Here is a 63925-nt window from a genome sequence, read left to right on the forward strand (position 1 = left end):
CTCTTGTTCATTCGTTTATTTCACTTGGAAGTTCTATGTATTCTCTTTTCTTTTTTTTTCTTTTTTTTTAGAACGTGATGATTTTCTTGAGAAGCCGTAGCCGATTGGTGGACTACGGTGCTTGTCGTTTTGGGGCGATTATTTTAAGGAACTGTTGCTCTTAAGGTGTACAGTTATTGCAATAGTCGGGCGAGTCTATATGGCCCGAGGAACATACCTTGAGGTGTAAGACTTTGATCGCTCTTATATTTTTTGAACGTGTTCGTGAATGATGATATGTATGTGCGAACGAGCGTTCATAGAATGGCTGTTGTGTGCGGTCCATTAATCAGTTTGCTTGAATCATTTTTTTTTTGAGCAATGACTGATTTTGAATAGTTTGCTTAGAAGTTTGATAGGGGTCAGGTCCATTCATGAAGTGGGCTCAAACATCGTGCCCTTTCGATTGTTCAAACATTTTCTTCGAGATTTTTTATTTTGTTATGGTTGTTTCGTAGCTTGGAGCCCCCAAGTATGCATGTTGGGATGCTTCCTTTTGGCGTACGATTTTGTAGGTTTTTTCGAGAAAGATGCCTTGGGGTTTCGCTCGTGTAGGTGCGAGCTATCCCTTCCGTGGTAGGTAATGTTTTGCTACCTTTAATCCTTAATGTAGAAGTCGTGTGGCTTGCATTTGGGTGATAAGTAGTCTTTGCCTCTTACTCTTGGTCGTGCTTGCATTAGTGCAATGTGCCTTACCCTTTTTTTAGACTTGTACTGTGGGATTATGGTGCAATGCAGGCTTGTGTGGCCTAACGGCGTGTCTTAGAACATTCCTCCAAGTGTTGGGATTGTTAGGTTATGATACATATGACAATTCATAAATCATGCGGAAAAACCATTAAGCCAGGAATACATATTATTTACACATAATCATTTAGCATAGTTTAGATGCATACTCTTTGTTGCGTGCCTTCCCTAGCTGCGCCCGAACAAGAACAAGTCTTTAGGACTCCAAGTGTCGTCCCTCCGTAGATAGTCCACAGCACGTCCGGATCCGCCTTAAGATTGACCAACTAGAATCGCCCTTAAGGTACTATTATTTTCGGCACTTTATAGGCAATTGTGTAATTGAATTTTGCTCTCAAAACTCACTTTGAATACTTGAATGCTCGATGTAAATATGTGACCCTAGGCACTTATTTATAGAGTTTATGGAAAGGAATTATAATCCTATTAGAATATAAATCTATTTAATTATAATCCTACTAGGACTCTAATTAAACAAACTTTATCTATTAGGATTAGATTTAATCATATTACGAATCCCGGTAGCCTTAGGATTCGAGTAGCACACGAGTGGCACACAAGCACCGCACACCCGCACGCAGGCCTTGCGGCCCACGCCGAGCGCACAGCGCAATGCCCACTGTCGCAGCCTTGTCCGCGCGCACGCCCAAGCTTCGGCTGGGCCTGGCTTTTGCGCTGGGCCTGGTCGTATGCTTTGGCGTGTGGTTGTTGCGCTTGGCTTGCTGGGCGATGGCCCGGCTTCGTGCTGGGCCTTCGTCTGGCAGGCCTCGTCCGATGCTAATTCGTACGATACGCTTGCGATTAAATTCTCGATTCCGGAATTCATTTCCGATACGAACAATATTTAATATTTCTGATTCCGGATTTAATTTTCGTTTCGAACAAATATTTAATATTTCCGTTTGCGGAATTATTTTCCGATTTCGATAATATTTCCGATTCTGACAATATTTCCGTTTCCGGCAATATTTCCGATTCCGGCAATATTTCCATTTCCAATAATATTTTCCGATACGTACCATGTTTCCGTTTCCGGCAACATCTACGACTTGGATAATATTTATATTTCCGATACGATCCATATTTCCGTTTCCGACAATATCATCGTTTCCGGAGTATTCATTTCTTGCCTGTGACGATCTCAGCTCCCACTGAAACCAAGATCCGTCCATTCCGAATATCCATAGATGGAGTATTTAATGCCATTAAATACTTGATCCGTTTACGTACTATTTGTGTGACCCTACGGGTTCAGTCAAGAGTAAGTTGTGGATTTAATATCATTAATTCCACTTGAACTGAAGCGGCCTCTAGCTAGGCATTCAGCTCACTTGATCTCACTGAATTATTAACTTGTTAATTAATACTGAACCGCATTTATTAGACTTAACATTGAATGCATACTTGGACCAAGGGCATTATTTCCTTCAGTCTCCCACTTGTCCTTAGGGACAAGTGTGCATTTCCTAATTCCTTTGTCGCTCGATGCTTGCTCTTGAACATAAGGTAAGAGTTTTCATCCTTATTATGTCCAGAGGTGTTCCTCGGTTTCAGAGTTCAACTGATCAAATAAACAGATAATCATAGCCTATGATTCATCCGAGCACGGCCATGCATTTCACAGTTTCTAGCTCTCCGAGTGGCCTTGTACAACTTTTAAGCATCTCATCCCGATTTATGGGAGGACAATCCCAATCTTGCGATCTTGAGATTAGACTTCGTTTGATAGGTGATTACCTGAGCGTTGCCTTTATAGCCTCCTATGCAAATGTTGGTCAACGTCAAAGCAACCAGTTCTCAAACAAGTAATCTCAAATCACTCAGGTATTGAGGATTTAGTGTCTAATAATTTTAATGAAATTTACTTATGACAGATTTTCATCTCTTACAGTAAAGTTTCATAGGTCTTGTCCGATACTAGTCTTCCCAAAGTAAGTATCTATGCAAATGATTATGACATTGCCATGTCCACATAGTTCAAGAAACAGAACTACTAGTCATCTTGCATTCTAGTCGTCTAACGTTTTCTATGCGTCCAATTTTATAGAAAACTCCAACTAGGGACCATTTTCAACCTTTGACATTCAAGTTCACTTGATAGACATTTCTTAGTCACAGGACTGGTCCTGATAGTCTATCTTGAATATATCGTCAAATTGAAGGGACTCATCATTTAATAAACCACAAATTAAATGGAAAAATGAATTCTTTTCATTTATTGTGAATGATTAACCTATAATGTTTTACAAAGATTTAAACTCTAAAACTTTAAAACATTAAACAGGGTCATCAAAGCTATTCTCCAATATGCTTGATTCCCATAGCTGCAGTGTGCGAGTTGTGCTTCGCCTGCGGCAGAGGTTTAGTCAATGGATCTGATATGTTGTCATCAGTTCCAATTTTGCTTATCTCGACTTCTTTTCTTTCAACGAACTCTCGTAGAAGGTGAAATCTACGAAGTACATGCTTGACTCTCTGGTGGTGTCTAGGCTCCTTTGCCTGTGCAATAGCTCCGTTATTATCACAATACAGGGCTATTGGTCCTTTAATGGAGGGGACTACACCAAGTTCACCTATGAACTTCCTTAGCCATATAGCTTCCTTTGCTGCTTCATGTGCAGCAATGTACTCCGCTTCAGTTGTAGAATCCGCAATGGTGCTTTGCTTAGCATTTTTCCAGCTTACTGCACCTCCGTTGAGGCAGAAGACAAACCCAGACTGTGATCTGAAATCATCTTTGTCGGTTTGGAAACTTGCGTCCGTATAGCCTTTAACAATTAATTCATCATCTTCACCATAGACCAGGAAGTCATCTTTGTGCCTTTTCAGGTACTTCAGAATATTCTTGGCAGCAGTCCAATGCGCCTCTCCTGGGTCTGACTGGTATCTGCTCGTAGCACTGAGTGCGTACGCAACATCCGGGCGTGTACATATCATAGCATACATTATTGAACCAATCAATGATGCATATGGAATCCCATTCATTCGTCTACGCTCATCAAGTGTTTTTGGGCACTGATTCTTGCTTAGAGTCATTCCATGAGACATGGGTAGGTAGCCTCGCTTGGAGTCCGCCATCTTGAACCTATCAAGCACCTTATTGATATAAGTGCTTTGACTAAGTCCAATCATCCTTTTAGATCTATCTCTGTAAATCTTGATGCCCAATATGTATTGTGCTTCTCCTAGATCTTTCATCGAAAAACATTTCCCAAGCCAAATCTTGACAGAGTTCAACATAGGAATGTCATTTCCGATAAGTAATATGTCGTCGACATATAATGCTAGGAAAGCAATTTTGCTCCCACTGACCTTCTTGTATACACAAGATTCTTCTGCGTTCTTGATGAAACCAAAGTCACTGACTGCTTCATCAAAACGTATATTCCAGCTCCTGGATGCCTGCTTCAATCCGTAGATTGACTTCTTTAGCTTGCATACCTTTTTAGCATTCTTTGGATCCTCAAAACCTTCAGGCTGTGTCATAAACACAGTTTCTGTTAAAACGCCGTTTAAGAAAGCAGTTTTGACATCCATCTGCCATATTTCGTAATCGTAATATGCAGCGATTGCTAACATTATCCGAATAGACTTTAGCATTGCAACTGGTGAAAAGGTTTCATCGTAATCCACACCGTGGACTTTCCTGTAACCTTTTGCAACCAATCTAGCTTTGAAAACTTCAAGTTTCCTATCCTTGTCCTTTTTCAGTTTGAAAACCCATTTGCTTCCAATGGCTTGGTAGCCATCTGGCAAATCGACCAAATCCCATACTTGGTTTTCAGACATGGAGTCTAATTCAGATTGCATGGCTTCTTGCCATTTCTTGGAGCTAGGGCTCGTCATTGCTTGTTTGTAAGTCGCAGGTTCATCACTTTCAAGTAATAGAACGTCATAGCTCTCGTTCGTCAAAATACCTAGGTACCTTTCCGGTTGAGATCTATATCTTTGCGATCTACGCGGGGTAACATTTCTAGTTTGACCATGATTCTCACCAGATTCTTCTAAAGATCTCTGAGTTTCATCCTGAATGTCATCTTGAGCATTCTCTAGAGTTTGTTGTTCGACTCGAATTTCTTCGAGGTCTACTTTTCTCCCACTTGTCATTTTGGAAATGTGATCTTTCTCCAAAAAGACACCATCTCGAGAAACAAATACCTTGTTCTCAGATGTATTGTAGAAGTAATACCCCTTTGTTTCCTTTGGATAGCCCACAAGGATACATTTGTCAGATTTTGGATGAAGTTTGTCTGAAATTAATCGTTTGACGTATACTTCACATCCCCTAATCTTAAGAAAAGACACATTTGGAGGCTTTCCAAACCATAATTCGTATGGAGTCTTTTCGACAGCTTTAGACGGAGCTCTATTTATAGTGAGTGCAGCTGTATTTAGTGCATGTCCCCAAAATTCTAATGGAAGTTTGGCCTGACCCATCATTGACCTGACCATGTCTACCAAGGTTCTGTTCCTCCGTTCCGACACACCGTTCCATTGTGGTGTTCCAGGAGGAGTCAATTCTGATAGAATTCCACATTCTTTCAGATGGTCATCAAATTCATAGCTCAGATATTCACCGCCTCTATCAGACCGCAGTGCCTTAATCTTCTTGCCTAATTGATTCTCTACTTCACACTGAAATTCCTTGAATTTGTCAAAGGATTCAGACTTATGCTTCATTAGGTAAACATAACCATATCTACTGAAGTCATCAGTGAAAGTGATAAAGTAGCTGAAACTACCTCTAGCATTTGTACTCATTGGTCCACATACATCTGTATGGATTAAACCCAATAGTTCATTTGCTCTTTCTCCAACTTTAGAGAAAGGTTGCTTTGTCATTTTGCCAAGTAAACATGATTCGCATTTACCATAATCCTCTAAGTCAAATGGTTCTAGAATTCCTTCCTTTTGAAGTCTTTCTAAGCGTTTCAAGTTTATATGGTCTAATCGACAATGCCACAGATAGGTGAGATCTGAATCATCCTTTTTGGCCTTTTTGGTATTTATGTTATATACTTGTTTGTCGTGATCTAATAAAGTCCATTGACTAATCTAGCAGATCCATAAAACATCTCTTTAAAATAAAACGAACAACTATTGTCTTTTATTAAAAAGGAAAATCCCTTAGCATCTAAGCAAGAAACTGAAATGATGTTTTTGGTAAGACTTGGAACATGGAAACACTCTTCCAGTTCCAAAACTAGCCCGGAGGGCAACGACAAATAGTAAGTTCCTACAGCTAATGCAGCAATCCGTGCTCCATTTCCCACTCGTAGGTCGACTTCACCCTTGCTTAACTTTCTACTTCTTCTTAGTCCCTGTGGATTGGAACATAAGTGTGAGCCGCAACCTGTATCTAATACCCAAGAAGTTGAATTAGCAAGTATACAGTCTATAACGAAAATACCTGAAGATGGAACGACTGTTCCGTTCTTCTGATCTTCCTTTAGCTTCAAGCAATCTCTCTTCCAATGCCCCTTCTTCTTGCAGTAGAAGCATTCGGATTCAGAAGTGGGTTGACTGACCTTCCTCTTTACAGATTTGGCGCCAGTTTGCTTAGTTGGGCTGGCCTTGTTGCCACCTTTCTTAGCATTCCTCTTCTTTCCAGATTTCTTGAACTTGCCCCCACGCACCATAAGCACATCCTGCTTATCACTTTTGAGCGTCTTTTCAGCGGTCTTCAGCATACCGTGAAGCTCAGTGAGTGTTTTGTCCAGACTATTCATACTGTAGTTCAGTTTGAACTGATCATACCCGCTATGAAGAGAATGGAGGATGGTGTCTATAGCCATTTCCTGAGAAAATTGCTGATCCAGCCGACTCATATTCTCAATGAGTCCAATCATTTTGAGAACATGTGGACTTACGGGCTCGCCTTTCTTAAGCTTGGTCTCAAGAATTTGCCTATGAGTCTCGAATCTTTCGACTCGAGCCAGATCTTGGAACATGTTCTTCAACTCACTGATGATTGTGAAAGCATCTGAGTTGATGAACGTTTTCTGTAGATCCGCACTCATGGTGGCGAGCATTAGACATTTCACATCCTTGTTGGCATCAATCCAACGATTGAGGGCTGCCTGAGTGACCCCGTCGCCTGCGGCTTCGGGCATCGCCTCTTCTAGGACATACTCCTTTTCTTCCTGCATAAGAACTATTTGTAAGTTCCTTTGCCAGTCAAGGAAGTTCTTCCCGTTCAACTTCTCCTTTTCGAGAATTGATCGAATGTTGAATGAATTGTTGTTTGCCATACTTAAAACTACAATTGAAAAGAATAAACAAATAAATAACCATTCACAGTTTCTCTTAATAAACTTAAATTCTAGCATACATGCATAATTCAATGTTTATTAAGCATTTTATTCAAGTTATGTGTTCCGGCAGGTGTGAATAAAATGATTCCAAGATCCTAAAATCATTGAAGAACTAAGCACAGTTTGTCGACTTAATTCTAAAACATCTTAGGTAAGCAAAAGCCTTTTGCTAATAGTCTAGAAACTATTCTTGGTTGATAGGTACGTCTAAGAACTTATTAGGTAAACCTATCGATTTTGCCACGACATAAAAGGACTCCTTACTTATATCTTTGAGTTTCACCAAAACTAACATGTACTCACAATTATTTGTGTACCTTGCCCCTTTAGGACCAATAAGTAACACCTCGCTGAGCGAAAACTATTACTAGATTGATGTAAAGGATATCCAAGCAAGTGTATATTTTGGCATGGCACCTTTTAACTCAATTTTTAAGTTTAGAACTTAAGGCTCTTACTATGTTGGTTAGATTTTAAGTGAACTAAAATCCTTAATCATGCAACATAATCAAGCTTTTGATCTCATGCATTTTAAGACATATTTAAAACCAATAAATAACTTAAAACATGCATAAGATAAATGTAATCTAGTATGGCCCGACTTCATCTTGAAGTTTTAACTTCAAAGTCCGTCTTGAAAATCTCCGTGGGAGGCACCATTTTCTTCAAATAGGATAAGCTATAATTAAAACTAATTACAACTATTTGATGGTACGCAGACCATATTTGAATTGAAAAACAACTTTGGTACTTTAGACCAATTACATTCAAATTAATGGCACGCAGACCATATTTTCTATCATATTTGGGCCATACTAGTCACTTCATAACCTGCAAAACAGTACATATACAATATATACCATTCACCCATTCATTATCATGAATGGCCCACATAGCTGGTTAGTAAAACACATTATGCATCACGTAAACATTTGCAGCAATTAATCAAGGGCACCAATAATCTACCAATTATTCAGTCCTTATTAATTCTAATCAAGTTGTTTTAACCTTAAGGATTTGTAGACCTAATCAAGAGTTTATGACTAAAAGGGCTCCCACTTAAACCAATAAATTCATATGCTTTACTAATTTTAAACATAAAAATGTATTTCTAGTCTAACCGGAAACATACAAATTTAATTAAAATTTAAAGCTCATATAAATTTATAATTGAATCCAAAAAGTTTAATTTAATTTCAGTCGTATTTAAATTAATTCATGATTTTAATTTTAGTAAAATAATTAGAATAAATAAAATTTATTATAATTACAATATTCAAAATTAAAATCCAAGAAAATAATTTAAATTATTAATTTTAAAATTAATTAAAATTACGTAAACTGAAAATTTCAAATTAAAATTTCAAAACGATCTAATCGCAACGCAACAACCCCACGCAACGTACGCCCATGGGCCACACGCACACAGCCATCGCTGGCCATGTGCGCGCAGCCCATGCGCTGCGTCGCATTGCTGCTGCTGCTCTCCTTCGCAAGACATCACGCGAGCTGGTGCTCGCTGCGCGCGCGCCAGCGCTCGATGCACGCGAGCCATCGCTCGCCGCTGCGCGCGCTCGCCAGCGCTCGATCCTGCGAGCCATCGCTCGCTGCGAGAGGCATCGACGCTGGGCGTAGCACTCGTGGTACGCGAGCTTGCGCTCGCTGCGCGCGAGGCTTCGCACACTGCCCACACGCGACTGCTATGCCTTGCTTTCGCCCTCGCCCATTCGTCCATTGCTCACAGCCTACGACACAAGGCAGGGCTGCTGCCTTGTGCTCGTGCACCATGGCCTTGCTCATTGCATTCGTGCCGCATGGGCGACGAGCTCCCTTGCTCGTCGTCACATGCCCGCACTATACAACACCCCTTAAGGGTAACACGTAGCGTCCATTTCTTTGTGCGTGCAAGTTATATGAGCGAATCGCATAAAATTTTAAAAAATTATATTTAAAATTAATGACAAATTAAATAATATTAATTTCATAATTTTAGGGCGAAAAATCGAAAATTTATTATTCAATTGATTTCCGATTAACATGGATTCAAGTCTAGGTCATAAAAATTTAAAATTTAACATAAATTTACAATTTTTATGGTGGTTTTTAATCATAGGTATCTAATTAAATTATAATTAATTATGAAAATCAAATTAATTCTAAATTATTCTAATTTTCAACAAATTAATCATAATTACAAATTAGATTGCATAATTAACAAGGCTAGGCATTCAAACTTGTTAAACATATACAGTAGGTCAATCAAAAATTCAAGATTTATCAACAAGAATCGCAAATATTTAATTTAACATCTTAAATTTACGAAATTTTGCATTCGAAAAACTAAAACCTCCGAAAAGTCATAGTTAGGCTTCGAATTTGAGAATTCTGGGTTCGGCAGAAAAATACTAATTTTGTCAAAATTTTAGAATGCCTTTTACATGCGGAATCGACACAAAAATCACTCGATTTGGATGAGTAACGAAGAAACTGCCGAAAAACTGCGTACGTATAATTAAATAAACGCAATTTGCAATTAATTAACAATTGCGAAAATTAATCACCCCTTTTAATTCTTGCAAATTTGTAATATTTAACCATGTTCAAGCAATTTAGATTATGAAAATAATAAGAGGCTCGTGATACCACTGTTAGGTTATGATACATATGACAATTCATAAATCATGCGGGAAAACCATTAAGCCAGGAATACATATTATTTACACATAATCATTTAGCATAGTTTAGATGCATACTCTTTGTTGCGTGCCTTCCCTAGCTGCGCCCGAACCGAACAAGAACAAGTCTTTAGGACTCCAAGTGTCGTCCCTCCGTAGATAGTCCACAGCACGTCCGGATCCGCCTTAAGATTGACCAACTAGAATCGCCCTTAAGGTACTATTATTTTCGGCACTTTATAGGCAATTGTGTAATTGAATTTTGCTCTCAAAACTCACTTTGAATACTTGAATGCTCGATGTAAATATGTGACCCTAGGCACTTATTTATAGAGTTTATGGAAAGGAATTATAATCCTATTAGAATACAAATCTATTTAATTATAATCCTACTAGGACTCTAATTAAACAAACTTTATCTATTAGTATTAGATTTAATCATATTACGAATCCCGGTAGCCTTAGGATTCGAGTAGCACACGAGTGGCGCACAAGCACCGCACACCCGCACGCAGGCCTTGCGGCCCATGCCGAGCGCACAGCGCAATGCCCACTGTCGCAGCCTTGTCCGCGCGCGCGCCTTAGCTTCTGCTGGGCCTGGCTTTTGCCCTGGGCCTGGTCGTATGCTTTGGCGTGTGGTTGTTGCGCTTGGCTTGCTGGGCGATGGCCCGGCTTCGTGCTGGGCCTTCGTCTGGCAGGCCTCGTCCGATGCTAATTCGTACGATACGCTTCCGATTAAATTCTCGATTCCGAAATTCATTTCCGATACGAACAATATTTAATATTTCTGATTCCGGATTTAATTTTCTTTTCGAAAAAATATTTAATATTTCCGTTTGCGGAATTATTTTCCGATTTCGATAATATTTCCGATTCTGACAATATTTCCGTTTCCAACAATATTTCCGATTCCGGCAATATTTCCATTTCCAATAATATTTTCCGATACGTACCATGTTTCCGTTTCCGGCAACATCTACGACTTGGATAATATTTATATTTCCGATACGATCCATATTTCCATTTCCGGCAATATCATCGTTTCCGGAGTATTCATTTCTTGCCTGTGACGATCTCAGCTCCCACTGAAACCAAGATCCGTCGATTCCGAATACCCATAGATGGAGTATTTAATGCCATTAAATACTTGATCCGTTTACGTACTATTTGTGTGACCCTACGGGTTCAGTCAAGAGTAAGTTGTGGATTTAATATCATTAATTCCACTTGAACTGAAGCGGCCTCTAGCTAGGCATTCAGCTCACTTGATCTCACTGAATTATTAACTTGTTAATTAATACTGAACCGCATTTATTAGACTTAACATTGAATGCATACTTGGATCAAGGGCATTATTTCCTTCAGGGATATCATTATTTGGAGTACTTCATCGTGCTGAATCGTTCAGGTGCTCGAACAAGTGTAGCACCTTCGGCGTGGGTTTGCACGGCTTATTACTTCGTTCGATGCGATGGTTCATAGGTGTTTCTTTCTTATTTTTGTATCTGGGCAAAACATGGCTAGTAGAAAGATTCAGCGCCCAGGCTGGGGCGTTAAAGATATCGGAGCCCAGCTCTGGGCGTTGAAAATGATTTCTGGGCAGAACTTTGACAGTATTTTTTTCTTTCGCTTTTTTTTGGAACGATGTAGACTGTGTAACGGGCGCTTTATAGGGCGAGCGTTATGTGCAGTGGTTTGATCGGAGTTTTGGTGACTCGCGATTTTCAGTTACCCTTGTTAGTGGGGTGACTTTATATATTCTAAGTAGTGCTTAGAATTTGTGAGGGGTTGTAGCCATTCTAAGGTTTGTTTTTCATAATTTAAAGCTTAGGATTGTGCCCCTATGATGTATGTATAGCATTAGCGTCGAGAATTTGCGATAAAATCGTCCTTTCGAGCATTTTTAGAGTGTTTTTCTCAAGCCCCCAATTGTAGCTACGGGATTGGCGTGGTGCTATAATGCTTTGCATACGTCTTTATGCATTCATGGTGACAGGGATCATGAATAGTTTGAACCAGACTCGTTTAGTGCGAGGTACATTCGAGTAGTGACCTGCTACTTCTCTTGTAAATGTCGTATTATGCGACATCGCCATGGTCAAGGTAGTAACATGTGGAAATGTGCCTTGACCAAAAGTTAGGTGCCTTTCTTTACCCATAATCATATTTGGAAATCTTTTGACTCGCTTGCAAAATTGAGATAAACGCATACTTAGCTTAAACCAACGACACTTTATTATGTTCGAAAAAGTCTTTGAAAATTATTTAAAATCCGAGTCCTATTGTGTACAATCCGAGGTGTCCTAAGTAGGTTGACTTATAGAAGGGTTCGTACAGGATTACACGAGTGAATCAGAATACTGTTACGATTTTTGGAATGATGTCTAAGGATTTGCTGGAAGCCAGGGTGCAGGCGTCAAGATATACTTGTGCCCGTTTGGCATATGCTTTAGGCTTTTAAGGCCATCTTTTCCAGAATTGCGAGAATATAAACCGTTTTCAAATTGACTTAGATTTACTTGGTGTATGTCTGCACAAAAGGTCAAGGTATACTTAGTTCTTTCCCTAGCTCTTTCATTTCAATTTTTTTTAGCCCCCAGTTGCTATTATGTCTTCCCTTTAATGATACTTTTAGATTTCGATTTTAGATGCCCGTGTCATAAGTCTGAGTAGGGTGAGCCTTGGTTAAGTGCCAAGTCCTATTCACAATGTCTGATTTTTTTCAAAGGAGATTAGCAAGCATTCGAATTACCATGAACGGGTGCCCTGAGTTCGAAGGAAAGATGGGGCGATGCCGTAGAACCATTCTCTTTATTGCAAGCTTATTGCCTTTACTACTTGTTGGCGATCATGACTGTGTCTAGTGGTGAAAGAAGGTCTTTTAAGCGAACGACTATGTCTAGTGGTTAAAGAAAGTCTTTAAGTGAGTTAGTTTGCTTTTAGGGAGGGTCAAGTCGAGTACTTTAGAGGTCATGGACGCTTGCGCTAGCCCCCCATTCAATTGAGGCAAAGCGATCTTTTGAGTCTTGGCTAAGTGCCTAGGAGTGTGAGAGCTCCTTCTGGCAAGGGTACGTGCCCTTATTTTTTTTCGATGTGTGCTCATTAATTTTGGCATCTTGATGACTTGGATTCTTCCTTTGACCTAAATTTTTCTTTCGACTTGGATTGCAAGTAATTAAATTTCAATAAGGGACTTCTATTTTTTATTCTTGTTTTTCTATAGGCTTTAATATTTTTGCAAATTGGTTGGACCGAATCATGGATTGCCTACGTATCCGCCTTAAATAGATTTAATTTGGAATCAGGTCTTGCGTAGTCCTTAGCCTAGAAAATGGTTTCTTAGAATGCCGAATTTAAATAGTATGTTCTGAGGTGGAAACATATTATTTGAAACGGTAGAATAAGTGAAGTTTATTATTATTTTAATCTACTGCTTTGCCGTAAGCCAAAAATTTGTTTTATATATTTTTTGAGTACATGTATTTTTTGGTGGTACGTATATCTGAATACGTGTTGTACCCCTCCAAGTGTTCGTTATTTTTCCGTGCATGTGCGGATAAAATGACGAGCACTTCTGGACAAAATTTGGCGAGCAGAGAGATTCAGCGCCTAGGCTGGGGCGCTAAAGATTTCGGCGCCCAGCTGTGGGCGCTGAAAATTATTTTTGGGCGGATCTTTTTTGTGCGCTAGATGCTTCTTTTCCTTTTTAGACTAACTTTAGAGGCGCTTTGCAAAGTTTGCTTTTGTATTATTTACATTTTTTGTACTTTTCATTTGTCTTTTTTTTTTTTTTATATTCGTGACTCAAGACGGTTTGAAAGGCGGGTTGAATGAGATAGGATAATTTGTATAGGTATTGGTCAAGCATGAGGATTATATTAGCTAGGGCTCACAATTTGCAGCCTCGAACTAGTGTCGTGAGTTGAAATTAACCAAGGTCAATGAGTAGTATGGGGACGGCTTAAGGGTATATCAACAGTATGTATCCACACAAGTTATATGGTCATTATGCTAATGGTGGTGTAAGAACAGGTTTTGGGCTTTGGAAATAATGGGTATGACGCACGTGTCAATGGCCGTGCGTGGTTTGCGGTTGACAACAAGTTCAAGAACAAGAGTCGAGGTAATGGTTTCTTGGGTTATGGAAATGAGAACATGGATGGGTTAGATGAGCTGAACAGGGACCCCAGAGCGAATGCGTCTAAGAACATAAGGATTGGAAAGGGTAGACATCGTAGAATTTTATGATTTGGATTGGTTGACTCAATTCTCTTCCTTCGTTTACTTGGGTAAATTTCGTACTTTGGGAGGTACGGGCTAAGTATTTTATGGCTCGCTCTTTTCGCTCTCCCTTTTCTCTTTCTATTTTTTCTTTTTGCTTGGGATTTCTCCCCAACATAAATCCTTCAATCAATTTGGGCTAAAGGGTAGATGGTTGTGGTCTTTGAGTCACGAGGCGAGACTGAGTGAGCCTCGTTTGGTGGGCCTATAGTGGACCTTTTAATTTTCGTAGGCCTAGGGTTGACCTTTTAAATTGTCTTACTTTGCAAGCGTATTTAGTCGTTTCTTAAAATGTGCAAATAGCGTAGATTCAAAATGTTGCTTTTACCTTATTGAAATTTAACGAAAGAATTACATCGAAAATAATTTTTTGTTTCTTTTCAGATTCCGGTTTTACGGGATTTAATTGGAAGTTGTGATTTAGACTCAAACTTTCATTAATCTTTCTGATTATAACCCGTGTATGAATACAAGGAGGTGGCCTAGACTCAAAATAATGACATGGCGTAAGCCTATAATACTTGACCAAGCGACTCTCAGACTTAGGCTAATTGGACCATAACTTTCGTTGGTTGACACTTTAGATTTTAACCCTTGGGTGTTCACTTGTCATGCGCCATTTTGCTTAATGTTGGCAAGGTAGTTAGTTGGGGAGATCGAATTTTTATTTTTGCAAGACTAGAATCATTAGTGCGGCTTCTCTCTTAGCGTGTATTGCTTTACCCCAATGGTAGCCTTACGGCATGCCGATTTGGGTATTTTCATGGTTTGTCATGTTGTATTTATGGAAAATCTTTTAGTCCGTACTTAGGGGTATTTCAAGGAGCGAGTGGCTCAAGAGGACTATGATAGTCGTGACCCAATGTGATCATAAGCCTTGAGGCCATTAATTTTGTGCTAATGGTATTGACACCTTAGGTTCACTTTGGGGGTTGTGCGACTATGGGGAAATGATTTTCAGAATGTGACTGTTTCCATTTTGCAAATACTATAATATATTCTTTTTATTGGTGAGAGAGAGTATTAAGGCCGTTGATTCTTAGCAAAGGATGACAATATGGGTGCTTATTGATTTAAATGTTAGGAGAGGAGACTCAATATGGTTTAACCTTTTAACTTGCAGAACGACACCAAGCATTAGGACCGATTCTATGGATAAGACAACTAAGACTTAGGATTTAGATTGTACTTTGGCATAGCCTAGTCTAGACTCGGATTTATTTTTTTATTCGAACATTATTTTTCTTTTAAAACTTCATTTGAACATTATTTTTTGAATACTTTGCCCATGTGACATTCAAGATTTAATTAGCATGCTCGGTTTTGATGTCGAGCATTGTCGTCGTAGGAGGCCTAACAACGACACAAAGAGTTATTTATTTTTATTTTTTGTCGCTTTTAGAATCGAGTGCCTTTTCATACGCCCTTGCAGCAATTTTCACGAAAAGTTTTTTTTTTTTTGCTACGTGTTTTTTTTTGCGCGGGCACCGAGGCTGCTGTGCCTGACCAAAAGGCCAGGCAGCAACTTCAGCGCCCAGCAGTGGGCGTGAGAAATTTCGGCGCCCAGCCAGGGGCGTTGAAAATGCGTCCCTGGCTGGTTCTCGTTTTCTGTTTTCGTATACTTTTGTTTTTGCGACTTTAATTTTGCGTGCTTGCCTTATAACGTCCTTTACGCGTTGTGCAGCGTTTGTGGGATTCGTTACAGGCCATCGCGAGCGTCGCTTATTTTTGTGGCGATCGTTCGGGTTTGTGGAACACGTATTTTGGTATAACTCTTTGGCCAATTGGTTTATGAATGTTTGGGTAATTATTTTTTAGGTCGTTGGTTTTCTAACATTGTTTGTCTAGCATTATTCGTACGCACAATCACAACATAGTCACATAGTTCGCTACACATAACTACATTACAAACATGGATATGAAAATTAAATATGTCACGTAGTTTATGATAGGCTTCTATGGGTAGTATTTGCGCCTGGCTTGGTACCGCTTCTATCGTAGATCCAACACATGCCCCGGTCGAGGTAGTGTCTTCAACGGACGAATTTCGCTCAAGAGGCCAACCCGCAAGTGCAAGCCAAGGGGGCATGCAGGTGAGAGGGACCTAATGGGCGAGCGATTGGGTTCGGGATAGGTGTACCACCTGCACAAGTACCGAGTGGGAAACATGCGCGGCGTATGCACCCCCCTATTGGCGAAAAAAGGTATCCTTAGTCCCAACTCCCGAGGGAGCCGAGATTCGTTATGATGTTCTGCCCGTTCACATTAATATGCTGATTTTCAGGTCGTCCCAACTTGATGGGGAAATAAACGCGGGGTAGGATCGTTTCACCCTTCTGCTATTTTGATTACCTACAAGCACGAGTATTTCCTTCACTATCCCCAGCGGAGTCGCCACTGTGAGGGGGTCGAAAAAGCGCGAGGCTAATGCGTGACCTTGTCCCTCGTGGGTGTGACGATTCTTTTCATTCAATCAAGTGTAATTGGATTTCCTGTGAGTATACACCCAATTGACTAGTAATATAGGAGTCGCCATTCAGTTTTTAACGACAATGAGAAAAACTGACAAAACCCGGTTATCGTGACATAAAGGGAGTGCAATTATGTTTGACCACGACGGTCGTAGGTTCCCTTATGATCCCTGGTGTGGGGATCTCTCATTATACACCCGCAAGGTAAAGATTGAGGGTTCGGGGGACTGTAACTACCGAGAGGAGTAATTCGCTCGTCGATAACTCCAGAGGCAGGATATCCTTACTAGCTCAGCATAAATAATTGAAGGGACATGCGTTAACTATTAAACTAATCTGAATTGATTTTAGCAATATGCAACATATAATACTAATTCGATCGTGATTATCTGATTTAAATAGCATTAAGGGACGTAGCATGATAATCCGATTTCCCAAAAATATTATATTTGTTAGGCGTGATAGAACAATCAGATTAGGTTAGTTTAACAGTTCATAAAAAGGGCGAGGAAAGCAGTTAAATCATCGAAAAGGGACACATTACGACGCACCCTTGAGAGGTGCGTCACGGTTCTCAGAAAACTAACCACTTTGACTTTGCTATTTCTCCTTTTTATTTAACGAATCTCAATTATGGGACAGGATACGTTCTGTTCGATTTATGGATCGATTGCGACAGAACGCGTGAACAGTTTCGCAGCGAGAGGCTTAGGCTAAGGGGTTTAGAGTCAATACTCAGAATTTATTATGTGTTGTTGTGTGTTCTTTCACGTCGAAACTAGGGGCCTATTTATAGGGAAGAGTTCGTGGAAAGATAGAATTGCAGAGTTCTAATCCACAAAGAATTAGGAAAAGAGACGTACCCAGGTATTTTCAGCGCCCAGGCATGGGCGCCGAAGATTTCGGCGCCCAGAGCCAGGCGTTGAAAATAGGGTCTGGGCAGTTTTGTTTAGTCAGATTCGGATTCCTAAAATCCGTAGAGTTTGAGATTAATTCGAGTCTTTTAGCGCGTATCAATTTTGTGACGGAATGCGTCTGGGCCCGTTACGAACTCTAGGCTCGTTAGGATTTTAATTAATACGTAACTCTTATTTCCGAATCCTATTAGGAATAGGATTCTCGCATTTTTCTATCTCATTTAGGATTTATGTTGGAATGCAACACCTAATTCTGACAGGTTTCTATCTTTTATGATTTGCCACTTTTAGAAGCTACCTTTTACGGCAGTTACTATTTTTAGCAGATTTCCATAAATAGCAGGTTTCGGGTGAAATGAAATGGGGAATCGAGATTCGTTTATTTTATAGGAGATGCGTTGTCAAGTGGAGTTTTTATGCTTTCATCATCGAACCTTTCCCTTGCGGGAACAGGGACAAAAGTAGGTGTCTACACACGCATGTTCAGAAAAACGAAGTGAAAGGAAACAGTGTTCTTTTATTCGAAAATGATTGTATACATTACATATTACAAGTCTTACAAAATACAAAACACAATTTAGGCCATTACAAAAACGCCTGGTACACTACAATGTACATTACATACATAATGGAATACAGATCTACATTTTCTACAGCATACATTTCTTGCAGGTTCCCCTTTGACAGGCTGGAAGAGTCACCAAAGTCGAACTCGAGATATGTGCCCAACCTGCAAAACAAAACACCAAACCAAACACATTTTTCCAAAAACAAAGCAAGCAACACAGAATTCGCAAACCACAAATATTTACATGACTTGCCCCCTTGGACAAGCCCAAAAACATTCAAAAGACTGCCGCCTCCAAGGCAAAACACAGCCACAAATATCTTTTCGACCTTCCCAAAGGCCGAACACACAAAATATTGTTTAAAAAAGCTATTGTTTAACAAACACAACATTCAAATTTAAAATTTTTTAAGGAGGGGGGACAGAACTACTCCTGATGGTCTGCTGGGCCTGCATTCTCCCCTGTTCGCCATCGCCTGGTGCAGCCATCATCTCGACATCGGGGCTGGTTGCAGTTGCACCCTCCTCGACGTCTTCTTCATCGCTGACGGCGCCAGGGGGGATATAGTCCTAGGGGAATGCAGTGTTGAACTGAGCAATGTCTTCGTTAGGAGTCCAGTTCACATGTTTGCCCACCTTGAACTCCTCCATCATCTCGGCCTTCATTTTCCAAGTGTAGTAACCAGCACACTCGTAAATCCTCGCCTTGACTTTGGAGAGAGACGTCCTCAGCTCGTCGACCTCAACAACCAGCGTCTACTTCTCAGCGTTCAACTGTGCGACCTCAGCAGCCCCTTTCTCTTGGCTCACCTGCAACGCCTCAGCTCTTGTCGTCGCCTCCTTGGCCACACCGCCAAGACGACCAGCTTCCTGCTTTGCCTTCTTCATGTCATTTTTCAGTTTTACTATTTGATCTTCTAACATGATGACATGATGACGTGTGGCTAGAGCAGATTGCAGGGCCTATGTGAAAGCAAATTATTTAAAAATAACGAGATGAGGATGGAGGAGGCGAAGGAAATAAAAAGAAAGAGAAAACACATACCCTCCATGCATCCGAGACGCTCTCGACAGTTGCAGCTACTGGGGACAAAGATTCCTGGCGCTCCCGGCTTGACGGCATCCAGAGGCGGTCGACTTCAGGCCAAAGCTGAACCCGTGGCGCATCTGCCGACCCGTAGTCGTCAGGGAACTCCACTGCAAGCTTCCTCTTCCGAGATGGAGGCGGCAGCTTTTTCTCAGCAGGCAGAAGCGAGCTGGTCTCCCCCGTCACCGTGGCGTCAGTTGAAGCCTTTGGCGGCCTCGGTGGTGACAACACAGTGATGGGTTTGGCTCGAGACACACTTCCCAGTGACTCCAGCCTCTTCCTCAGCAATGCATCCGCAGATGGGGCCTTGCCAGAACGTGTCGATGGGCCAGTACCTGTTGAAAGCATTTATTTGACGACTCAGTCTCGTCACAGCAGTTGTAAATTGTATTTCATATTGAAAAGGGCGATGAACCCAAAAAATGTAAACTAACCCTAATCCATGTTTACCTGTTGATGTCGACATATTCGCAGGTTCAGAAACTTCTTCTTCTTGAGAAGGCTCTTCGCGTTCGAACTTGAGGCCAATGAAAGCTCTGTGCTTTAGAGGGACCCCCAACAGTACAGCAGTCTTTTCTATGGCTTCGGCACCGACACCAACTGTGTCGAAAGATGCACCTGCAAAAACACAGAAGTGAGACAAAGTCAAATCAACAAGCCCAAAAAACACCGAAAAACAAACAAAATACCTCTAGCCATCCACTCCCCCGTCAAGAAGTCGGAGTCGGGCCCTAAACTAGCCAACTCCACAAAAAAGAACCAACCCGTCCACCCGCGGTCGTTCGACTTGTCTGCGCCAAGAAGAGCCTCCATGTCGTCCTTGACGTGCAGCAAGTACCTACCAGCCCCATAATTTTGGACCTTGTAGGTGTACACAAGGTCCTCAACCCGGAACTCCATATCCAGTTTGCCGGCCAGATGGTCGACCAAGTGCATCACCCTCCAGACCTGCGGCATCAGTTGCGCCGGCGGCACCGCCAGTGCCCGTAGAACTCCTCGCACCAGTGGCGAGAAGGGATAAGTATACCCAATTCTGAAGGGATACTCGTAGAAGCACACCCAACCGTTCGATACCCAATCGGCCCGTTCGTCGGGCTGCGGCAAACGAATTACCGCCGACGGAGGGAAACCACACTCCTCCCTGAGCGCCTCCACATCCTGCTTCCCCCAAGTGGCCGGCCGAGCATTCTTTCTGTCCAGAATGTGGGTGGGGCTGAAAATTGGCCCCTCAACCAGATCGCACTCCACCACCACTCTCTTGTTCTTCGCGCGGGTGGATTTTGTCCCCATTCGTTGCGACATAGAGGAAATCAAAGAAAGAAAGAAAGAAAGAAGGAAAGAAGAAGATGGAAGCGGAGCAGTTACCTGAAAGAAGGAGAGAGAAAGAGCGCCGATCGTTTTTTTTGGGAAAGAGAAGAGAGAGATTGCAGAAGTGATTGCGGATGGTTGGAAGCGCAATCCTATTTATTGGCGCAGATGGACGGTTGGCTTCTCCAAGGCAAAAGTCATCATGATTCTAACGCCGTCAGTGTTGGGGAGGTTAAGAGGCGGTTTCCATTTTCCTTCCGTGAAACCCATTTTTCCTTTTTGAACTTCCCGGAATAAATTCAAAATGGGTTTGGGGACAATTGTTAGGGGGGAAAATACCCTCTTGGTGACGTGGGCATACGTGGCAAGCATTGCATACGTGGCTGCCAACAAGGCGCAAGGTGGCATTATTCGAACGGTATTCCCAACTGCTGGGCTCAAAACGAACGTTACAAACCCTTGATGAAGCCGGCCTTCATTATGAATTTACTATCTAATTATGAGCAATTAAGAATAAACGTTACATTCTTTTTGTAAATGCCTATAAAATGGCTTAGTCTTGTCTATTTTACACACATGATTTCCAAGCAATAAACCTACGATTATCTTATGCTATTACAACTTGCTCTCACCATTCTCAATTATCTAGCTCGGTCGATTGTTAGCACCTTCATCAAGGCAAGTTCGCCTCTAAGCCGAATTTGCCCAAAACAGCCACCAACACCACCTCTGCCATAATCAACTCTTCTCATACCCCCACCAGCAACAACACCACCACGAGGACCGACCCAACCACTACCACTACCACTACCACCCCAACCACTACCATCACCACCAGTCCACCACCACCCCTACCACTACCACTGGCAACCCATTCCCTCTCGGACACGGCAGAAACAATCAAACGCTCCAACTCAGGTTTGAACAATTCAAGTACCTGCACAAACAATGACTCTTAAACCCTATAATATCTAACACTAACTAACCAACACAACCAAACAACAAAGATAAAAATACGCTAAAGTAACCAACAATAACACACAAATGCAATAACGCAACCTAAGTACAATTAACAAATACTACAACAAGTACGCAAAGAGTGACTACCATACCTGATGCACCAGATCTTGTACAAGGAAACTATCTCTATTCAAATTTAGATTGAGGGGACCCCCTGTGTTCCCCGTGTGTTTACATCCCTCATATCAACATCTGTCCCTCTTGGAATGAGGTTAAGATCAGTTTCTGTCCCTGTGCCATTGCAGGTCATCGGCTCATCTCCTACATCAATCCTCCGATCAGCTTCCTTATTTGTCAACCCACTAACACTATTTCTAACTTCACCATCAGGACCCCTACCATACACCACCTTCTTTGACTGCAAAGACATAAATAACTCATTAATAACACAACATAAATAACAAAATATCAATCAACCATCAATTTGCTATTACCTTGGATCTTCCATAGTCATATCCACTTCTCTTGTCTCCCTTGATTTCTGGTTTCACTTCCAGGTTCCCCCAAACCTTCACTCTAGGCAAAGGTTCCACATCAACGGGGGTCCCCGCCACGCGATCAAGGTAAAAAATTTGCATATTTAGTGAAACAAGTATTAGAACTAGAATTGCAATTATATAAAACCACATAAGACAAGAAAATAACACAACTACTCTTACCATTTAGGCCACAACACAACCTCCACATCTACCGGCATAACCAAGATCGTAAAAACTCTTCAAAAATACCTCCACACACTCCATGAGCATGTTATATGTCCACGTGCACCAGTCATACTCTTCTGCCACCCCACCCAAATACACAGCACACATTACTTTATGTGACATGTTAGTGCACATGGAAGTAGGGCAAAGTAAGTGGCCCACTACTATAGCCAAGAACGCATTCCTAAATTCGAGCTTCTCACTAGGGGTAGTTAGAGGTGTAACCTCCCCCGTTGAATCTTTCTTCCCCACCACAACTTTTTTTACCTTCGCCAACAACACCATATCCTTTGACGGATGATCAGCTACAATTCCATACAACTTAAACAAATCAATGGCAGGACCTGCCATTTCTTCATCCTTCCAATCCATTGCCACAGGAACAGGAACATCCTTGGTTCCCATTGGCAGCCCAAAACTATTTTGTACATGTTGCGGGGTAAATCGGAACACATTCCCATCCCCAAACTCAACATACCCGTCAGCAGCTACCCTACTCATCAACCAATAACAAAATCTCCGGTCTAACTTCGCCATCTTCATTTCCAACAAGCCACCAAAACCATTTTCACTACTTCTTCCCGTCTTGAAACACCTAGTTTTTTTATTAACTTCACAAACGACTCCACACGGCAAATAATTTTAGGGGGCTGCATAACATTATTTATAAATAAAACATTAATCAGATTATCCATTTGGCTGATTTATTATAATACTCTAAAGTTAAAAGTACATAATTATACATTTTACCTTGGCACAACTTTGTAAATGCATCAAGACAACACGGTTACGTGCCTTGACAACCCTATCCTGCACTCTTGCCCTTACTCTTTTTCTTCAAAACCTGATTATCAAATTAAAATTAAAACTTAATTAATTTATTGTTGTTAACAATAAATTCATTATAATTACATCAACAAAATTTCCCTTCTTCTTGCCCTTCTTCGATGCCTTCTTCGATGCCTTCTTCCTCTTTCTCCTTCTTCGTTCTTCCTCCTCTGAAGAAGAAGACGAGGAATCAGCTTCCTCAGACCCTTCTGTGGAAGAGACAAAAGATGATGCAGAGCACTCCTCAGAGGAGGACTCCTCTTCACTATTTTCCCCACAATCCTCCTCACTGCAATATACGACATCTAAATCTTCAGATGCCTCGTACACCTTCTGCCTCTTCAAACCCTTCTTCTTTCTACTTACACTGGGTTTCACACCCTGCAATTGATTGGGGGCACACAAGCACACACATATGTTAACACACAAACCAATAATAATATAAACAAGAGGAAACTTATGTTTAGAATGCTTATGTTATGAATGCTTACCCCCGACTTCTTCGGCGGGTTCTCCCACCTTTCTTTGAACCACCAGCACCACCTTTCTTCGTCGAACCAATCTTTAAATTCCCCATTCCAGATAAATTCAGGAAGATCTACATTCATATTACAAAGTCAAATTTCAATCACTTATATAATGTAAATCTTAGACTAACTTTGCTTATGTTTCATCTGCTGGTATGTAATTACTTTATTTCAAATCATCATATTGAAGCCACTCAATTATAAGCCACTCTATACCTATTTCAAATTCATATTTTCTAAAAAGCTAAAAACCCTTGTGGAAGATCTAAGCTATCAAAATGAAAGCGGATTTTAACATGTTGGTGGTTTATTGTAGAGGAACTACATATGGAGTTCTTGTTCATGTTCGTGGGGTAAGTGGGAGTACACACATCAAATGTATGTATTCGTTTAATCTATACTTTTACACGGATCCTGGTTTCGGAATTGTTTCCGGTTTGTTAATTTGATTAAGTATAAATCCCAACAGTAGGTTCAAATTCCCTCCCAATTGTTGTTGTGGGGGATCGAACACACGGTCCTCCCTACCAAGTTCAGCCATAATCACCACTTAACCAACAGACAATTGGTAGGAAATTTATTTTATTATAGGAGCATGTTTCTAACTAATTGATACTGAGTCACAAAGTGGCCCCACTACTTAGGTACACAAGGTACGTACAAGTATAAGCTAGGCAAAAAAAAATATTCATGTGAATACATGTTATGTTTATGATGTTGTGATTCATGGTTACTTGGATTGTGGATTTATGTTTGATTATGTAAGCAAGCATGTTAGTATGAATTGTGTTTGTTGAATTTAAATAGCAGGCATGTTTTCCAAGTATGTTTTATGCATGTATGGTTTATGCACATGCAAGGATATTTACTTATGTTTTGTACATGAGGTCAAACATGTTGATAAGTTATTTATGCTTTGTACGTAAGGTACAGGAAAAGAAGAAATAATGCTGCAGAATTTTAAAACGGCCATAAATCCTAATATATAACTCAAAGTCAAACGATTCTTGAGGAAAATTTCAATAATTGTTTGATATCTACAACTTTGCAGAAGGAACGTTTGTCTGAAAAATAACACGTGTATGAGGAATAAGTCCAAACAGAAGTTCGATGGAAAAAGAGAGAATTAGGGTTAGGGTTTTGCTTTTGTGTTTAATGAATATTAGTAAGAAACTTTGAGGGCGATCACCTATATTTTTAGGCTTAGAAAATTTCCAAGATGGACTAGATTTTGAAATCCCTTTCGGGCTTTATTAAATACGAACTGAACTTGCATTAAAACCTTTGGACTTTCATTTAAAATTGAACTGGGCTCGGCTTGTTTAAATTCGTTTTCTTTTCTAAAAACCCAATTAAAATTCTCCAACTTAAAATAAAAATCGTTTTCTCTCCAATAAAAAATCATTAGTACTCTTAGTTAATAAATACTGATGTGGCCTAAAATGAACGCCATCTGGCTGTACCATGAAAGCCCAGAAAGAAGAACCAAAGGCCCATCAACAGGCAAATCTGAGATTGTCTCATAAACCCGCATGCACACACAGGGTCAAGACCCATCAATGGGTCATGAGACCCACTTGCTCAGAAGGAGCCCATTCCGCTATTTCCCAAAAAGAAAGGCCCAAAAGCTTAAGAGGCCCACCAGGTCTATCATCAGGCCCCCAAAACTTAGCAGGACACGTGTCTTGCTCTTGCAGAGCATCCAATCATGCAGGACCAGTTCCCAAGAAACCCTAGCACTATAAACAGTGCAGATCCCTAGGTAAAAGGGGGCATTCATTTCATTCCCACCAACCTAAAACTATCTTTGCTCTGCCTTCTTTCTACAAATTACTTCTCTCTCTAGCTTATACTTACTTAAGCATCGGAGGGAATATTCCTACGGGAATATTCTTGTTTTGCAGGTTGCCAGAGGTTCGTGCCAGCTCATACTTGATACCTCCGAGGAACGCGTGACACGTCATCACCGTAAAAGATCCCACAACATTTGGCACAGTCTGTGGGGAGGTATAGTATCATGGCCGAACCGCACTCTGACAGAGAGTATACTGGTGAGGAAGAAGAGAGACGGCCTCTCGAGAGGAGTCAACGTCATACAGAAGAAGCCAATCGAATCGCAAATGCATGAAGCACACCACGTCGGGTGCAGGAAGCTGAGGTGGTCGTAGAGGAAGAACCAATTGTGGAAGCGTCTCCGCCGGGTGGCCACCTAAGCCCCAGCGTCCGAGACGCCGTACTGGATGAGAATTTGGACTTGCCAGTCTCGGTGGGTTCGCTGCGCGAGATCTTAGCAGGATTCCAACAGCAAATGAATCAAACCTTTCGACAGCAGATGAGCACCACGTTGCAAGACGAAATTCGGAAAAATATGCTAATCTACAGCACTGAGAGGACGGCTCCACAGAGACCCCTCAGCTTAGGCGTCAATCGGATAAACAGAATGCCACTCAGATCCAATGTATGGAGAGCTGGAGAGAGCTCCCGTCCGCAGGCTAGCCGTGGAATCAGCCCGGTGCCTGAGCGCTCGGGGATCGATCGCGGCCTCCCGACTTCCCTACCTCGAAGGGACCAAGTCACACGACCACCGTCCAGGGGAAACCCACCAACCGTCTTACGGCCCGCCTCGAGGCGTCAAGAATATTATGAAGCTGAGTCTGAACTATCAGACACTGGGTCCACCCCTGTAATGGAAGATCCACCGTTTTACCCCTCTACTCGAGGACAGACCCAGATGACGCCCAACAGGGTAAGCCTGCGTCCCCGCCTGCTCTCCAGCCGCCGTGAACCAACTTACCACATTCAGCAAGGGTTTAATAATATGACTCTAAGTCACATGAGTACTCCCTTCTCTGAGGATATCATGAATGCCTCGAAAGAGCCCAAGGTAAAAACACCTACCATTGAAGCCTATGACGGTACCACAGATCCCGATATGCACTTAGTTGCATACCGTCATCATATGTATGTTCAAGGAACCAATGAAGCCACTTGGTGCAAATATTTCCCGGCCACTCTCAAAGGAGTAGCGTCTAAATGGTTTGAGCGATTGCCCCCAGGGTCAATTGCCTCTTTCAACGAACTGCAGACTCTGTTCTCCACTAGGTTCATAGCACACAAGGAAGAAAGGAAAACAAGTATGCACTTGGGACGAATTCAACAGGGGAAGGATGAGTCACTAAGAAGCTATGTGAAACGTTTCAACCTAGAGGCCGGACAAATCCCAGATTTGCCAGACGACGTCTCCTTCGATAATTTTATCAGGGGACTGAAGAAGGGATCCTTTAAGTTTGACCTAGTCAAGAAAAGTGTGCGGACTATGGCCGAAGTTTTGGACGAGGGCGAAGCATTTATCCATGCAACAAAAATATGCAGCGCGTCAAAAGATGGAAGGATTGGAGAAGCAATAGATTCCTCAGGGAAGAAAGACAAGATAGACAGAAAAGCCCCACGAGTAAATGGTACTTGGGCACTCTCAAAAGAGCATGATAACAATTCTCCTGGACACAAGAGAGAACGTCCACAAGAAAGGGAATACTTCGAGTATAACACAGATCTCCTCACAATACTGAAAGACGTCGGAACCAGGTATGACCTTGAGACCTTTCCCCATGAAGTCTCCTGCTGAGAGTCGAGACCCTAAGTTATAATGCCAGTTCCATGAAGACATAGGGCATGAAACCAAGAACTGCAGAAGCTTGAAGAGAGCTCTAGACGGCCTAGCCTCTAAAGGACACCTCAAGAACTACTTACAGAGGAATGCTCACGGCTCTGGGAAAAACCAGTACAAAGAGAACAAGTCACCTGTCTCACCTATGGAGGGAAATCACAGCGAAGGGGGGTTTGTAGCCGTCATATCTGGGGGACCGGCCGCTGGAGGTCCCACCATGAGGGGACAGAAAGATTATGCTCGCCGCCTGGGACATGTAATGCTGTCAGGAAAGTCACCTCTGGACCCATTCCCACGGATCGAGATATGTGAGTCAGATGGTGGACGAATAGCCACTCCGCATGATGATCCTCTTGTGGTCGAGTTCAAAATATCCAATATGAGGGTGAAGCGCATCCTAATAGACACGGGAAGCTCGTCTGACATAATGAGCGTGGAATGCCTCAACCGCCTAGCACATGACCCCAAAACCATGGATAGCATACACTATCCCATCATTGGTTTTGGAGGAAGCATTATACATCCTGTAGGTGTCATCACTTTGCCGGTTCGGATTGGGGATAGAAAAAACGGACGGAAGATGGAAGTGAACTTCCTAATTGTTAAGGACTTGACAGCATACAACGTCATCTTGGGACGACCCACCCTGAACAAGATTAAAGCAGTAGTCGTCACCCATCTAATGCTTTTGAAGTTTGTATGTGATGATGGGGCAATAGGAACCATACATGGAGACCAACAACAAGCAAGAGACTGTTACCTCACCACCCTCAACCCGTCAGCATGGAAGAAAGATTCGGCCGAAGCCAGAAGCAAAAGAAAGCATGAAGAACAACCGCCATCCGCCAATGAGAGTAAGCCAGCCAAAGCAGAACCAGTCAAGATAGAGAAAAGTGGCTGAAAATAGAATGTCATTAGGATAACTCATGTAACTTGAGCCTACAAAAAGGCTTAACTATCGTACTAGAGCCTACAAAACGGTCTGTAAATGCCCGCCTACGAAGCGGTAAATTTAGTTTTGCTACTTAGTAAATTAACGAATGTTTTCTTATCTGACGAATACAAGGCTCAATAAAAGCCCCTTAAGACGCGGAGAAATCCACAAAAAATAAACGGTGGCGTCACTATTTACCAAATAACTGACGGCCCTAAAGGTACCATGTACTAACAAAAACGCAAAAGACTCAACAAGAGCAGACACTCAATATGACGCCTCCTCCTTGGAAGGCGTCCCAAAAAGACTAATCGGTTGACGGCCTGAGAAGTGGCCTAGATTAGCGCCCCAAATTAGGCTGATCACCTAAAACACTGGGGTACCCGTCCATCAAATGGACCAAAAAGGAAGTTCCTAAGAAATCAGTAATAAACTGAAATGGAATAAAAAACAAGTGCACAGGAGGCACAAAATATTCATACATGCGCACAAGGCGCAAACAAACCAAAACAAATAAATGCCAAAAGGCACCAAAGTTATTACAAGCGCCCACGGCGCCGTCCAAACTGATTAAACAAAGGCCGCCTAGGGATGAGGGGCGGTGGAGCTCCTGTCCTGAACGTCTTGGCCTTCGGGGGAATTCACTTCTTCATCCTCCACGTCCTCATCTTCCCCCTCGCTGAAAAACTCAGGGGATCCAGACCAAGGCGTCTAGCAGTCGAGACGACCATCTGGTAGGAGATACGACGTTTGAACCAGGAGAAGTCCTTCCCGTCCATAGATTGATCCCACGCCCGCTAAGTAATCTCCAAAATGGACTCTTCGCCAGACTTGAAAGAGCTAGCGGCCTCTCTGCGCACGGCCTTAATCTCGTCTTGGGTAGCCTTAAGCTTACCCTCCGAAGCGTCCACCTTGGAAGAGAAGTTGGTCACCCGCTCCGAGACGGAGGAATACTCCTTTCTCAGCATGGCCAACCTCTCCTCATGCTCCAGCAGCTTCTTTTCATAATTCTGGGCATCCTCCTCGGCCTTCTTCAGAGCGTCTGACTCGGACTTAATCTTCTTGTCCGCGTCCACATTGATCAATCTGGTTGTCCTCTCAGCATACTTCACATGATTCTCAATCTGGTCCTTATGCTTGAGCATCTCTTTATGCATATCAAAGCGATAGTGCCTACTCTCGGCACAACGGATGTGTTAGGTTATGATACATATGACAATTCATAAATCATGCGGAAAAACCATTTAGCCAGGAATACATATTATTTACACATAATCATATAGCATAGTTTAGATGCATACTCTTTGTTGCGTGCCTTCCCTAGCTGCGCCCGAACCGAACAAGACCAAGTCTTTAGGACTCCAAGTGTCGTCCCTCCGTAGATAGTCCACAGCACGTTCGGATCCGCCTTAAGATTGACCAACTAGAATCGCCCTTAAGGTACTAGAATTTTCGGCACTCTTAGGTAAGAAATATGACTGAATTTTTCTCTCAAAACTCACTTTGAATACTTGAATTAATCTCTGAAAATATATGACCCTAGGCACGTATTTATAGAGTTATGGAAAGGGAATTGGAATCCTAGTAGGATACGAATTAATTAAACTTAGAATCCTACAAGAACTCTAATTAATTAATTTATCCTTTTAGGAATAGGAATTTAATCATATACTAATTCTAATAGTTTTAGGAATCATGCATGAACACAAACTCACACACACACGGCAGCCACGAGGGCCGCCCATGCGTGTGCGTGCGAGCAGCAGCCCACGCAGCGAGGCCATGGCCTTGGCGCGCGCTGGGCCTGCCTTGCGGTGGGCCTGGGCGCTGCCTTGGCTGGGCGCGCGTTTGGCTTGCTGGGCGATGGCCCGACTTCGTGCTGGGCCTTCGTCCGGCAGGCCTCGTCCGATGCTAATTCGTACGATACGCTTCCGATTAAATTCCCGGTTCCGGAATTCATTTCCGATACGAACAATATTTAATATTTCCGATTCCGGAATCAATTTCCGTTTCGAACAAATATTTAATATTTCCGTTTCCGGAATTATTTTCCGATTCCGATAATATTTCCGATTCTGACAATATTTCCGTTTCCGGCAATATTTCCGATTCTGGAAATATTTCCATTTCCGATAATATTTTCCGATACGTACCATGTTTCCGTTTCCGGCAACATCTACGACTTGGATAATATTTATATTTCCGATACGATCCATATTTCCGTTTCCGGCAATATCATCGTTTCCGGAGTATTCATTTCTTGCCTGTGACGATCTCAGCTCCCACTGAAACCAAGATCCGTCGATTCCGAATATCCATAGATGGAGTATCTAATGCCATTAAATACTTGATCCGTTTACGTACTATTTGTGTGACCCTACGGGTTTAGTCAAGAGTAAGCTGTGGATTAATATCATTAATTCCACTTGAACTGAAGCGGCCTCTAGCTAGGCATTCAGCTCACTTGATCTCACTGAATTATTAACTTGTTAATTAATATTGAACCGCATTTATTAGACTTAACATAGAATGCATACTTGGACCAAGGGCATTATTTCCTTCAGGATGAAGAGCTGCCGAAGACCAAAATAGAAAAAAAAATAAAAAATGTATAATAATAATATTTAATAATAAATAAGGTATCTCACATCAAGTACGAGGGACTGAATAGACCCAAAGTACCCCAGGTCAATCCCGGGAAGCGACCTCACATATTCCTCAGGGATGGCAGCATAGACGTCCGAAAGGATCTTATCCTATTCCTCTGAGCTGAAACCGCCTGACGGGGGGATGTTCGCCACTTCAGCACGTCGCATCCGTTTGAACATATCAGCTGAATCAATGTCAAAACGTCAAAAACCATACAACAATACCAAGTTGTCATGACAACTTAAAGGTACAGAAACACTAACCACTTGACGGAGCCGGAGGAGGCATGGGAGCGTCACCAGCAGGAGAATCTTCGGCCTCCTTACCCTTACCCTTACTCTCCCTAGACGAAGTAGCAGCTCCAGTAGCATCAGCCTGGTCGGTCGTCACCTCGTCAACAATCGCCCTAGCCACGGCATCCCCTTCGGTGCCCATCTGGGGAGAGGCTTCCCTGTGTTCAGGAAGAGGAGTGGACGCCTGAGAATGGGGAACTTCTCCCCCAGTCGGAGGAGCAGACGGCTTCGTTGCAGCGTCGGTGGTACTCAGCTTCTTGAAAAAGGGTCGTTTAGGCTTGGGAGCCACCGTCGAAGATGTAGGACGCTTCTTCGTAGCTGACGAAGTGGGCTCCTGAACAAGACAACAAATAAACAACTAAGTCTAGACCTTGGAATAAAACATAAGCTTATTAAAAGTAAACAAGGGCATACCTTGGCAACATCACCAGAGGCACCCTCGTCGGACTTTTTGGAGGAGTCCTTCTTCTTGGCCTCCACGGCCTTGAGAATGTCCTCAGTGTACACCTCGGACAACCAAGTGGGAACATCCACCAAACCCTTGTCTTCGGGGGATAAACGATCCATGGCAGAATCTACATAAAACCGAGAGAGTTAGTAGAAGAAATAGAACAAGGCTTTGATGAAAGTCTATGAGAAACTACCTCTACTCAAATAGGGGCAAAGACCGACGGCCGCGAGGAAAACTATGTTGGTGAACTGACCCACATGGGGAAGCCAAGCATTAGGCACCCATGCATGACTCTTTGAAGACAGCCGATACATCTCGGCCTGAAACAAGGGCTTTATGAGCCTCCAGTCTCTTGACAAAAGGCGGGGGAAGGCGTCACCCCTAGACAAATAGCGGGGACGCTGATTCCACCTAGAAAGACGCCTTGAAAGGGAGAGGTCCTCCATTCGGATAACGGACCACTTCTTCCTCCACCAAACCCAACTAGAGGTCTTACCAACAACCGTCTTATATCCTCGACGGCTATAGAGGGTGAACCATCCCTGGGGAGAGCGAGAGGAAGGGGAAATATCTACGACTCTGAGGAAAGCAGGAAAAGAAGGAGTAATGCCGCTCAAAGCACACTTGGCAATAAACCCAAAGACGTTTGCCCAAGAGTTAGGGGTCAGCTGAGCAAGGCCAATATCATACCCCTCCAGGATGTCCATCACAAAGGGATGCAAAGGAAATCTAAGACCCAATCTAAAAGCAGCCGTGTAGACAGCGACTTCTCCCAGAGAGAGTTGGTTTACAGAATTATGGGGTCGAGGGCTCCTAAAACTAAAGCCTTGGGGCAGGAGTAAAAAACGTTCAAAGTCATGTCCTTGCTCCCTCAGATACCTCAGCCATTTCATGCTGGGAAAGATGTTAGAAGGAAGAAAATCGACATCTTCTCTCCCCCGAACCATAGGAGGAAGGTTTCTTGCGAACTCCTCGTCAGAAGAACTAGAGGAGTCATCCTCAAAATCCTCACATGGAACGCGAGGACGGCAAGCCACGCTTTTTCTTCTCCTTGAAGAACGTGCCGCCCTTACAGCCCCGTCTCCTGAATGACGAGAGGAGCTGACTCCACCCCTATTTCCTTGGGACGGGCTCGAAAAGGGAACCATGTTGTCCCTCTCTCGTGGCGCTGCCATGCACCCACGTTGGCTGTTTGCCTAATTCGAGCCATGCCGTCCTGCATAGGGAACAAGACGTCTGACTTTAGCAAAAAGAAAGAAAGAGCGTCGCAACTAACAAGACGCCTCCCTAAGATACTATAACAACAAGAAAAGAAAATTCATAAGCATGCAGAAAACAAGAGTTTGATAAAGAACTTACCAAAAATGATCAAACTGATGGGAAGTCTAGGCAAGTAGTCCAAAGCCTCAAGAACACTGAACAAGAATCCAAGAACACCCAAATGCAAGCACAGACAGATCTTTGACAAACAAAATTCACTTTCTCTCTCTACGAAAAATTGCTTTGAAACAACAAAAGGAAAATGAGAGATCTTCTGAAGGTTTTAAAGGGGGGAAACCAAGCTCTGGAAAGCAACCCCACGTGGCACTCCCTCTGATCAAGCAGCCTACCCCACAGGGGCGAGGGGCATCCTCCTTGAGGGGCAAATGATGTGGCCTAAAATGAACGTCACCTGGCTGTACCATGAAAGCCCAGAAAGAAGAACCAAAGCCCCATCAGCAGGCAAATCTGAGATTGTCTCATAAACCCGCATGCACACACAGGGTCAAGACCCATCAGTGGGTCATGAGACCCACTTGCTCAGAAGGAGCCCATTCCGCTATTTCCCAAAAAGAAAGGCCCAAAAGCTTAAGAGGCCCACCAGGTCTATCATCAGGCCCCAAAACTTAGCAGGACACGTGTCTTGCTCTTGCAGAGCATCCAATCATGCAGGACCAGTTCCCAAGAAACCCTAGCACTATAAATAGTGCAGATCCCTAGGTAAAAGGGAGCATTCAATTCATTCCCACCAACCTAAAACTATCTTTGCTCTGCCTTCTCTCTACAAATTACTTCTCTCTCTCTAGCTTATACTTACTTAAGCATCGGAGGGAATATTCCTACGGGAATATTCTTGTTTTGCAGGTTGCCAGAGGTTCGTGTCAGCTCATACTTGATACCTCCGAGGAACGCGTGACACGTCATCACCGTAAAACATCCCACAACAAATACATTCAAATAAATGTTTAAGTACAACTTTTATTTATAAATTCCATACAAATGCTTTATAAATATAATTAAATATATTTACAATTACATAAAAATACGGGGTATTACAGCTGCAATTATAACGTTGGTGCGTAAGACAAAATTTCATGTTGAAATAAAGTAACTTATTGTTAATCATTTCAATATATTCATTTTTTATATGATGTTCAATCCGAGTTTCCATATTTTTGAATAAATAATCTAAACAATATATAATACTCTGTACGTAGTATCATTCCTACTGTAATCATTTTGAAGATTGATGTTTTTGTTTTCTCAATATGTCTGATCTCATCCGAAATTCCCTCTTTAATCCAGAAATTATTACTATTATTTGATGATACGTGGTACAATTTATTAGGAAATGTGCAAGTAGATTTATTTTCTCAAATTAAAGCAAATAGGGGTTATCCGGATGTAATGTTTAATAAGTTCTTCATAACTCTGTAATCTTTATACTCACGAGTCTTTACAATCCCCTAAATTATTAAATATAAATGTTATAATTCAATGGTTTTTACCAAATTATCCTTATAATGTGTATGTTTTTTTATTCCGTATTACGCATACAGTTTATCATCCAAATTTATCAGTTCTTTTTCCATCAATAATTTTTTTTTATCAATTCTTAATATTCGATTTCCAGTACGCTTCTTTGATTAAAATTATCTTATTTGTGTGGTTTTGATTAAGATTGTGATTTGTTGGAGATAGAATCAAAGGTTTTGGAAGATAAATTTACCGTGTAATTTAAAAAATTCTAACAAAATTTCTCATTTAAAAGTTCTACTCATATTTATTAGGATTTCCTATTTTGTGATTTTGTTGGAGAACGAATGTTTAATGGAGACTGAAATTATATTATTTCTTCCCTATTGTATATAGCGTGATAATTTTCTAAGTGTATTTTTTAAATATAGCCATCTATATACTTATTTTAGGTTTATTTCGAAAATTATATTATTTCTTCTTAATTGTTGATTTTTTAAAGGCTTATTTAGGATACGTTGACTATCAAATTAGGTTGTAGTAAAAATAAGATAGTTTCTTCCTTTTTGTCTTACTTGATTAGTGCATGATTGAAGATGTGTCATGGCTAGGAGGAGGATATAGGAGATTTGCTTACATTGAATTTCTCATCACTTTACTTTAATTATAAGTTTTATAGCGATGCGTGCCAATATAAGAAACAAATTTGTGTTATTACGTTTAAACCTGAAATAACATGTAAATAATACTTCCTCCGTTTAGAAATACTCGTAACGTTTGAATTATTTACACTATTTACGTATTCTACTTTGACTATAATTGGTAATTTATTTGTCAAATAAATATAGTCGTGTAGGATCTTATTAGATTCGTCTCAATGCGTATTTTCAAAATATCAATTTTATATAATTTTTTATTGAATAGAATTTAAGATGTTAACGATCAAAATTGTGCATTGGCATGCGTGAAAGTGACCAACGTTGCGATTATTTCTAAACAGAGGAAGTATAATACTCCCTCCGTATTTATTTAAGAGTTACACTTGATCGGGCACGGGTATTAAGAAGAAGAATTGAATGAAATAAAGTAATAAAACAAGTGGGGTTGGTTAGATATTTTAATAGGTAAAACAAGTGGGGACCATGTCATTTTAGGAGGTGGGGGGTGAGAGTGGGGTGTAGATAGATTATTTAATTAGATGGTGGGGTTGATAAGTTACTAAAAATGACAAGTGTATCTCTTAAATAAATACAGCCGGAAAAGCCAAGTGTATCCTTTAAATAAATAGAGAGGGGGTAAAAGTGTGATGCGTGCGAATATAAGAAATGTATAAGTTAGATAGAGTCGAACGCTAAACAGATTGATTAAAATAATAAGAATTTATTTAAGGGGCTAGATTGATTAAAATGTTTTTTTGGATTTATTCTATTGGGTAAGTTATTATTATATTCTTTATTATATATGTATAGATCACTATATATTCTATAAGTATGAAGGGTACTTTAGTAAAACAACAAACGACAAATTGGATTGACTAAGATAAAATCACCTCTTCCCTGGTATACATAGATAGAGATAGATTTTGAAAGTCAATTTACGATTATGCAATGTGTTTTGAACTATTCAAATATCAAAAGGTCTTATGCGTACAAGGTGTACATTAAATTTACGGATTTTTCATGAAATACCCCTCAATTTTCACGAAATTCACCAAATGCCCCTCGACTTTCAGAAATTCACCAAATGCCCCTCACCTTTACCATAATACCCAAACTGCCCTTACTACTGACGCGCCGTTAGTCCTCCGTTAACCAACTTTCAAATTCACCAAATGCCCCTTAACTTAAAATTAATTCACCAAATATCCTTAATTTTAAACATAATTCACCAAGTACCAAAAATGAAAATTAGCTTTTTAAAGCCCAACGGCTAGTTTTGGGTTTGAAACGTAGTTGTTGCTTGTTGTTTGGTTATAACTAAGCCTGGTCTGAGTGTTTATTGTAGTTTAGAAATTGTTTTGTTGTAGTTTCATCTCATTTTTGTTGTCATGAGTTTTCATTCAAAATCGTCATCCACACACAATGAGTCCACACATATTGAACTTTGATCGAAGGAAACTTGTCATTCTCTTCTTCTATAAAACCAACAACCTCAGGATAGAAGACCAGTTTCCTCATGCAAACCTCCAACAATGTACCAGCATAGGTAATCTGTAATAGTCATAATTCTTGAAGAAGTTAATAGCCTTATAGCAGTAACCATTTTTTTACTGTAAAAAAATGCAGGTAAAATATATTGGAAAAAAAAAAAAAAGAGAAGTGATGATCATCTAAGTTCTCATTTTTTGCAGAACTCTAGTGGAATAAAGAGATGCAAGACAAGAAAACAATGGGTACACAATATAGAAGCCCAAAACGTTAGGAAATATATCAATTAAACTACAATCTGAACAGAGGAGTAATACTGGTTGCTACTTGCTAGTACAGGTGAACTCGACCATGTAATCTTTAATCAAAGATTACCTGAACAATATGATTCAATCATAAAACCAACAAAACCAAATTTCATCCCATTGCATTGCTTTTTAACCAATCATTGCCCATTCAGATCAAACATTATACCAAAAAAATCAACTAATCAACAGCTTTTTACAAAAATTAGAAATATATCAATTAAACTAAATATTTCTTCACTGAGTAAAGATTTCTTCTAGAACTAGTAATCACACTCCTCTAAAAGTCCAAATTGTTGGTGCCACCCACGGTTGATACCCAGATTGTTGGAGATGATGGGTTTGGAGTGATTTAATCGCTGACGAACTCACTGCGAGAATTACAACACCAAGTTAGTACTCGACGATCGTTCTCTGAGTGGCTATCCGCGATTCATTCAAGATCGACTCCAACAATCAAGAGTTTGAGTTAAATTAATCAAGAAATTAACGGAGCCAAAACCCTAAAATTTGGGGCAAAATAGTTCATTCAATTTTATAATATCATAAACCTTAAATCGAAAAGAAATATACCTCACTAGAGCAGAAATTCACTCAAACCCGAAGAACTATGGACGGTGGTGGTGGTGAGAAACAAGATTGCTGCTTGGTGATGGTTGAATACAAGTGGATCTCCATCAGACGGTGGTGGAACGGTGGCAATATTTTGATTACGAAGCCCTCTCACTCTTGGTAGTAGGTTTAAGTTGATGAAAGGAGATGGTTTATAGATTTGAAGAAGATGCAGTTGTGGTGTTTGAATGTTGAAGAACAGGGGAGAGAGGCAGTTTGAGAGTCCATTTTTTTTGAACTGTAATGAAGAATGAAGTGTGTTTAGAGGGGTAATGGCTCCCAAAAGATAAATAAGGGCAAATCAGTAAAGTGTAGCTAACGGCGACTTAACGTCCGTTAAGTGTAAGGGTAGTTTGGGTATTATGTCAAAGGTGAGGGGCATTTGGTGAATTTTTGAAAGTCGAGGGGCATTTGGTGAATTTCGTGAAAATTGAGGGGTATTTCATGAAAAATCCGTTAAATTTATCGTACACCAAAGTAACTTTTACCTAGTTTTTTATAACTTTTACTATATTTTGGTTAATTTTTACATTGCGAAAAAAAATTGATAGATTAACATTTTAAAAGGTTAAATAATTAATTATTACTCCCTCCGTCCCAAATTAGTTGTTACACTTTCTTTTTTGTCCGTTCCATATTAGTTGTTACACTTCTAAATTATGAATGAACCCACAATTATTATATTATCTCTCTCTTCCCACTAATATTTTTTTTGTCCCCACACCCTCTCTCATTCAATTAAAAAAATACCCCAGTAACAACTATTCTGCGACGGAGGGAGTATACATTATTAATGATTTTGAAGAATTTTTTTTATTAAAATAAAAAAAAATTTATCAATAAAAAATAGATAACTTTTACCTATATATAAGGGTAACTTTTATATAATTTGAGTCAACTTTTACTTCGGGGTACAATATTTATTATATACCCGTTGTAAATAAGAATTTGTGTTCACCGATTTGGAATCACCTGATTGGTAACGAGTCTCATTTCTCCCCCGTTCTTTCTTTTTCTGCACATTTTCTGGGTTGATCGAATAATAATACCCGCATACCCATTGAAAAACTGAAAATCAAGAAGAAAATGGAAGCAGCCATGGGTTTAATGCGAAGGATTCATCCAAAGCATACCGATACCGCCCTCTCTGCCCTTTTATCTCTCATGCCTGAGCATTCCTCTGATCTTCTCTCTCAAGTCGATCAACCTCTTCAGGTCTCTCCTTTCTTTTTCTCGAAATTCGCGGATTTTCTTTCAATTGTATGTTATTGAAACTTATTTGTGTGGTTTGATTTAATCTTGTTTTAAATTTGACTTTTTGGGTTGTTGGAAATTATATGCTGTTATTTGTTGGGTTCTAATTTGTGCGTTATTTTGTGCTCTGGAATTAGATGATTGGTTTATTTAAGATTAATGTTATCAACAATTTGGTTGATTGGGCTGGCTGTGAACTTTGAATTTAGGGTTGCCTAGAGAGGGGGGATTGGTGGTGGTTGATTAGGGGAATCCAGGATGAAAAGGAAATTATAATTTACGATTTGGATGTTTTTTTTAAAAATAATTTGTAGTTATGGTGGTTGTTTTGTTAAAGATGAATGTGTCTAATAATTTGTTATGGTGGTCGTATTTTAAAACTTGTATGGTTGTAAAATACGACGGCGACGATTTGTTGCCCCAAATTGCTGCTTTAGCCTTTTCATTCTTGGGCTTCTTATGTAGTAGTGCCATCGTATGTTGTGAAATAGGACTCCTCTTAATCAATGTGGTAAACTACCTGAGTATTATATTGATGAATGTAATTGAGGGTAGCTTACTGAATACATATCAGAATGGAGTTTTCCATATGCTTTAAACCATCCTGTGTATTGCAACTGTTGAGCAAATGATCTACCGAGTCTATGGGCACATTGGAAAGATAATTCGTTACTCTTTCGTTGCTCTTAGGATATGTCTGGCTTGTGGTTTCTACATACTTGGAAGTCATTCTTATTGGATGCTAACCCTGATCAGTGAATTTGATCATGAAGTAACATCAACTTTTGTGAATTATTATCTAATTGTTAGTTCCACTTCTAGTTGTTTGAGTTCGTTTTTCCCAGCATCTTTATGAAGCTTCCCCAGACAAAGAAAAGGAATCCCGAGAGCTTTGTTGCATCTCCAACTGCTTTAGACTATTGGTGAATAAGATTTTCACGAGGAATCCCTAGTGGTGGCAAGAAATGCATTTGAACTTTCCCCTCCCAGCCATAGAAATTCTTGTGCTTTAAATCCTGTCAGCTTCTCCAAGCAAATTATTTTGCGGTTCTCCTGATATTATATCTTCAATGGACTAATCCTCTGCTGCCCTCCTAATTAATTATCTTTTGGCAATGATGAGGTCACCATTACCTTGTCATCATATCTTTCATCAGTACCACCAAGAAATAGTTTCCTAATATGATGATGATGTTACTACGTAATAAATGCTAACAGTGCAAGAAAGCAAAATTATTCTGTTTGAATTATCGATGATTGGATGATATTAGACACTTTATGTGCTACTTTGATTTGGATAAATTTTGCTGGACACCGAAATATATTCATTTTGTATATATTCTCACGAAAAGTTCTGTTAGGTTCTTAGTTGCTTTTCGTTAACAGGATAAGTTCCGAGGACAAGGCGAGCTAGCATCGGTGTAAACTTACAGAGAGTCGCCAAAGAATTAGCTTATATAAAGAAAAAGAGATTCTGAATTTATTTTGCGGTAAATTTTTTTGACTGAACCTCCCGTTTGACCTACAAGATCTGAAACCTGCTGGACAAGCAGCTCTTGCATCCTCTCTGAAATAGAAGGAACAACTCCACCATGTCCACTCGAAATTACCTCAATCACTGTTCTAGTGGATTGCGTCTTTAGGTGATCAAGAGGGGGCTCGCTTTTTCAGACTTGCTTAAACGAAGCTTTTGGCTTGAATATCTTAGGCAAGAAAGGCAAAAGTTCTCCGATATCGGAAGCGTAATTTAGGAAGCTAACTTCACATTCTAACATTTAGTAGCTCTTTCCTTTAGGCCGTTTTTAGAGGTAGTTAATTACTAATCAAATTGTCTTTCGCACGATACTCTCTCTCATATATGTTTTCTTGGTTATCTTGGATGCCAGATTAAGTTAAAATTTCTGGTTTGTGGGAGCAGGTTTTATGTGATGAAGAAAGTGCAAAGGAATTCATATTGTGTGAATATAACAGAGATGCTGATTCCTACAGGTGAAAACGTTGACTTACACACCTATTTTTTATATGCAATTTTTTATTTTGTTAGACATTGTTTAGTTTTCATCACTCTTCTTCTCTGCCTCTTTCACACATGTTGTCTGAGACTCTGAGCCAAGAGTTGACCATTCAGAAGTCAACACTAGGCATCAAATATTTTATACAATTCTTGACACACAGTTTTCCTTTTGTTTGCAGGTTCGAGCTATTAGTTTGTTTAGGACTTTCCTTTGATGCTTTCTATAGTATAGATTCTCCCACTGCAGGTTTACTTATGCCCATACATGTCTTCTGAATCTTAATTGATAGTGGCAGTGTGGCCTCAAAAGAAGTGTATTCCAATCTATAATCGCACGCTACTATATGCAGAAATATGGAATTTTGGAATTCTTATAAAATTCTTACCTTAATGCTCATAATTTCTCTTTTTATAACCCACATGTTACACCAGCGGTTTTTGCTGATTTTTTTTATACAATTTGATATATTTAGAAGCGGAAACTACAGAGGAAATGTATGCAACTTGTTCTACATGCTACTCTGGTTAGAGAGTCCAGTTACAAATTGAAATTCTAATTTCGTTTGCTCCTTGTAGTTGCAATACTTGCATCTTTTTCCCTTCTTAAATACTACAATGATCTGTGAATAGCTCTTAGCCTCTTGAGTTTATCCTTATCTTCAGTGGTTACTCTGTGAATGTTACCACTTCTAACTGCTTTTCTTAGCAAATTAATAATGTTGCGAAGCTAAAGTTCAATTTGTTTCACCTTATTCCATTATAGGTCACCATGGACAAATAAATACCAACCACCATTGGAGGACGGTCTCTATCCTTCTGTAGAGCTGAGGAATCTCGAAATTGAAGCCAATGATGTATTTGCCGTATATTGTGACCAGTGAGGTCCTTTACTTGCCTCGTACTTGGTTTTCTAATTCAGTTAAAATGCTAAATTACTGTCAGTATTTTTTATTTTTTTTTCCACTTCTGTGTCAGCACGTTTTCCTTTATCTCTTCTTTCTTTCGTGGTTTCTGAAGGGTTTGAAGGAATCAAGTTGTCTTTGATTGCTAGGTATTATGAAGGTGGAGTTTCTTCTGTTTACATGTGGGAAGATGATAATGAAGGATTTGTTGCATGTTTTTTGATAAAGAAAGGTGATTTTTTAACCCCGGTTTCCCTAGGTGCTAATTTTCCCTTCAATCCTGCACAATGAATAATAGAAAAATAAATCTGGAGTTAAAATTGATGTATCTTATGAGGTTTGCTGCATAGTGCATATCAATATCTAACATTTGACTGCCATGTGGAATTGTTCTATAAAATAGATGGTTCAAGGTCTGGTCATGGGCGAAGAGGTTATTTGCATGAAGGACAGTGGGATGCCATCCATGTTATTGAGGTTTGTTTGTTCCATGATTTTTTACTTGTGAACTAGAATGCTGTGCAACCTCATTTTATTTTATCAACATCATATACATATCAAGCGTCAAGTAATTTCAACTTGGAATATAGGTGGGACCTGAGGACGAAGGAACTGCCAGGTACTGTTTAACCAGCACTGTCATGCTTTCATTGACTACAAATAATGACTCCTGTGGGACATTCAGCTTATCCGGATCTATCAGAAGACAGGTATTTTTTATGTTAATATGATCTTAACTAAGACCATTTACTATCTCAATTTTTCACTATGTGACCTGTTGAATTTGATTATGTTAAAGCTATTTGACTGGTTTTTAGCCTACTGTGACAAATGCGGAAAATATGCCAGATTACTTCATAATTTTCACACAAACCCTTTCCCTAATTTTCTTTTTCATAGTGTAGATGAGTATGCAACTGTCAGTAGCTGAAGGTCATCTTTGTAATATGGGACGAATGATTGAAGAATTGGAAGGCAAGCTGCGAAACTCACTGGACCAGGTACCACGCTTGAGATATGATCCGTTTGTTGTCGTTGTTACTCAATATGACAGTTTATTTCATTGCTCATTTACCCCTTGCTTCAGCCCCCATGTGCATGCCTGTATTTTAATGCTTTTGATGGTTTTATATTTTCCAGTCTACACCTAGGCTTGCCGCTCTGCGTATGAAGTGGCAGCTTTATACCTCAGCAAATAGTTTCAATATTCTTATTTAGGATACGTTTGTTAAACCAGTAATGGTAGTATATGATTGTGTTTTTCTACTATGCCCTTCAGTTATGATGGGAAGGACAAAAAAATATGAGACAACTATTATAAAAGCGTTTCCTTAAGTATTAGGGTTGAGACTTGAGACAATGTTATGAGTCTTATGACTAATCCATTTAAAGTAAATTTGAGCTATTTTATTTTGCTGTTTTTTTTTGATAAGCAAGAAAGATACGAACCATATTGCCATTAACTGAAAGGGCATACAACCTGAGTGCGCCTCTGAATCAGATAAAATCTTCTAGGAAGCACTATCCTTAAAAGATGTCAAAACAGAAAGGGCAACAACAGCCACTATACAATATTTGAACTCAATATTAAACTACATTCTAAACACAAGTGTACTTTGACTTTCTTGCATAAGTTTACTCATTGTAGGAACTTTTTGATTCTAAAGAACTTCATATCTTGCTCTACATATGAAGTAGGCACAATCAGTAGACATACACTGCTTTTGGAAAATTTCAGTTTTGCATCTTTTGTAATTTATGCTGTTGAATCTGAGGTAGGTTTATTTTGGGAAGACAAGGGAGATGGTTTGCACTCTGCGGCCACCTGCGGAATTGGCAACGATGAAGCTTCCTGATAGCTGATTTCTACATCTTTGAATCATGATCAACAAGTATCATGATGTGGATCACTAATGGTTTACCAACATTTATTTGAATCGTTGATTATATTTGTTTTCCACAACTTGGTTGAAATCCTCTTCTTGAGTGTTACTAATGTTGGCCTTCGCTTAATATTGGAAGTTGTTTTTGGTTCAATTGTATTATTTGTGGACTTTCAGTTTTTTTTTTATATTAATGAAGAAAGGTTGTTGAACATGGTGAACCTTAAGAGATCATTATTGTTTTAGAAGAAAAGCGATACATTTTCAGGATTAGATCATGTTAGCGATATACTCGGGGGGGTTTTTGGTTAGAGGTATTCATCTAAAGGAAAGGAAAGGAAAGGAAATGAAATGGTACGATTCCCTTTGGTGTTATTTGTTGGGCTCTTTTTTAGAACCGCCAACCCGAAATCACGCTAATGCTGACTCGCATACTCCACCACCCTTATCCACCAGTACCAGCCACCCGAAACCAACCAACCTATTGCTGACCTGCCATTCTCGCACCCTAAAACCACCAAAGGTCCAAAATACATGCAACCACCCAAAACCAACGGCAACCACCTGTAGAACCTCCTGCAACCACATTTGGAGAGAGAAGGGGATCCCGGATCCACAGAAGTGGGAGTGAGGGAGACGGTGAGGCAGCGGCGCTAATGGAGGAGTGACAACAACGTCAATGGGAAAGCAGTGGTGTTAAGATTACATTTTTTTTCCTTGTTTGTTTTTGTTTCATTACCTTTTCTAATTCGTGTCAAACCTACACTTAGAACGTTATGAAAAACCTCCAAGAAGTTGCATTATTTATTTGTTGTTTATTTTACTTTTTTACATGCTGAAATTTGCATTTAAAATAAAGACTTGTTACAAAATTACACACTAAATTACAAAAACAACATTATGGTCTTTATAGATCACTGGTTGTTGGACCGTGCGCAAGGTCCTCCAAGGCATGCAAATTTATTTTGTAAAAATGTTTTTTTTTTTTTTTTTGACAAAAGCTAAGCGGAAACAAAGAAACTAAATTACAGAATTAAAAGTCACTCCGTTTTTCCTACACTTGTTCGCAATCTCGTGAGCCTCTTGAACTTGTCCTCGATCAACCTTAAGAAAGGAACAAATGTTGAAAGTTGTAGCTAGTCTTCGGATCTTACTAACCATCCAAAACATTGAGATATCTGCAATTTCTATGTTATCAAGAGTGGAGACTAGAACGGAGGAGTCAGTAATGACCAAGATTTCCTTTTTGCCTTGTCTTTCTGCCCATTCCATTGCTTTGAGACACACCTCTGTTTCAACTTGTGTAGCTGAGAGAGCACTACCATAGTAGCCACCCCCTTCTCTATACCTAGCATTACTATGTTCCTTAAAAGCCCATCCTCCTCCTGATTTCCTTGTCTTCTCCCAAGAACCATCAATCTGTAGTATAAAGTCTGCCACTTGATTTCGAACAGCTCCAAGTTGGACCAAGTCAAACCCTGGAGGCTTACATATATTCATCATGTTTTTCCCAGTAGCTAGGGTACACTCTTTGAAGTGTTTTGTCATTCCTAACATTCTGTCCATGGTCAAGAGAACTGCTCGTACATGTTTGCTTTCATTTCTAAAGACCCTTTCATTCCTTGTCACCCATAAGCTCCACAAGATTGATATAAAGGCATCTAACTTTGCCTCACTTCCTCCATCCTTGCTATTAAAAAGCAGGATATAGCTTTGAATCCATTTCTTCAGAGAAACAGTTTCATCATCATTTGAGCAAATCTGCAAAGGACTGTACATCCACACCAGTTTTGCTAAATTACAGAATCTAAACAAGTGTTGGGAGTCCTCACTTCCACTCCCACAATAGTCACAACTGGGATTTGTATCAATCCCCCTTCTCTCTAGGTTCCCTTTGACTGCAATTCCATCGTACATGAGCTTCCATAGGAAAATTTTCCAGTTAGGAGGAATCTTAAGTTTCCAAATTTGCTTACAGAAACTTGCATCCTCATCACTAACCATCTCTAGCTTATCCGCCTTTTGGTTCATAAGAAAAGCATAACCAGATTTGATGGAGAACCGTCCTGAGGGATAGGGTTTTGGCCACTATTATTTATTGTATCCCTTCTCCCTGGGCTTGAACTCATTGGCCTTCTTGGTTGAACATATTCAGCATACGGGTAATTAAAAAGCCCAAATCTCCGGCCCGGCGACCTTATCACCATATTTTCCACCATTGGTGAAGCCAACTCTGTTTCTCGATCTTCCTGCATGTTACCCTCATTAAAATCTTCAGAGCCTGTAAAGTACCTTTCTTAATGTCCACCTCCTGGAGAGTACGATGAGCTATCTTCTGAAACCCCATTATCATGATCCTGAACAATTCTTCTACCTCTTTCAGCCAACGGTAAATCCTCCGGTTCATCATATCGTAACAGATTCAAACTGGAATTCCTATTCCCAAACCGGTCTGCAAGACCAATGATGTTGTTTGTGTAGAATGGATAATTTAGAGGCCCATGCAACACTCTAAGACCCTCCTCATGGACCGCATCAAGTCTTCTTCTTAAGTTTCTAACAGCCACCTCTGGTTGAGTCATACATCTCGAGGTCGAATGACCCGCACAACCACAAGCTTTGCAAAATTTAAACACCCCCTCATATTTAAAGTACACCCATATGACCCTACCATCTTCTAAGGGTACATAACAACCCGGTACCAAAGGTAAAGAAATATCAACAAACAGTCTAGCTCTAAGTTCAGAGTTAAAGGAAATGCCATTTTCATCATGTTCCAAAATATCTATCATACCAATATGGGGGAAAATCTGTCTAGCCCAACTAGCAGTCAAATATGGTAAAGGCAACCCAAAAACCCTAACCCACAAAAGAGTAGTGCTAAATAAGATTTGTTGCGGAACAAAAGAAGAGTGGTACCTCCTGAAGTTGATAATACGACCATCAAAGAACGCTGTCTGCAGCCTTATTAAACCTTCCATATCATAGCGATTTCTACATTCAAATAAGAAGTAGCATCCAGATCTGTGCACCCTAATATCATCCCTTCTGATCCATCTCGATCTAACAATATGCTGAACGAAAACCTCTGATGGAGGATTAGTACCCACAAAGACTCCAATTACACAAGCATTAAAGTTTATTCCAGCTTGCGTGCTAAAATTTGGTGGAGGAGCAACAAGAGGACCCATTCTATAGTTCGGATCTGGGAATGCATTGTCATTTTGGTGAATACCTGATCTTTGGTTTTGATGATTGAAATTTGAGTGATTATTGTTACTCATTTTGGAGGAGATAGGAAATAAGAAATTGGGGGTAAGCCCAGAAATTAAAGGAGGGAATTGAAGAATGAAGAACTCAGAACAATTACTTCCCAATTATATAGGAAAAAACGATTCAGCTTCTACTGAATAACAATGCATGACCACCACGTGGTTGATCAAACAACAAAGGTTTTGAAAAACCTTGGGAGGAATGCAAAACCGGAGCTCAAGAAATTTTGAGTGTAAAAACTGCTTTAATGTTATTGGGCACAAAGGATTTTAAAAGATTATGGAAAGATTTCTAGAGTTCAAAAGACACAGAGCAGAGAAAGATAATCCCCTTTTGCATGCAAAACTACTGGGGACTCGAGATTATACAATAATTTGATTGGGTAGCTGAAGAAAAAGAAAAAGATTGAAGAAGAATGGAAGAATTGAAGTCAAGAGAAACTCTGCATGCTACAGTGCCACCAAGAAAACCCTTGGGCTGACCACTCACGTGACGTGAGAAAACCTCTCAATTCTAGAGAGAGAAAAAGATAGACATTTACAATTTTATGTAAATGCTAGAAAACTTATATGCAACTCAATTTGAATGTAATAGAAAATATGCAACCCATAAATATGTTTACAATGTAAGTGTTATTAATAGTTTGGAGGCACAATAATAAGCCAAAAGATATATGGGTATTTTCTAAAGACATGAGATTTCAATCTCCTCCACGTCCTTCAAAACAAAACCCAACCACAATGCTACAATGAAAAGTATTTTGAAGTAATGAAACATAATTAAAGCTTGTTTGTAAAAGGCATACACAAGCCGTTAACCACATTCTTGCAAATGATTTATTTCACACTTGCTGCTTGACAATGAGCACACAAGACAAAAGGGAGGAAGGAAGCAATCATTCCCGAGAGAGGTGTTGTTGGTCTAACCTCCATCAAACCACCAAACACCGTTCTTGTACGGCCATAAAGGTGTGTGCATGCAACCAATTGCATGTTGGTTCAGTGGTGATTGGGGCTGAACTTGGTAGGAAGAACTCGTGTTTGATCCCCCGCAACAACAATTGGGAGGGGACTGAAACCTATCCACCAGAACTCGCCCCGAATCCGAATTAGCCCTAAAGGTGAACCGGGTGCTAACACCAAAAAAATAAAGGTGGGTGCATGCATCAACATGTAATAAAAGCTGGTGTGAGGAAAGCTTACATAAACAAGGCTAAAAGCAACCGTATGAAGGTTGTACAAAGAAGCCAAAGCAGAGTTTGGTGTATGATTAAACATGTGTTATTGTAAGTATTACATGGCTTGTGACTTGTGAGTTGTATAATAAGTGTAAATCATTAGTTTTTTACATACGTTTCAACTACTATTTGAGAGTATTGTCTGGTGTAAAAGCATAGAACAATACTCCCCTTCCATCTAATTATTAAGTGCTAACTCACTAAACTAATAGAAAGGGCATGATGTTTGTCTAAAATAAGGACCAACTTCCGTAAGAAATATAAGATTTAGATGAAGTTGTACCGGATACAACATTGTGAAATACTATAACATTTAATGGCAACATTAAGTGGATTGCAGAGCGCGCATTCAGTTAAGGGGGGTTGATTCAACTGTATAGTCCGTTTATATGAAACTTGGAACAAAAGCTACATGTCTATGTTAGGGACTTGCTTAAAAAAATAAGGGAAACTTGATTTCAAACCGCAAGTGATCAGAACACTACAAGAAATTTGATTTTTGGCAATCATATCTTTAGGGACGACTTTCTTCCGTTATGGGAGATGTTGTTACTAAAGGGTATCTGCAACGATTTTTTTGGTTGCCAAAAATTATTTTATTGCAATAAAAGGTTTGTTACCAAATAGTTTTTGTTGCCAAAACTCAATGATTATCTGGTTCACGACTCTTATTTTTTCGCAACAAAAACATTTGTTACTAATCTCATAGGTCGGAATTACAAAGGTTGCGGTGACGTGTTGAGTGGTCGAATTTGAAGGAAATTAAGTGGATGTAAGCAACGACCGGAATAAGCAAAGAGGATCAAAGAAACTCGAAGATTAGGATACAAATTGCACAACAAAGCGATAATTTGGAGTATTGTACTTGTTCTTGTCCTGGTTAATCAGGAGATTCCTGACACTATAATCAGTCATACGCTCTGCAAAACACACAAAAAACATAACACTACACAACTCAATAGCCGAAAGCATAAGCTAATGAAACAACATGCTAAAATCAATCAATCTATCAAATAAACAACGTATCACGCCTTCTCTTGAACTTAACTTGAGCTTGAAGTAAGCTATTGTTTTTTTACCTTTCACGAATGCAATCACCTCTGTTGACAATACCAATAATTACATTTTAATAAAATTATATTTGCCAAACTTTCTCAGAATTTAAACGGTTGAATGTTCAATTATAACTACATTGATTACGTTCCTTATACTGTATATTATAAGCATCATTTAAACCTTTTGCACGCTCGTAATTTTCAAATCAGTAAATGTTCATTTACAAATCAGCAATATTTATATTAAACTTACTAATTTTATTTTCAGCCTACAATCAGGAAAATTAAAACCGTGGAATGTCAAAATATATTCAAATCATTGTTCATACACAACCAAAAACATCACATCAGAAATTTGACGCTACATCAAATCAAGATTCAAGATCAGACATAAAAAAATAGGAGGATGAAGTGTATCAAAAACTTGTATTCTTACATGAGAAATGCATAAAATGTCCAACTTTTTGTTAAAACATTTGACATGTTTTTAATTGCACATTATTTTTGTAAATAAATAGATACTCATTTCTCCATCAATACATAAATGTTCAGTTCTCAAAAAGTAGATAAATACTGGTTTCAAATTGTTAGATAAACGTCCATATTTAAATGATTAGATAAATTCATTTCCAAATCAATAAAATTAATATTCATTTTTAAAATAGCAAATATTTCCAAATCAATAAAATTAATATTCATTTTTAAAATAGCAAATATTTCCATATCAGTATATTAATGTTCATCCTAAACAGCATAAAACGACACTGTTTTGGAGTGTACAGCCCAAAATTTGAGTACATGAGTACAGCCGAAAATATGTGAAGCAACCCACAAGTCCAGTTTTTTCACACTGCCATCATATTGACGTCAAGTGAAAAGAGTAATATTTCTGAATTAGTTTGATCAACAAGAAGCAGAATAGGGATATTTGTAAAAGACTTCCCCTTGAGTAATAAAAATAATCATATCCATCGCAAATAATCGAGCAAGCCATTTATAGCCATTTCGATATTTATCTTCCTGATCGGCTGCAACAGTAGGCTGCATGTACGATAACACCACAGAAATTGAAACAAGTTCACACAGCTTTGTTCGACTAAAAAGCCGCTACTAAACAATAAAGTAGAAAACCATTCAATTTGACCCGACAATTCAAAGACATGACCAAAACCAAATAAGGATTAACAACCCAGGTTGCTTATAGCTCAACCAATTCGGGAAACACGTGCCAAAATTAACAAAGTAACTAGTAGTCTTATAACCCAGAACCGCAAGGGCATTGTACAATAATTCAGATCCTGACTGATCCCTTGACAACCTAAAAACAAACATCTATAGAACTTACCTAGGGTCAGGCTCCACTAGCACATGTAACCATCAAGTCCTGAGCCCTGAAAAGTTTTGAAGTGGGTATTTAATCTATTGCATAAGTAGATAAAGAAATGGCCTAAATATCCACTAAACTCTAGCACCTCTAATCCTTCTACAGAAAAATCATTACTTTAATTTACAGATAACATACGTCGCAGCAGAACCAAGTGTTTTCAAGCCAAGGTGAATCTAACTTACCTAACAAGGAATGCTCATTGGCTCCAAATCTCACCAACAGATGGAGCCAATTAAAATGCATTTACCAAAAAAAAAAAAAAAACAAAGCAAGAATATACATGAACTTGATGTGAAGAGCAAGACACACTCACCAATATCTGTTCCAGCATCACTATTTAGTATCGGTTGTATGCTCTCCCGTAACCATCTAGTCTCTGATGCTGAATATCGCTGTAAGCTTCACGGGGCCTAGAGTGTGGATAAGTTTCATCATGATTCGGGTATTGGACTCTTGGACCCACAGTGTAGGGTTGACTGCGTAATGAATCATAGTGGGAGATAGTAGATGGCTGATAACCACCAAAATCTGAAGTGGATATCTGCTGCTGGAGTATTTGTTCTTGAAGTCTTTGTGCATCCAAGTGAAGGAGCTCATCCCACTGTTTGGCATGGGAGCTTCGCATACCAGAAATCCTTTTCATGTAAGTCTCCCTCAATTCTCTGATAACCTGAATTTTTTTACCACCAGAGAAGGACACATTCATCATTAAGGGAAAAAAAATTACCGGTCATCATTGTGAATACACATACACATCTAGAGAAGAACTCACTGCCATTCTGTGCAACAGATTTTGTCTGAAGCAACAAGGCATGCAATAATAGTCTGTTCAAATTTGTTGTTATATTCATCTCTCACAGCTCAGATTTATGGCGGATCAAGTACAACGCTGACTTAAGATTTTTTTTGTTGCATCAATACAATGAAAGTAAAGATATGTCCCTGACTCCTTGTAAATAGACTGCAATGATATATTATTGCAATGCAAGCAAAGTACATACAACTTAGCCAATACAACCTCCAACAGACTCTAATTGCTCCGGAGACACTTCAAAGCTAAGAATGACACACCTTTAGAACAACTAACCGGGCCACATACTTTAAAGAAAAAGAAACTTGACTTCATATTCTACTGGCATCGTTACAGGCAAGTAGCTTTGACATTTCTTGCTGTGTAGGAAATGTCTTGATTTTAAAGTCAATTTGAACTATTTCGATGTCAAGCACCTCCCGTGAAGCCAGTAAATAATAACCACACTTCAACATACATTAACAATGCACAAGCACATGCACACCTACCTCACGATGCTTGTAATTCTCCTCGTCTTCTTGCTGGTCACGATGTCTAGCAAGATCCATGGCTTCTCTTTTGTATTCCAACTCCAAATCCTCTAGTGTTTGTGGCAATGTAGACTGCTCAGACTTATTATCAGCATGGACATCAGATTCCCGTCTATCAGTTTCCCATCCATGAGATCTATAGAGCCCCTCATGTGTGGTATATAAACTGCCACTATAAGGGGCACGAGCTGGAGATCGCGAACGGCTTGCACGACCTCGTCCTCCATCACTACCATAAGCTTCAGCAAATGATACTATGTTAACCATTTGACTCAGCATTTCCTAACAAAAATAGTAGCTCTAACTAGACAAACTACACTTAGAATCCTTCTGATGCACTTTACAGTAACTTTTGAAGACAACTTGGAAAAATCAGACCCCTCCGAGAAACTCACTTCAATATCCAACATGGTATGGTAAAAGAACTTACCTCTTGCTGCAAACAAAGATAAAAAACATGCAAAGTTACCAGTGCTTTACAAATATAATATAGAAAACAGTCTATATAACATCACACTTCAGCTCAAAAGATTGAGATATAGTTGTGCAAAATTGACAACAATTACCAGTTCTGTAACAGCGTTACAGTCATAGCTTTTAGTTGCCCTACCTTGTGGAGAAGTTTTAGAAGGTTTCTGCAGATCCCCACGAATACGGTCCTCAAGACCTCTATCTTGTCTGCCAAATCTCTGAGGAAATTGTGATGCATTTCTAGGGCTAGGGTTAGATCTTTGGGACTCTGAGCGTGAAAATCGGTTACTGAAAGGACTGCGCTCAGGTGACCTAGATCTTCGGGGTTCGGAGCGAGAAAACCGGTTACCAATTGAACTGCGCTCAGGCGACTTAGACCTTCCCATCTGAGAACTCGGAGAACTCCTATCATTGCATTCATCTTTAATCACTTTATGCACTGCATCTACACCTTTTCTCAAGATTAATCTATCCTTGCCACTAACGATGATAAACTTCTCATCCATCTTTATTTTGCAGCCATTGTCTTCCTCAATCTTCTCAATCACTTTATTTGTGAAAAGCGCTCTCACGTGCTTGTCTCTTGCAGCCACCCTTTCAAAGAAGTCCTGGGAGTTGCGGTTCCCTCCAAGGGTGAATGGGCATCCCTGCATTCGTTTCATAGTCCAACAAGATTGAAGCAAAGATTTGGTGGAACAAGGCCAAAAGCACAGGTATAGCAGAAACAAAGCGAAGCATACAAGAGATACACAAGCAAACAGAGGGCTAACAATAAACAGCATTAGGGGATCAATGGCCATGTAATCATGTTCAAAGGGAAATACTATTTGACAGTAACTTGAATAACAACAATATTGTTACACCACTGTCAAACTCCTTCCCTCGGGAAGGCGGAGGGGTTGAGATGTATGCAACCTCCACACCCTGGTCGTGTCCAGTGGACAAGGGGAAAGGGGGGGGGGGAGAGAGATTTGCACTCTGTTCAACCGAGAAGTGTTGGTGTAAAACCCACATCATGTTTTGGAAGCAAAGTAAATATACACAAGATGGTTCTATTTGCTTCTAATACCCTGATCTGCTTTAGGATTAAATAATAAAATAAGACCATTAATATACAACATTCACCGTACCTGAGTGAAGTGACCTGATTCTCCACAAATTTTACAAATCATTTCTTCTTCCTTCCTCTTCTTCCAGTTCCTCTCTGTTGCTTTAGATTTAGCCTCCCAAACCTTAGCTTCTCGGCTCGTAAAATCTGTTGGAACAGCATTAGGGTCGCGTTCCTCTTCTTCATCGGAACTAGCTTGGGACCTTTTGCTGTTTACTTTTGGTTTTTCTTGTACATTGACTGCAGAAGATCCAAGAGGCCCAGTGTACGCTTTGTATATGTCACTAAAATCATCATCCTCCTCCTCCAAATCTGGTCTATTTTCCATCTAATAACTGCAACATGTGAGCAAAACAAGTAAAGAGAGCAGGTTTTGTTACAAAACACAAGGGAATCATTTTAGCACCCCCTCCCCGCCCTCAAGCCCCATAAAAATATATTGATCCCTATACAAAACGCTAACAGGAGGGGCGCCTGACTTTCCGCTCAAAAGGAAATGAAAGGTGAAACTAAACAAACAACAAAAAAAACCATCTGAAAAGGAAAGCATCAATTTCATAATTTGACCATGGAGTGCAACTGTGCAATAAGCAACAAGGTTTTGTAGACAATACAAATTCAAGTACCATCTTGCTCAGAGAAACCAAGATAATCCCTAAGCAAGGGAAATCAGACCAGAATAAGAAACTAAACAACTGCACGCAGGGTTTCAGCTCTGGAGAACAAGTTGATACAATTCAATAACAGGGAGGTCCCTGAGCCAGAGCCAGAGCCAGAGCCAGAGGGGCGTCCATCCTAGGCCCAGGGAGAAAAGGCTCATTTCATAAATTCCCATCCAACATAAAAGGGTAATAAACAAAAACCTTTGAATTTAGGCTGAATAGCTCAAGTGGTTCAATGGTATCGAGACTAAGGCATCAAGAGTTTGAATCTAACCTAATACACTATCTTCTCATGAACAAAACAACCTCTACCTACATTTTCTCAAGCTCCAGAATTCAAATAAAGTTTTCGATCAAACTCATAAATGATATAAAAAAGTTATATCAATCAAACTAAACTTTATTATGCCCTAAATTACTGGGTTTTTTCTAATCTGCCCCATTCTTATAAAAACTAAATCAACCCCATAATATTGCATTTAGTCAAAAACAAATTGAAAGCACGATAACATGATTTTCAACTATAATTATGAACCGTGTATAAAACAATTAGAAATAAAACAACACCAAAACAAAGCCAACAAAAAACCCAACAGAATAAATTCAACAACAAAAATTCATCATCAACATCATTTCAGAAAAATTCCATCATTCCTACACGAGACTACACACTTTTTGGATCTATAAAAATACAAATAAAATCAAAAGAAAATCCAAAAAATCGATACAAAATGAGCGAGTGAAGTGAGTACATGAAGAAAAGAAGCAATACTATCGTCAACAGATAGAATAACAGCGGCAGAGAAGGAGGCAATGACAACTCCTTTGTCAACAAAGTTTGCAGATTGAAAGCGGAGGCCGGGAGAGGAGGAAGGACAGGAAGAGCAGCTGCGGTTTGGACGTTGATGAGAGAGAAAACTAATTTGGGTTTTACTCTTTAGCAGGAATTAACTTTTTTCGTGTGAAAAACAGAACTTAAATTTGTAACTAATCTCCCTCTCTTTTAATCTTTATCTTTGGAATAAAAGTAACAAATATTTCTCTGTATTTACTTAGGGATACACTTATCTTTTTCGGCCGTATTTATTTAAGAGATACATTTGTTATTTTTAGTAATTTATCAAATCCACCATCTAATTAAATAATATATCTAATTTACCCTATAACCCATCATCATATTAATCAAATAATTTCGTAAACCCACCCCACCTCCCACCCCCAAAATGATATGGTATTCACTTGCTTACTTATTAAAATATCTACCTAACTCCACTTGCTTTATTATTTTACTTCATTCAATTCTTTTTATTAATATCGTGTCCGACAAAGTGTATCTCTTAAATAAATACGGAGGGAGTACTAGTTAGTGTTGGAATTAATTCAAACTAGATACTTCATACTAGATTAATTGGTAGTATAATTGCGGAAGGGTACCTTTTTCCATTGGATTGATGAACGGTGAGTTTTGGATCTTCCAATTCTATATGGTCTCCCTTGATATTCTATTGATGATGGGATGCCAGAAAGAATAGAAAAACCACATGAATCGGGGACCATAACCCTAACCCTACACCTATATATATAGGGTCTCCCATATCCCCTATTAAGCCCATCATAAAATAAGAGACATAGAAGTGGGTCTCTACACATATTAGCCCATACCAATAAGATACCTATAAGCCCAATATACTTAAATATAAAACCGATCACTTTTATGGGCTAACTTTAAGATAGCTTTTATACACATACGGTCATACATGTAGGCCCACATGATTATTTCTAACAATCTCCCACTTGGGCCACATGTATTACCTTACGTAATATGTATAACCTTATGAGCTCAAAATCTTTGCTATCATTACCAAAGGTATCGCCGAACAATCTCGTCCATTAATCATGCCAACATAGAACCAAAGCGACTTTCGTCATCTATATTGTGACTAAGCCCTCAATGATCACGTATATTAACATAACCAAATGACATAGATCAAGTATGGATGTGTAGCATGGAAATTTCATGAAATGTGATCTTAACATGCCTATTTCCAACTAGTCCTACTAAAAACTTAAGTGAGATCATACCAAAATATATCAGAGTGAACCATAAACTGAAAACTTTATTTCTGCAGAAACATAAAATCCAAATACAAAATATGTGTCTTTAAGAAAATGAACATTCTAACACAAACTCCCACTAAACCTGAACATCATCGAATAACATAACACCCATGTGAGCATTGTGCTCATGAAAGACCTTGGGCGGTAATCCCTTAGTAAGCGGATCCGCAACCATAGAGTTTGTTCCTATATGTTCCATAGACACTTTTTCACTCTGAACTCTTTCTTTAACAACACGGAACTTTATTTCAATGTGCTTTGACTTTGAAGAGCTCTTGTTGTTATTAGAATATAACACTGCGGACCTATTGTCACAAAGAATCTTTAGTGCTCTTTCAATACCATCTACAATTCGCAGTCCAATGACCAAATTCCGCAGCCATAGAGCATGATTAGATGCCTCAAAACATGCGATAAACTCTGCTTCCATAGTAGAGGTTGCTATAAGTTCCTGTTTAGCACTCTTCCATGATATAGCACCTCCGGCAAGCAGATACACATAGCCTGAAGTGGATCTAGAACTGTCTTGGCATCCGGCATAATCAGAGTCAGAGTACCCAATGATCTCTATCTGACTCGACCTCCTATATGTGAGCATGTAGTGTTTTGTTCTCTGAAGATATCGCATAACCCTTTTGACTGCTTTCCAGTGATCCATTCCCGGATTGCTTAAATATCTGCCTAACACACCAATAATGTACGCAATATCCGGACGCGTACAAACTTGAGCATACATAAGACTCCCTACTACCGAAGCATAAGGAACCTCTTGCATTTCTTTACTTTCAAAATCATTTTTGGGACATTGATCGAGACTTAACTTGTCTCCTTTAGCCACAGGGGTATCACCTGGCTTACAATCTTGCATGCCAAACCTTTTGAGAATCTTTTCGATATAGTTCCTTTGTGATAATCCAAGAATACCCCGAGAACGATCTCGATGTATCTCAATTCCTAATACAAAGGATGCTTCACCAAGATCTTTCATTTCAAACTTGTTCGATAGAAATCTCTTGGTTTCATGCAATAAACCTATATCATTACTCGCAAGCAATATGTCATCAACATACAAGACTAGGAAAATGTGCTTACTCCCACTGAACTTATGGTATATACAATCTTCAACTGCATTCATCTCAAAACCAAATGAGATGATTACTTCATGAAACTTGAAATACCATTGACGAGAAGCTTGCTTAAGTCCATAGATGGATTTCTTTAATTTGCAAACCATTTTCTTTGCATCTCCTGACACAAAGTTTTCTGGTTGCACCATATAAATTGTCTCATCAATGTCACCATTGAGAAACGCAGTCTTTACATCCATCTGATGTAACTCAAGGTCAAAGTGTGCCACTAGTGCCATTATTATTCTAAAAGAGTCTTTCGATGAAACTGGAGAGAAAGTTTCTTTATAATCAATGCCTTTCTTTTGAGTATATCCTTTTGCGACAAGACGAGCTTTATATCTCATTATATTACCCTTTGAATCCTTTTTTATTGTAAATATCCACTTACAACCAATAGGTTTCACACCTTCAGGCAATACACTGATTTCCCATACACCATTGTCTTTCATGGATTTAATCTCCTCATTCATGACATCAATCCACTTTTGAGAATTAGGACTTTGCATGGCTTGATGGAAGTTGATTGGATCACCTTCTTGTATTTCAGAGCCATCCTCATGTTCCTGAAGAAATATAACATAATCGTCAGGAATCGCACTTTTCCTTTCTCTAGTGGATCTCCTTAATGGCATTTGTTCTTGAGGTGCTTGAGTTTGTTCTTCAGGAATGACCTGTGTAACTTGTTGATCTTGATTAGGGAGATCTTCGATATTGTCTTGCTGTTCTTGGATTGTTTCTTGAACAATTCCAATAACTGCATCTTGATCATTGTTTTCAACAATGGATGGAAGGGGAACGAATTCCTCTTCAAAGACAAAATCCCTAATATCTCTCCTCCCAAGATCAACATCCTCAAAGAACCGGGCATTTCCCGTCTCAAAGATTGATCTAGTAGTGGGATCATAAAAATTGTACCCTCTTGACCGTTAAGAGTATCCCACAAAATAGCTACTAACTGTTTTTGAGTCCAATTTCTTTTCATTTGGCCTATAAGGCCTTGCCTCAGCTGGACATCCCCAAACATGTAAGTGCCTTAAACTGGGCTTTTTCCCAGTCCATAACTCATGAGGGGTTTTAGTAGCTACTTTTGTAGGAACTCTGTTTAGGATATAAGCTGCAGTCTTAATTGCCTCTCCCCATAGTGATTCTGGTAAGGTTGTGTGACTAATCATACTCCTTACCATGTCCTTTAAAGTCGGATTACGTCTCTCAGCTACACCATTCATGGTAGGAGATCCTGACATAGTGTATTGAGGGACGATTCCACACTTTTCGAGGAATTTAGCAAATGGCCCTGGACGTTGTTCACCTGATCCATCGTATCTACCATAGTATTCACCACCACGGTCAGATCTGACAGCCTTAATTGTTTTGCCAAGTTGGTTTTCCACCTCAGCCTTAAAACTTTTGAACACATCCAGTGATTGAAACTTCTCATGAATGAGATAAAGATAACCATATCGAGAAAAGTCGTCTATGAACATAATGAAATATGGTTGACCATTTCTAGCAGGTAAAGATAATGGCCCACATATATCTGTATGAATAAGTTCTAAGACATCCGTAGTTCGATTGGCCTCAAATATCCTTGTGTTTGTCTGTTTCCCCTTAATACACTCAACACATATTTGAAAATCTGAAAAACCAAGGGGATCAAGAATTCCGTTTGACACTAGCCTTTCAATTCTTTGTTTAGATATGTGCCCTAAACGTTTGTGCCATAATGTAGCGGAATCCTCATTAGTTAACTTTCGCTTTGTACCTCTTGAACTTGTATGCAAGGTTTCATTATAAGAAGCAATGGTGTCAAGCAAATATAGGTTGTCATAATGGGATAAAGAACCAGTACTTACGATATTCGAATTTAGAGAAAGAGTAAACTGACTATTTCCAAAAGAACAAGAATAACCAAATTTGTCCAATACAGAAATAGAAACCAAATTTTGTCTAAAAGATGGTACAACGAAAGTCTCTTTCAAATCCAAATAAAACCCAGTTCTTAACAACAACCTAAATGTCCCTATTGCTTCAACCTCAACTGATTTTCCATCGCCCACATAAATGAATCTTTCATCATCACTTGGCTTTCGGCAGCTCAGGCAACCCTGCATAGACACACTTATGTGAGTAGTAGCACCAGAATCTACCCACCAAGTATGACTGGGTACTGAAGCTAAATTAACCTCAGAACAAACCAAAATAGGAAGTGTACCTTTCTTTGCACGCCAGGCGTGATATTTGGTACAATCCTTCTGTAGGTGTCCAAGAGTCTGACAAAAGTAACAACCAACACATTCAGACTTATTTTGTTGGTGTTTCTTTTGAGCTGGAGCACTTGCAGCTTCCTTATCCATTTTCCTTTTCTTTTGTTTGCCTTTAAAGGCACTAGCCAAATGAGCACTTTCAGTCTTCTCTTGCTTAAGCCTTTCCTCTTCTTGCACACAATGAGATATGAGCTCATTAAGAGACCATTTCTCCTTTGACAGTTATAGCTTATCTTGAACTGATTAAACTGTGCAGGAAGAGAGATCAAAATTAAATGCACGAGCAAGTCATCTGACAGCTCTAACTTTAGTGCCTTTAATTTTGAAGCAAGATGAGACATTTCCATAATGTACTCCCTTATGTTCCCTTGACCTTTATACTTTATGGAAATTAAGTTAAGCAAGGTTGTACTTATTTCCGCCTTATCGTTTTTCACAAAACGCTTTTCAATTTGTTCAAGGAAATCTTTGGCAGTGACCTCATCAGACACAGAGCCCCTAAATGATTCTCGAATTCCCCGCTTCATGATCATTAGACACATACGATTAGAACGGTCCCACTTCTCAAAGTCACGCTTTTGATCAGCGGTACTTTCAGCCGTAAGAGCAGCGGGTTTATCTGTTCTTAACGCAAGGTCAAGATCCATGCAGCCAAGGACAATGCTTACATTTTCCTTCCAATCCTTAAAGTTGGTCCCATTTAGTAATGGAATTGAGTTGACATTGACAGATGTTACAGAGGCAGAATTATTCACTGAAAATAGAACAAAACAAATAAAATACAAGCTCACAATAAATTCTATAATCCAAATATAATCATCAAATTAGTATTGCAAAACCCATCACAAGATACCTAGCACAACATTAATCTTTAGTCTTTGGACAAAAAAATTAATTGTAAGTGGTACTCTTGGTGTAGTAATCAAATATTAACAATAATATCCTGTCAAATGTTAAGCCTTTTTTTGGATCGACTTCACATTCACATGGAAAACCTTATAACTGTTACATATTTATTACCACAACTATGTTTAGATTCCTGCCAAATAATAATCTTCCTTTGGGCCGACCATTACCCGCATAGAAATTAAACACACAAAACCATCTTAATATTAGAATTAACTAATCTACACAAAAGAGGTTACTTTGACAACGTATTGTTTCAATTAATCAATTCACCATATCAATAATACAAATTGCCAAAATTAAATCTGATTGTTAAACCTTAATTCATAATAATACATGCTTTAATTCACATGTAAAGTCAAACTTTATACAAAGTTTACAAGTAATATAATCAAATCATGAGTAAAAAATCACAATAGATAACCGATCAAAAAAATCAGATTGTACAAACCAACAAACAAACTATTCAGCACTCAAACAGTCAAACATAATACCAATCCCACGGGGAAATAAATTTGGCAAAGTTGGGTTGCTGCTTTAAAGGAATGAAAGAAGCATCAAGACACATAAATCCATAATACTAATCCCACGAGAAAAAACGATAGAAGACAAAAAATACGAAACAACTCATACCAAAAACAAATCGCATGCCCAAAAAGTATAATACCCATGCGATTCAATTTAAAATTAAAGAAACCCTAACAAACCAACTAATCTAATATGAAGGAGGCTCATGATACTAATTGTTGGAATTAGTTCAAACTAGATACTTCATACTAGATTAATTGGTAGTATAATTGCGGAAGCGTACCTTTTTCCATTGGATTGATGAACGGTGAGTTTTGGATCTTCCAATTCTATATGGTCTCCCTTGATATTCTATTGATGATGGGATGCCAGAAAGAATAGAAAAATCACATGAATCGGGGACCATAACCCTAACCCTAACACCTATATATATAGGGTCTCCCATATCCCCTATTAAGCCCATCATAAAATAAGAGACATAGAAGTAGGTCTCTACACGTATTAGCCCATACCAATAAGATACCTATAAGCCCAATATACTTAAATATAAAACCGATCACTTTTATGGGCTAACTTTAAGATAGCCTTTATACACATACGGTCATACATGTAGGCCCACATGATTATTTCTAACAGTTAGTGCATCCGGCGATGTTCTAGATGGGAGAAAAATGGATCAATTATATTATCAAAAGATCTTATGCGCACAAGGTGTACAATCAAGATAAATTTTACATAGTTTTTTGTAACTTTTACTATGTTTCGATTAACTTTTATATTATAGCAAATAAAAGGTTGATAGATAAACATTTTAAACGGTTAAATAACTACTTTTATACATTATTAGTTATTTTGAAGAAATATTTTTTATTAAAACGAAGAAATTTATAATAAAAAAATTTATAACTTTTACATACATGAAGGTAATTTTTAAGTATTTAAAGTTAACTTTAACTTCGGTGTACAATATTTATTGTACAACACTTGTAAATAAGAATTTGTGTTATCTTATTATGGGCCTTATATGCACACGATTCGTGCTGTAAAATGTATGTATATTTTTCGAGTGAACCCACGCTGGAAAATCTTATCTTTTTAGTTGGAAAACTATTGAGCTAAATATCATTTGTAGTAGATGGTAAAGCTTCTGAATTATTCATTTGCATGTCCTGCCGCACAAGGATATTATTGTAAACCAGGGAGACGCAAAAACTTTTATTTAACTTGTAATGAATGTTACTTGTATAATTGTATTGCGTAGTCGGAGTATTCTATTAGCATGTTCCTTAACCAAGAAAACACTATTACTTATAAATAATTATTTAATTGCTACGTAAAATTTCTTACTTCATGAAAATTCCATTCGTTTGAAATTTGGTTTCTTACGTATACAATTGTTTTGATAAAGCTTATGAAAACTAACCTCCTTGTTTATGAAAATTCCATTCATTTGAAATTTGGTTTCTTACATATATATATATATATATATATATATATATATATATATATATATATATATATATATATATATATATATATATATATATATATATATATATATATATATATATATATATATACGGATATTTCATGAAATACCCCCGAGGTTTAAGTTAATTCACCAGGTACCCTCGTTGTTTTATTAATCTACCAGGTACCCCTCAGGTTTCATTTTCTCGCATGACTTAACCCTGCCGTTAAGTGGCCATTAGAAACTTTTTTTCACCAGGTACCCTCGTAATTTATTTCACCAGGTACCCCTGAGGTTTTTTAGATTTTCACCAGGTGCCCTTGTGCTTTATGGTAATTTCACCAGATACCCCTGCTCACCAACGGCTAGTTTTTTTAAAAAAAACTAGCCATTGGTAAGCCTTCTCTATTTAAAGGGGGAGCCGCTGCAACTCTTCACTACAAATTTATGTTCTTCCCCTTAACCAACTCATATTTTCCCTAATTCCCAACTCACCTTCAAATGAGCTCATATTCTCAATCCCAATCTTCTTCTACAACGTATGAATCCTCATACGTTGTAGTTCCAAACAAAACATGCAACATATGTGGGAAAAATTTTGCAATAAGAAGTTCTGAAACAATGAAAAATCCTCAAAGACTATATTACAAGTGTGACTTATGTGACAACTTCAAGTGGTGCAAGGGAAGCATTGAGCAACCACTGCCAATCAGAAACAACAGAGGTAGCACAAAGGAAGGAGAAATTGAAGAAAACAGAAGCTTGGATGAAGAAATTCACCAAATGAAGAAGAAACTCAAGCAGCAAAAGAAATTAATGCATGGAACTATCAATATTGGCATTGTAATGTTTTTTATTCTAGTATTTGTAATGAGAAAGTGAATGATGACATTTCATCAATAATATGATATTTCATTTCCGAATTAAGTAGCTTTACAAAAGTGTGCCCCCGACACGCAAAAACTTTAAGTGTAGCTCTACAAAAACTTGCTCCCATTGGCAAAAGATATACATGATAAGTTTAGCAAAAAGTTATGCATAAATCACAAAATCAAGTACGCTTCCTTTTTCCCTTACTTGATGCATTACGTTGTTGCTGTGAACTGGAAGCACCTTGATCTCCCCCTTGCTGTGAACCAGCTGCACCAGAACCAGCTGCACCAGCAGAACCAGAAGCACCACCAGCAGCAGCAGCAGCAGCAGCAGCATCCTTCTTTTGCTTTGCAGTGGCCCCACCTCTGCATGTCCTTGCATTGTGTCCCACCTCCTTGCACTTACCACACCTCACAGTGCTATTTCTCTTTCCCCTTTTTGGATCATGTTTACCTCTTTTTCTCAGTTTAGGGGGTCTACCTGATGCTCTCTTCATGGGTGGTGGGAGGATAATAGGAAGGTCAAAAGAAGGCCATTGGGTTGGGTCAGGCACGGGGTGTATGTGCTCTGAGTAAGTTAACTTGTATGCTTGCCCTTTGAAGTAGTGAGACACAAAATCAGTAGCCTCAAGTCTTTGGTGGTAAATAACCCTAAGGCCATGTCTGCAAGGTATGCCAGATATTTGCCATACTCCACAACCACAAGTCCTTGCATCAAACTTAATAGGGTATTTGACAGCCCCCTCTTTCACTTCATATTCCCCTCCCC

General features: G+C 39.4%; 3 protein-coding genes across 6 annotated transcripts; 1 reads left to right on the forward strand and 2 right to left on the reverse strand.

Annotated features, from left to right (window-relative positions):
• Positions 1 to 38250: 38250 nt before the first annotated feature.
• Positions 38251 to 43554, forward strand: LOC110788077 (probable F-actin-capping protein subunit beta). Of its 2 annotated transcripts, none has more exons than XM_021992720.2 (8): positions 38251 to 38495; positions 40453 to 40523; positions 41312 to 41425; positions 41600 to 41682; positions 41854 to 41927; positions 42041 to 42160; positions 42356 to 42451; positions 42591 to 42846. In XM_021992720.2, exons 1-8 carry the CDS (start codon positions 38367 to 38369, stop codon positions 42666 to 42668), a joined length of 765 nt encoding a protein of 254 aa, XP_021848412.1. In that variant the 5' UTR covers positions 38251 to 38366; the 3' UTR covers positions 42669 to 42846. The 2 variants fall into 2 exon arrangements, with proteins under 2 accessions (XP_021848412.1, XP_021848411.1); XM_021992719.2 differs by lacking the exon at positions 42591 to 42846 and adding an exon at positions 43230 to 43554 and having other exon boundaries at positions 38254 to 38495.
• Positions 43555 to 43744: 190 nt separating this feature from the next.
• On the reverse strand, positions 43745 to 45337 carry LOC110788069 (uncharacterized). The gene is made up of 2 exons (XM_021992714.2): positions 44492 to 45337; positions 43745 to 43909 (listed from the first exon to the last, which is right to left on the reverse strand). The coding sequence occupies exons 1-2, from the start codon at positions 45335 to 45337 to the stop codon at positions 43745 to 43747; spliced, it is 1011 nt and encodes a 336-aa protein (XP_021848406.2).
• Positions 45338 to 48389: 3052 nt separating this feature from the next.
• Positions 48390 to 54839, reverse strand: LOC110788078 (uncharacterized). 3 transcript variants are annotated; one of them, XR_008923080.1, is made up of 7 exons: positions 54620 to 54828; positions 53228 to 53540; positions 52237 to 52744; positions 51585 to 51865; positions 50599 to 50955; positions 50244 to 50289; positions 48390 to 48763 (listed from the first exon to the last, which is right to left on the reverse strand). XR_008923080.1 is itself a non-coding variant. In XM_021992723.2 (6 exons), the coding sequence occupies exons 2-5, from the start codon at positions 53531 to 53533 to the stop codon at positions 50623 to 50625; spliced, it is 1428 nt and encodes a 475-aa protein (XP_021848415.1). In that variant the 5' UTR covers positions 53534 to 53540; positions 54620 to 54828; the 3' UTR covers positions 50010 to 50289; positions 50599 to 50622. The 3 variants fall into 3 exon arrangements, 1 of the variants encoding a protein (XP_021848415.1); XR_008923079.1 differs by lacking the exon at positions 48390 to 48763 and adding an exon at positions 49593 to 49939 and having other exon boundaries at positions 54620 to 54839; XM_021992723.2 differs by lacking the exon at positions 48390 to 48763 and having other exon boundaries at positions 50010 to 50289.
• Between the last annotated feature and the right edge of the window lie 9086 nt (positions 54840 to 63925).

Source organism: Spinacia oleracea, chromosome 6, assembly GCF_020520425.1.
Source record: "Spinacia oleracea cultivar Varoflay chromosome 6, BTI_SOV_V1, whole genome shotgun sequence".
Classification (NCBI taxonomy): Eukaryota; Viridiplantae; Streptophyta; class Magnoliopsida; order Caryophyllales; family Amaranthaceae; genus Spinacia; species Spinacia oleracea.

What these genes read in the sequence shown, in the direction of transcription:
- LOC110788077 (XM_021992719.2), top strand. Translation starts at nt 38,367, where the DNA reads ATGGAAGCAGCCATGGGTTTAATGCGAAGGATTCATCCAAAGCATACC. An exon ending in AGAGATGCTGATTCCTACAG is followed by an intron (nt 40,524 to 41,311) that starts GTGAAAACGTTG and finishes ATTCCATTATAG; the next exon opens with GTCACCATGGACAAATAAAT. An exon ending in TGCGAAACTCACTGGACCAG is followed by an intron (nt 42,452 to 43,229) that starts GTACCACGCTTG and finishes AATCTGAGGTAG; the next exon opens with GTTTATTTTGGGAAGACAAG.
- LOC110788069 (XM_021992714.2), bottom strand. Translation starts at nt 45,337, where the DNA reads ATGGTTAGTGATGAGGATGCAAGTTTCTGTAAGCAAATTTGGAAACTT. An exon ending in ATATCTCAATGTTTTGGATG is followed by an intron (nt 43,910 to 44,491) that starts GTTAGTAAGATC and finishes ATGTGGTTGCAG; the next exon opens with GAGGTTCTACAGGTGGTTGC.
- LOC110788078 (XM_021992723.2), bottom strand. Translation starts at nt 53,533, where the DNA reads ATGGAAAATAGACCAGATTTGGAGGAGGAGGATGATGATTTTAGTGAC. An exon ending in AATCAGGTCACTTCACTCAG is followed by an intron (nt 52,745 to 53,227) that starts GTACGGTGAATG and finishes AAACGAATGCAG; the next exon opens with GGATGCCCATTCACCCTTGG. An exon ending in TTCTAAAACTTCTCCACAAG is followed by an intron (nt 51,866 to 52,236) that starts GTAGGGCAACTA and finishes CATTTGCTGAAG; the next exon opens with CTTATGGTAGTGATGGAGGA.